General features: G+C 45.0%; 4 protein-coding genes across 4 annotated transcripts; 1 reads left to right on the forward strand and 3 right to left on the reverse strand.

The window, feature by feature from the left end:
* Positions 1-1,045: 1,045 nt before the first annotated feature.
* LOC133890619 (protein SEEDLING PLASTID DEVELOPMENT 1) lies at positions 1,046-5,269 on the reverse strand. Its single transcript, XM_062331076.1, has 9 exons — positions 4,679-5,269; positions 4,152-4,366; positions 3,847-3,997; positions 3,534-3,725; positions 3,080-3,242; positions 2,618-2,919; positions 2,152-2,328; positions 1,907-2,065; positions 1,046-1,549 (listed from the first exon to the last, which is right to left on the reverse strand). Exons 1-9 carry the CDS (start codon positions 5,222-5,224, stop codon positions 1,247-1,249), a joined length of 2,208 nt encoding a protein of 735 aa, XP_062187060.1. The 5' UTR covers positions 5,225-5,269; the 3' UTR covers positions 1,046-1,246.
* Positions 5,270-21,903: 16,634 nt separating this feature from the next.
* Positions 21,904-22,269, reverse strand: LOC133890188 (uncharacterized). Its single transcript, XM_062330649.1, has one exon. It carries the CDS (start codon positions 22,267-22,269, stop codon positions 21,904-21,906), a length of 366 nt encoding a protein of 121 aa, XP_062186633.1.
* An 8,731-nt stretch (positions 22,270-31,000) lies between these two features.
* LOC133890832 (SEC12-like protein 1) lies at positions 31,001-35,634 on the forward strand. Its single transcript, XM_062331416.1, has 10 exons — positions 31,001-31,339; positions 31,442-31,545; positions 32,710-32,842; positions 33,164-33,255; positions 33,510-33,609; positions 33,706-33,778; positions 33,859-33,979; positions 34,455-34,574; positions 35,028-35,098; positions 35,204-35,634. Exons 1-10 carry the CDS (start codon positions 31,142-31,144, stop codon positions 35,380-35,382), a joined length of 1,191 nt encoding a protein of 396 aa, XP_062187400.1. The 5' UTR covers positions 31,001-31,141; the 3' UTR covers positions 35,383-35,634.
* Positions 35,635-62,477: 26,843 nt separating this feature from the next.
* On the reverse strand, positions 62,478-64,837 carry LOC133891392 (protein NUCLEAR FUSION DEFECTIVE 4-like). Its single transcript, XM_062332109.1, has one exon. It carries the CDS (start codon positions 64,663-64,665, stop codon positions 62,785-62,787), a length of 1,881 nt encoding a protein of 626 aa, XP_062188093.1. The 5' UTR covers positions 64,666-64,837; the 3' UTR covers positions 62,478-62,784.
* Between the last annotated feature and the right edge of the window lie 7,252 nt (positions 64,838-72,089).

Below are 72,089 nucleotides of genomic sequence, written 5' to 3' on the forward strand. Positions count from 1 at the left end.
AGACGCAAGAGGGGGCTTCTAGGGTAGAGGGTGTACTCCACTTATGTACGGCGGTGAAACCTCAGGGGGTCAACACGTGCTGAGAGAGACGTTGGAAAGGCTTTGCAGTGGAATCCTGGCCGCACACCTCGGAAGTGTGTAAGTGTTTGATCAACACGGGTAAAAAGGAGGACATGTCTTGTGGGTAAAGTGTACGACCTCTGCAAAGTGGAAACTGATATATCAGCCGTGCTCACGGTCATGAGCGGCATGGACTCCTCACATGATTAGTCGGTGATTTTTCGGGTTGGTCTTGGGTTGGAATTGGTGGATGATAGTGGTGGGAACCGTGATTCCAGTTAGCATTGTTTAGAGGTGGTTGGAACCTTGGTTGTGGAGTAAGGTGGTGAGAACCTTGGCTCTTGTCTTAGAGAAATCATTCACATAGAAGTAGTTTGCTTTTATAACTGTTTTACAAACAAAATAACATTTATGCCAATGAACCTTTGAGTTAAGCCTATCTTGACTTTTGACCCACATGTCATAATTTTTTCACATTTGCTGAATATTTTATATACTCACACTTGCTCTCTCCTCCATAATCTTGTTGCTGCTCAGAAGCTGAAGACTACGAGGACTTCCCAGAAGATGGAGCTAAATTCTAAGCAGGCGGCTTTTCGGTCGACTTCCTGTGAAGTTAGGCGTCGTGCTAAGTTTAATTTACGCTGCTTTGTAATCTTCTTTTAGACCCTTGGGTTATTGATGTAATAAAGTATGTTGTATTAATGAATATTGTATCTGCTACTCACTTCTGACGTTACTACTAATTTAATCCTGTCATACATTTAGTTTACATTCGATTTGTTCTTAAAACCGGATGACACCGGACAGTTGTTAAAAGTTATCTATCTTTAGAACCCACTTTTGTTTTAATCTTTTGAGTTAAGATGCCAAAAAGAGAGCCTTGCTTCTATGTGTTGCTTGCCTGAAGATGCCAGAGTACCGGACATATGACTTATACAATGCTGCCAAACAGAAGTGAAAAGCACAACATGAACATGTGAGCTGAATCGGCTAAGACACCGGAAATGGGAGAGATTTTGTTCCAGCGAAAGAATGGAAGGCAATTACAGTCAGCTTTGCTCTTTCGATTCTTGAACATTCAACACTATTTACACCACTCTGCACAGGGCTGTACAACAACAAAGGAAAGGAATGATGTATATTTTGACAATGGTGATCAGAGAGTCAATCTAGGGGAGGGGGGTCACTTTGGCAGATAGGGCAGACGAGAAAAACTGGAGCCACCACCGTTCTCACTGACGATCAAATCTGATCCGGTTTGCTTGGTGGGCTTCGATCCTCGATTATCTTTACTCGAACTCTTCTTGGTTATTTTCACAGGAAGAATCTGTAACCTCGAATTGGAGTCAGTTCCGAAGGTTTCAGCGAGGAGCTGATAGCTCTCAACAAGCTCCAGCTGCCGAGCAACTATTTCTGAACATCTTGGGAGGAGCTCAACTGGCTCCCCGCCTGGAATTACAATGTACTCGATTGCCAGCCGGGCCTCCTGCATGTGTAGAGAGTACAACGTAATTCTTAAGCAACGACGCAGTTTAGAAGTTGCATCTTCCATGAAGTGGAGCAAGAAGCAGAGATAAATGTATTAGCAGAGTAGCAGAAGTAATAGTATGGTGATGGCATGTAAAACAACCGTTCTCATTCTGACCATGGAATATGACAGTAGGACGAACTAAATTAGCCATGTGGTCAACATCTTATAGCGGATGAAGGGAAAATGAAATGAAAAAATAATGTTCAATCAGGAAGGGAGATCGTAGTACTTCCACAAGACAATCCATTTTACACGTAACACCTGGAATTATTTGAGTTATATTCAGAGGCAAGTATGTGGTGAAGAGATTACCTCCAAAGCATCGATTTCCTCCAACGATGGCTTCCGTTTTGGAGCATCATCTTCAATCTCTATCTCTCCCTCCATGACCTTAGGTTGCTTACGTGATGGTGCATTGTCCCTTCCAACAATCATTCTGACAGCCTTTACTATCTGAGCCATCGTATTAGTCTGGTATTTACAATATAAAACAGAAGTCCGTTAATACAAAGCACAATCAGTAGTAGATATCACAAATGAGTGGACCATGCAATGACCTTAACGACAAATATGGGAAGCTTGTGGTATTTGGCAACGTTGTGAATCCAAGGATTCTGCTTCATTTCAGAACTTGATGCAAGAATCACATCAGCTACTCCAATGTCATCTGTTACATCTAGTTCATCATCAAATCCCATCACCGAAGCTACTTGCAATATATCAGCTTCTGAAATCTGGAAGCAGGAAATAGAAATGCCATGAGCATTTTGTTTCTCCGTTCATTCTGTTAAATACAATACTAAAATACTGCATAGCTTAAATATCAGTATTGAAAAATCAGTGTTGTCTGCTATGATGTATATCATAAACAAGGTCGAAGAAGCAGAAAACAAATTATAAGATTCATGAATGTAACAAGTATCAAAGGTCATGCAGGTAACATCAGCTCAAGTTTTAGGTTACAGAATTTAGGGCTACAACAAAAGTAAAACCAACAATCATGTTTTATATCTCCACACTTACCTGGTATGTGTACACACGGACTAGAGACCTTACAGGCACGGATTTCTTGCCTTTTGTTTTCCTTGTATAAACAAAATCATCATCGAAATTATCATTCGATGGCATCCTCTTGATTTTTGTCTGCCTGGTGGAACCAAAATCATCGCTAAAGTTGCCTTCTGATGACATTGTCTTGGTGACCATATGTTCCTGATATAATGGCAATGATTCTATTTCATATTCTCTGTCAGGTATCACCAATGGTATTTCTGACTGGGTAGACTTATTATGCATCTTGCGAGCTTCAAACTTAGGAGGCTTCCCTGTACCAGAAAGGGTGAAAGTAAAGCAAACTGAAGGACACACAATGGGGGAAGAAAGGAAATATAACTTCTGATCTTCAGAAACCAGAAGATGTCAGTGCGTCCTTCTAATTCAGGTGCTGACTCAGGAGGTTTGATTAATAAATAATTAAGTAGTTACCTGCAAGAATAGCATCCACTGTAGTTTCTAACTTGTGATGAACTTGACATTCAGTCTTCGATATCATCTCCACAGCACATGAAAATGTTGGGGGTCCTTTTCTCTCGAGAATAGTTTTCTGGACTTTCCGCTTTTTTGCTTCCTCGTCGCCAAGAGTCACACTCTACATAATAAACTTAAGATTATTATTTTCACTAACAAAATATTCAAGTAATTAGAATTGAAATAAGGTAAAATACTAAAGGCTCCACACTTGAAATCTACTTTTGACAAATTAGATAAAGTTGGTATAGGATCACCATCGTTTAAAATCTAAAAACTATATTAAAATCTACCATGCCAAGTGTCAACACTAACTGATCGACCATTGCACTTTAATGTACCATCAGCAAGATGCTAAGGTCCAACAACATACAAATCCATTGGGTAAACAGCTGGTAGAGGAAAAACGCACCTCAATCCCACCAATGAGCATTTGCAAGCAAGGGTTTTTAATTATGCTCTCGATTGTCACCCCATGAGCAGTTCCAACTAGTTGAACGCCTCTCTGAGCAATGGTGCTAGCTGCCATTGCTTCAAGTTCTGTACCAATCTCATCAATGACGATTACTTCTGGCATGTGATTTTCAACAGCTTCAATCATTACCTATGGAAAACAAAGTTTCCTTTGTGTCACTACACTTGGGCTAGTGAAGTTTTAAAAATAAATGTTCTAGAGAATTCCTCAACAAATATATGAATCATAGCAAAGAACTCTGAGGACCTACGTTATGCTGCATGGTAACTTTGGGAACTTGCATTCTCCTAGCACGACCAATACCAGAGTGAGGCACGTCCCCATCACCTCCTATTTCATTAGATGTGTCCACTATGATCACACGTTTCTTACCCTCGTCCGCCAAAATTCTAGCTATTTCCCTGTATTATTGAAAGCATCATTAGCATCATATTGCAACACTCATCAAATTGTCTTTGATCTTTTTTATTAGTGTACCAAAGTAGTGAATATGACTATCATTATATGGCAACATCTGCTGATCTAGAGAAGTAAAATACATATTAGGTGATGTACCTGATCAGAGTGGTTTTCCCAACTCCGGGAGGCCCAATCACCAATATCGAACCACCTCCCACCACCAGATCACGGATCATCTCTGCACTGCCAGATATAGCTCGACCGACACGGCAAGTCAGCCCTATTATCTGTGCCTTCCGGTTCCGGATGGCGCTGATCCGGTGCAATGAGTGGTTGATCCCGGATCGGTTGTCCTCAGAGAAGTCACCTACCTGCAAACGAACATCAATCATCCAACTGAGCAAAGGAACACCTCCCCAAAACCAAAGGAATTCACAATAGCTGGCCTAAAGCTACTTCATGCAGATAGGGGTAGTCAACTAGTTATATGAGATAGCATGCATCAAAATCTAGCGTTCATCCACTACGGAGCAACTAGTCCATTCCAAGATGCCGCCAATTACTTGTGATCTAGAGCCACTTCCAAATGGAGAGAATTTCTAGAGCCACTTCCAAATGGAGAGAATTTAGTTCATTTCGTAAAGACGCATCCAGCACGCAAGAATTCAATTAGCACGTGCGACCTTTGCGACGGCCTGGTGGAGGTCATCGGCGGTGACGGGTTGGTCGGCGATGACCCAGTCCCCGGACGGGAACCGCGCGATCGGGCGGCGGCCGAGGTCCATGACGACCTCCACGAGCTCCCGAACCTCCGGGTGCCGCGCCAGCCCGCTCCGCATCCTCGCCGGCACCACCTCCAGGAACGCCTCCAAATCGCCCCTCGCCCCCGGAGCGGCAGCTCCTCCATCCACCGCCACCGCGGGAGCCTGGGCCGGCGCTGGCGCCGGCGCCGCGGTGGCGCCCGCGCCCCGCCACGGCTCGCACAGCCGGTGCCCGGAGGGCCGGCGCACGGGCGGCTGCTGCGGGATCGCGGCGCGGGGTCCCCAGGCCGCGCGCTGCCGGCGCCGCGTAGAGGAGCGGCAGGCCGGGCGCGCGCGGAGCGGGGACGGGTTGAGCGCCCTGAGCATCGTGCTGGTTGGTGTGATGGCGGGAAGGGAGCTGGCGCGCGGGTATATGTAGCGGGGTGGGATATTTCGTCGAACAGGAGGCGCGCGGGGAAGAAGAGGCATCGGAGGAAGGAAGATTCCGAGGGATACCGCGACCGCAGGAGCGAAGAGAGTTCCAAAGGAGGGGACGTGCGGGACTCTTCTGGGCCGTTAGCCTCTGCGCCATTCCGGGTAGACGCAGCCTATGGACCACCCTTCTGTTCCTCGCTAGTTGCCATAAACCAATGATTCCTAATTTCCAAAGCCATATAGGCGTCCGCAGGGCCCGATCTACTGGGTGCAGCCCCTCCTACCAAATGAAACTGCATCCAAGATTAGAGGCGGAGGATGAGGAGAAAAGAGAGAAAAAAGATAAGGAGGAAGGGAGAGATCTTTACTCATCGGGTCTATGTTCATCTGTGTAGTTAGTGAGCAATTTATATGTGATAGATTCTAGAGTTGCATTTTAATATTATAATGTAGGTTAGATTTATGATGTTATTGGGTCTACGTCCGTCCGTGTAGTCAGTAAGTGAGCAATTCATATACAATTGGTCCTAAAATTGCATCTCAATATTATAATGTAGGTTAGATTTATGATTTTATTGGGCTTACGTCCATCCGTGTAGTCAATAAATGAGCAATTCATATGCGATGGGTTTTAGAATTGCATCTCAACATTAGAATGTAGGTTAGATTTATGATCTCATGGCTATTTGCACAATGAAAACAATAGTGAAATATATTGGTAAAATAGTAAAACCTAACATAACACAATCTAACCCTAATTTGAAAGAGCAGAAGTAGAAATTAAACATTTACCGCACTTTCTCCTTTTCCATCCATTTGCGCTCTAGGAGATCAAACGCATGTCAATTTAGCTAGAATGGAGATCCAGCATCCATCTCCGCCCACGTTGGTAGATCCAAAATATGTCGACCAGTTGCTGGATGCCACACACGTCAAAGATCTAGCGGCGATGAGGTTGAATCGACTGATGGTAGAGGCGATGTCCATTAGTTATGTCATCTTAGGCAGCAGTTGTTATGGGCTTTGAGTGCCAAAATCTACCAGTGGAGCTCGAGTTGAAACGGCCGGAGAGAAGGCCAATTTGTGCTCAATTAAAGGCTTGAGCAATATCTGAGCTTAAATGCCATATTTTTGTGGAAAAAAGTTATTACGATGGAGGCCAAATTCTTGGCTAGAATTCACTATGCTTTTATTATGGTTTATATATGCTCGTTCATATCGCATGACCCCTAAATGGTTTTTTAGTTGATCCCTGCAAAAATCTTTAGTTTTTCTTAAAGGAACCGGCATAAGAGCTATCGGTTATATTAATAAGAAAGAGATGCCCAACGGGCCAAAGTACAAAAGAGAACAAAATTGGAGCACGCCAAAAACAAACACGGGTTCCTGAGATTAGCCAAAAGCATATTCTCGCGAGATAAGATGCCCGAGATGACACGCACCTGCAAAAGCCTATATGACAGCTTCATCTTTGATTTACTTCATGGTGAAACTTGGACGTTACACTTTATGATAAAAAAAAAGACCCATATGTTCCTTTCTTTCTAAATCTCCCAGCAAATCAGGATGATGGGCGATTTTAGCCCTTTTCGCGGTGGGTTGGGGCTGCGAGCTAAGGATGTCCACCAGTCATGCGTTGAATGTGAGGGAGTCCAGATTGTCAGAGCTATGGCCGTCTGGGACATACATAGTGCCAGAAGACATCAAGCGCATATGGTGTATCTACATTCAACAAAAAAAAGACAGAAATATCACTCGGGAGCCCACCTGCAAGGGACACATGTGACAGGGCCAGTCCTAATTTGCTAAGGGTGCGTTTGGTTACCTATATATGGCTCAGTCTTGCCTATAAGATGCAGGTAGCATGTGTTTAGTTGCCTGCATGCCACTCTGAGTTTGAATCTCGAGATGCAAATACATGCACTCAACCTGGCTACGTAGATACAGGATGCAAATGTGTTTTTCAGAGCCGATGCATCATAGTGTCCAGTTAATGATGTTATTAGTGTGTGATTAATGCATATTAAGTGATATTAATGTATTTTGAACAATATTAATGCTTAATAAGATAAACTAATGACTCTAATAGTACAATAACGTAAAATAAATATTATGATAACATTTATTTTTATATATTTTCTCTCATGCAATATATCTTCGTGCGAGCAACCAAACTCCATCTCTTCTCAATTAGGCTAAATAGATACATACAACTAAACAAATTGCTACTACATGAACTCAGTCTGACTAAGATGAGCCTGGCTCACAGATACGGGCCAAACTCAAGCATACGAGCAACCAAACGTCCCCTACCTGATCAGCGGTCTAGAGCAAAGATGGCCAAATGGGTCTGTCGGGCTGGCTCGGCACAGGCCCGGCTAGGTATGTAGGGAATCATCTAAATATTATTTGAGCTAATCATTAGGACGATCATTTTCTATAATCATGCCCACGATGATTAACCGGAATACCATTCCAGTAATCCCGACATGTGTTTACTTCTAGGATCAAAACACATACTTTTATAGTAAGCACATCATCACAAGCACATAATCCCGACATGTGTTTACTTCTAGGATCAAAACACATACTTTTATAGTAAGCACATCATCACAAGCACACCATGGCCTACTGTCAGTGACTCAGGTGGCTCCGCATGTCAGCAAGAGACCGAATTGGCACATAATAAGAGTGATAAATAGTTAAATAATTCACATAAGCGTGCTCATAACCGAGAGCGCGGTAATTCGAATTATTTTTACACCCTGCAAGGGTACATCGTTACCCACATGACACGAGGATCATTCGGTTTGTGTCACCCACTAAAGTGCACATAAGGGTACCAGTGTTAACCTTTTCTAATTGAGCCCCAACCGTTTAACATGCAACTATAGGTGCGGAGATCCAGTAGGGCTACTCCCAAAGCACCCTAGTTACGTCTAAAGGTGTGGTGGTAGCTAGAACTACTCTCCGAGCAAACTAGATACCTCTACAAATCTATTATACCCACAACACCTTTACGACATACCTCTACAAGTCTATTGTGTCTACAACACCATAGGCCAACAAGCCAAAATGTCACAGCTACAAAAGGTATTTAATTTATCTTACCATTATATCTACATGTGGTAAGTATAGAAAGTGCTAAAGGTAACTACAGCAACAGACGGTGCTTAATCAATTCAAGCGAGTCTATAGCATCCGAGACTCCCTTCTCAAGTCATCCCTATCTCGTCTCATCCTCACTGGCTTACATATCCCATCATCATCATTTTATTTGTGAAATAAGAGTAAGCCTAAGCTCGTGAATGATGGTCGAACCACCGCTCAACTTCTACCAATGACCTAAGCCTTGCTAAGCATGATGTATTCATTTTAAATTAGACCATTGAGTGCTATACCCAGGGTTACAATAGATCAAGAGATAACAATACGAAGGAAAGATAATTCAACAATTAGGATCTATTTCCAAAAACCCGACCTTGCCTAACTATCATGCGTGACATACATATAGCATACTTTATCAAATTAAAGATAACATATGATCCATATTAATAGGTGCAACATGTTTAGTTGTTTACCTTGCTCAAGTGCTTCATACACAATATCATAATCAGGTTCCACCTCAAGAACACCCCCGTCGCTCTCTGATTCATTGATCACTAAAAGAAAGAATGGTACATCACAATTAACATGACGAAATGCTATAATACTTACACGAAATGCCATGAAAATATTACAGGAGATGATGTACTGAGTAAAGAATATGATGCAACAACAATCATATGAATTAAAGTGCAAAAAATCCTTATATAAAAGATTTATTTAAGGTATGTTCGAAAAGAATTGTAATTAAGCTAGCTATCAATATTAAAAGTGCTTTACAATTTAAACAACACTTTCATGGAAAAATATATTTTTTTCTAGGTAGCACTGATAATAACATGAATTTTTCAAGTGGTTTCATAATTTTAGGACATGTATTAATTAACTGTGATTTAATTAAGCCAAAACACATTTAAATAATTAATTAATTAATTATAAAAAAGTATTTATGGAGTTATAACATTTTTACCATGTAGTTTATACTCGTACAAATCTAACACAACTAGTTTCATGATTTTTGGAGTTCGTATGAATTAACTATAAAGTAGAATCCAGAGGGTCCGGATTAAACTCGAAATCTCCTGGTGGGGATCCTCTATTAAAAATTACTTGGATTAACCTAAAACCTTCAAGTTATAGCAGAACATGAGTTTTTCGATGATTCTTCGACCGATTCGACTTGTATATTAAAGTCTAACCCACATAAATATGTATTGGCACTAATACATAGATTCTAAAACTAATATACACACTCTACCAATACAAATCACTAGCTATTGCTCATTTAAATCTCATATTAGCTCTATTTCATCAAGAACAAAACATTGTTTCACAAAAAACAAGAATGCCGCTACCGTCCAAAGCCAAACTAATTCGTTCATTCCCAACATGGGAAACCTAGAGAACTTACCCAATGTTCTTATCAAGGTTGGTGACCGTTGGTTGGGGAAGAATTGGAGGAAATGGCACGGAGAAGAGAGACCAAAATGCTGAAATTTTCAGAGAAGAGAGGGGTGATGAAAATTTATTTGTAAATCCTCCAAATGTTCATGCATGTAAGAAAATCTTAAATGGATGGAGAGCTAGGTATGTTGAGAATGCGATGGTGTGACATGTATACCTTGCTTCTTGCTCCTTGTGTAGGATTTTGGGGAAGAAAGGTGAGGAGCTTTGAGAGAGGGGGCAAGGGAGCTGCTGCCCCTTTCTTGGCTGGTTTGAGTGAGAGTGAGAGAGAGTGAGGGAGGTGTGGGGGGAGGGGTGAGGGGAGTGCTGCTGCTGAAAGAGAGGAGAGGTAGTGGGCAAGCTCAAGTGAGCCTCATGTGTAAGTGTCTCTTGTCCAATTGTAACTGCCCGCCCGGGCACTATTGCGGCATGATCGGTCCGGCGAGCACAGTAGGGCGGCCGAGCGGTGAGGCAGGGTGGTATGGCAGCAGGGCGGCGCGGCACAGGGGTAGGGCGGGGAGGTCGAGGTCGATGCGGCACGATGGCAGGATGGGGCAAGACGAGGCGGTCCGGTGGCAGGGCGAGACGGCCCGATGGCGGGGCGGGGCGATCGAGCGGCGAGGCTGGGCGGCTAGGCGGCGAAGGCACGACGATGAGGCAAGGCGGTTGGGCGGTAGGGTGGGGCAGCACGGCGACGAAGGACAGACCATGCCCTTGCCAGCCTATCTAAATCGGATCGTGTCGTGCTGACACGCCGTGCCGAGACGTCGACCCAAACACGACCCAGCTACCCTCGGATCGTGCCATGCCTCAGGTAGGTACGATCCAGTTGGTCATCTTTAGTGTAGAGCATATTCCAGTTTGCCACCCACACAGTCTAGAGCCTATAGGAAAACTTTGTTGCTGAATTTGTACGGAATAGATTTCGTCAGATAAGTAATTAAGAGGAAACTGATATGTTGCAAAAGCAAAATGTTGTATCACTTTTTTTCACTCAAGCCATGGCGCTATATATGGTTTAGCAACTGTTGGAATGATTGTATCCATTGTCTATACGGTTGAGCTACGTTGCCTCGATATAAAAAGACAAGCTAAAAAGACAGGGCTCGTGGTCCATAGGTTGGGTGCACGGGGTATCAGTTAGGAGGGGGTAGATGCTCGTGTGGCTCCAGGCATCGAGTTCTGTGGATGAGAGAGCAGAGGATTGCTTTTGGGGATTGGTCTCTCTGCCTGCATGCCCACCTCTCCCTTTCGCCTCTTCCCCTGCTTCCGTTTCGGTCCGCTTCAAGTTCCATCCATCTCTTGTTTACTGTTCCAACGCAACACCTCCTTCTCCAAGCCAAACTAGAGGCTCCCCTTGGATGAGCCAAGTCATGGTTTTTTTTTATTTTGATACTTTTCATTTTAATATTTTAACACTAACCTCTACCAGACTATATTTGTAAGAATTAATTTTTTTATCACGCTATCGTGGGTAACACAATAAGATAATGTTGTCACACTAGAGAAAACATAATGTGTTGTGTTTCTTGACTTTTTTAATAGGTGGAATGATAATAGTCGTTTGTTACGTTATGATGACTAGCGCGACTAAAAGACTAGTTCCTAAAAATAGTCTAATAAAGGCTAACATTAAAATATTAAAATAAAAGGGTTAAAATTAAAAAAAGTGCTGCTCCCTTGCTCCCTTCCGTTTGGAGCCGTTGGATGGAGGTGGACGAACATCTCAATGGCTATTATATTCAAAACCCCATGCAAAAAAGAATCAATGGACAACAGCCCTCCGGATACGCTCTCTCTCCTTTCTCTCATCTCGATCTCCCCGACAACCTCTCTTTCTCGCCCCGCTCCTCTCTCTCACGCTGCCCTTGCCTCGCGCCGTCGCGCCGGGCCGTTGCTCCAGGCTGTCAGGGCCTCGCGCCGCTGCTCCGGGCCGTTGTTCCGAGCTGTGCTGCCCTCCGCACCATGCCGCAGTGGCCAGATCCTCCTCACCTTGCTGGATCCGCGTGGGGAGAACGACGAGCGATGTACTCTGGTCGTCGACGAGTTCGAGTACCTCCACTGCGGAGGCCCTCATGGCCCCCCTTTTGATGTCCTTCTGATTTCGTTCATGTGGTGTTGATGAGATCAATTTTTGGGTTTCATGTGTACAGAATGTGATTTTTGTATGTATACAGAGCAACTCGTGATTGCTACTTTCTTGTTCATGTAAACGAGATGATTCGTTCCCGTTCATGTCCATGGCAATGTTCACCTCTATGATGATTTCTCTCATCTCTCTTCTCTCTCATTTATCTCTCTTGCTGAAGATGGAAAACAAGATAGCTAAGACAAAGATAAACAAGCAAATCCAGCGAAAAGAAAAAAAAAGAAAGAAATGGCAAACTAAATTCAATCCATCGAAAACAAGCAAAACAATTAATTCATATAATGGATACTGTCGGGTGAACCGGAGCTACCGTGTGAAGAAGCTCTGTTGCACGCTCGATGCGATCAGGGTTGCTGACGTGCTTTCCTTCTATTGGCTGCTCCTTTGCCTTTCGCATGGTCAGTAGCAACTGACGAAGCTGTGACTGAATGCCCAATTCGTGGCGTTGCTCCATAATGTGGCTGTTTTTTTTTTTTTTGTTATCTTTTGGAATTCTACGGGCTACGATGATCGTTTCTGTGGACTGGAAATATTTGCTGCGACAAATGCAAATGAGTTTGGGTTATTCATAGCAGGACCGTACTTGAGAAATTAAGAATCTTGCGCGAATTCCGTAATTTAGTCATAGGTACGAGAAGAGCTAATTGAAAAAACAGTTTTTTTTAATGATCATACTGATAATACAATTTTCTCATAAAACTAAAACTTGCCAAAAATACAATCTTGGAACTCCTAACTACTAAGCTATATTTTAAATCAAACGTGCCATCTTTTAGCATTCTGTCAAGGATAATCTCTGAAAATAATCTCAGGTATATCGAATAACAGGCGTGTTGATCTACGTTTTCTGTATATGTATATCAAACTAGACTAAAAATACTAGAATTTATTCAGGTTCAAGCCTCTCGTGGGATAATAGCTCTACGTTATGTGTATTATTTTATGAATCAGGTGAATTTGTTACAGAATGTCCTCTCCTTTACAAGCAAAGTCTTCACCCCTTTATATATCAGGGGCAAAAATGCACAAACAAACATATCATACCAAACTCTGTGACAGACCTACCCCTGACAAAGCCAACTACCCCTAGCCCATCATGATGTCGGATAGGCATATTTGCTATGCTCTGGTCATCCTGCGCACCCTGTACCATAACCGAACGCCATCACACTTACTTGTTAGACCATCCCGTGGTATTAAATACTACAGGATAGGTCACTGCAACTCTACACTGCCCAACGAGCATGAATGTGATATGCTCTAGAGGTAATCATAGAGATGATTGTATCACATGTTTATGTTCATGTACTACCAAATAATGTGTTATTCCAATAATGACTATCATTTACATTGATTAGTAAGTATGTGACTTGTTCATGAAACTCTTTGTTTATTTCATGATGTTATTCTTAGTCTATCCCTGGTCGTTTATAAGACCAGCACATGTATTGATTGATGATCACATTTCGTGGATCATAGGTATAGAGATACCAAGTTAATAATGTGGATATTTATGTTAGAGAATCCCCGGTTAGTATTGTTTCTAACTAAGGCCAGATGAGAGTTCATGGCTTGGAGCATGATCTCCTTTGTCAAGTCGACCGTCGAGTTCGCCCAATCCTTATCGGCTGGTGTAGCTAGATCTGTAGTCAGATGGCACATGAGGGCCTCTTGTAGAAAAAGGATCCTCTTAGCAGTTGCGGATTTAAAACTATCAGCCCCTTGTTGATAATCAGGAAATTGTATAATCGGAGCCCCGACAAGGGCTGGAGGTCATGTGTTTGCATGAGGTTGACCATCGCCTGCCGTCGGGACTAGAGGACCCCGAGCGTTTGCAGGGTCGTCATTATGATGACCTAGATAGTCACTTGTTTCTGATAGTGAAAACTTCTCATGGGTAATCTCCGCTATAGGAGGCATTTAGATCCATCATGGATGCTTCATTAGATTGCTCTGGGTTGGTATCTTAGCAATCCATATTGTCAGAAGTTGCGGGGATTAATCCTGACTTGCTGCGAATCGGACATTCACAATTGTCTTGGTAGCCAAGTGGTTCGAACTCGATGCTGTAATCTTTGGCGTATTGATCCATAAATCGACTTACCTCATCACTTGAATCGTCGTCAGAAAGTTCGTCGCCGAAATCTACCCGATCGATCACCGGTTTGTCAGAAAGAGAGGTAAAGTTGTTGTAGAACCCCTCATCTGAAAAACAAGTTTTCGACAAAGCTTTGGGCGATGTTGATGGTATGTCATGTGTAGACTCTACAACGCCTTTTGTCATGATCCCCACGGACGGCGCCAGCTATCGACGATTGGTAAATCGTCTATCTAACGAACTTGTTGAAGAATAGGAGGATGCTTTGAATAGACAAATCACAAGGGGAATACACAGGGGTTTTTAGACAGGTTCGAGCCTCCCTGAGGATAATAACCCTACGTTATGTTTGAATGTGATATGCCCCATAGGCAATCATAAAGATAATTATATCACACATCTATATTAATGTATTTTTGAATAATATGTTATTCCAAGAATGACTACCTTTTACATTGATTGGTAAGTATGTGACTTGTTCATGAAACTCTTTGTTTATATTATGATGTTATTCTTAGTTGATCCCTGGTCGCATATCATTGCGATGATACATAATACCAGCACATGTATTGATTGATGATCACGTTTCATGGATCATAGGTATAGAGATATCAAGTCAATAATATAGACATTTATGTTAGACAACATGATGTTGGATAGACCCACCTTGAGATACTACTGAGATTTTTACTTATGATGTGCCATCAGTTGTTATCTCAAATGGTGTACCTGCAGGATCCTTAGACATGAGATTGTCATTGATTCCCAGAATGTGTAGTGGTATACTTTGAGGCTATCAAACGCTATTCCTTAACTGGGTAGTCATAAAGGTAGTTTTCGGACTTGTCATGAAACATGTCGTGGGGTGTGAGCGATCAAAATGGAATTTGCCCCTCCTTGATAACGGGAGAGGTATCTTTGGGCCCCTCGAGGTAGTTGGATCGAGAAAGTGTATGGCCATGCCAATATGATTAAAGAGTTAGTCATGATGAATCCACTACTTGATCGAGTGAATGGTCGAGCTATCACAAGGGTGACACGTATCTCGCCTTGAGCTTGACTAGTATCATGAGGTGAAGGGATCGGTGCATGTGTATATCAAGGTTCAGCCGATACGATCTTTCGTGTATACTCGGAAGTCAACATGTCATGTTAGGGACCGCTATTGATTTCAGTTTTGATTGGATTGTGATCCATGAGAAGTTAGAGTTTTAAAGGGCTTCCAACGTGGGAGTCCATTAGCAACCTCTATATAAGGAGAGGCATGGGTATGGCGTACTGAGGTTGAGCCACTCCGAAACCCTAGCCATAACCTTACACATGATCTCTCAAAACCCTAGCCGCGCGTGCGGTGATAGCACATCGGCGCTTGGTATTTCTACCCAGTACGTGTGGATACCGTAGAGGCGTTGTTGCTATTGAGGCGCTGATCTTCTGGGTGAGTTGAACGTGACATGTTCGGAGTTGGTCGATGAGCACGACTACCTGCTCGGAGTTGGTCGAGGAGCATGACCACCTGCTCGAAGTTGGTCGAGGAACACGACCACCTGCTCGGAGTTGGTCAAGGAGCACGTCCACCTGCTTGGAGTTGGTCGAGGAGTGTGACCACCTGCTTGGGGCTGGTCGCGGATCTAATCGAGAAGCTGCTTGAGGAGTTTAACGCGCACGACATTGGATCGGTTTACTCCAACTCTTCTTTTGTTGCACTACGCGTCAAGTAATAACAATCTATGATCTCCTACTAGCATGATTTCCTGGGTGAATACGGTAGAAATTTTTTGTTTTCGGCTAGCGTAGCCTGCCCGTTCCCCAACAGAGCATGCCTCGCCGAAAGTAAGTGACTGGGGTGTAGCGAACATGCCCTTAGGGAGATTGTAGCGGAATATCATTAAGTCATGTATGTGATTTTGGTGATTAATGATAGCATAGTCAATGAGACTAACATGTTTGTCAAGTATATGCTTTAGTAGGTCTCATGGATGCAACAAAAGAGAGGCCACCGAAGCCGGGACAAAGAGGAATAAATTGGATTTGTCTTAGGATTTTTTACATGATCAAATAGGATGGATTTCTATACAATCATGTAGAGTACTTCACAAGCTTTCCAAAGATCCCAAGATCATCAAAATCGGAGTTCGGAGTGGAAATTTATGCCCGAAATACGATTCACTTATTGGCTGAAAATTGTACACGCCGGACCTTCCGGCGTTCACAATAAAAATACTTCGGCATTCACAAAAATGAACACGTTGGATGTTTCGGTGTTCACAAGAAGCTTTCGGTGAATTGTTTTTTCTAGAGAGCATCCAAATGGGGTCTAATACACGCCGGATGTTCTGGCATTCACAAAATGAACACGTCAGACTATTTTTGCAGAGAGGTTGCAGATGACTCGGTTGGCATCGTATGCATGTCGGATGTTCCAGCGTTCAAAGAGGACATTACAGCGGACGTTCTGGTGTTCACAAAAAAGGTGGAGTTCCAACGGCTAGTTTTTAGGGAGTATACACCGGATGGTCTGGCGCTTGTAATGTTGCACACGCCGGATTATCCGATGAGTACAACAAAATGTGACCGTTAGAGTAACAACTAGTCTGCGAGGTTGAGGATATAATACCCATCCACTTGATCATTTGATGAAGTCTGAGTGTGCTGGAGTCCAAGAGAGCCCTTGGACACTTGATAAGACATTCAAGCCACAAAAGTGCTTAAAGTGATCATCAAAGGTAATTAAGCATAAGATTAGAGAGTGATAAGTGCTTATAGGCCTAGAAAGAGTTGTAGCTAGGTGCTGCGGCTTTGAGAGGGGATCAAGAAGTGATCCTAGCTTGTACCAAGAGGTACGCCGATGTAATGGAGTCTTGGTGACTCATCAGCAACTTGAACTGGAGTTGTTCAAGCTTGTTGACCCTCCGACTTGGTGTGGAGTGGCGACAAGGTACGTGTACGGGGATGCGGAGACTCTTGCCTTGGTGGCTCAAGCTCCGAAGTAATCATGACGGCAAAGAGATCGGAAAAGAGACTAGAGGTGAGATCTTGCCTTGGTGGCTTGGTGGATAACCCAGCTTGAGACCTTGCCTTGGTGGCTTGGTGGCTCAAGAGCCGTGACCGGGTGCCGACTGGGAGCATAAGCTTAGTGGAGCTCCAACGTGGACTAGGGGTGGTATTCATATCATCGATACCGTAGGATAAAAATCCCTTATGCCGAGTTTGCTCTTTCTACTGTCTTTACACTTCTGCATTTACATACTTGCAATTTACCTTTGCGTATTTAATTTCCTAGAGTAGTTTGCTAGGATTGGCTATAGTTTGCAAATCTCTTTGTTTGGTAGAGTAGATACACTAGATAAACCTCGAGCATATTTTGATAGAAATTGATATAGATTTATCTTGTAAAGTTTTTAGAGCAATTAGTTTAGGTTAGTTTTTTAAGTGTTCTAATTCACTTTCTCTCTTAGGACGTCACCGAGCCCTTCATGGGGAAGAAAAAAACTCAAGTAGGCAATATTAAATGAGACTTGACTGGTTAGGTGAGGACATGCTCTGCTAGTCGTAGGATCTTGCTTTGCGACCAGGGGACTGGTTGCAAGATCTTGCTTTGCGACCAGGGGCTGGTCACACGAGCTTCGCCCTGGTCGCGTGATGCGGTCGTGATCTTGATAATACCTACTGTTGGCTGACACTTGGTGGCACGAGACTGGCCACGTGGGGCACCCTTTCACCTATTACACCGACAATATCCCTTAAGCTCCCTCGTGGATATGGTGGACTGAGTAGTTCGTCGTGGGGGTTTGTGGTCACTGCATGTCACGTGGTCATGGATGAGCCTAGTCGCATCTCCTGGGCCTCAGGTGATCATAAGTTTACATAGGGAGTGGTTGTTGCATGCCACGTGGTCGTGGTCGGGTTTGGTCGCACCACTTGGGCCCTAGGTGATCCTAAGTTTACCCGGGGACTGGTCGTCCATGCAGCCCACATTAATGATCAACTCAGGAAATTGTATCCTGAGGGGAGGTTAAACGTCCGGAGAGAGATAAAAACGTGGGAGAGAGAGAGAGAGAGAAAAAAAAGGCGTGGGAGAGAGAAACATTAATTGCCGCCAGACCCTAAATTTCAGTTCCCCACACGCGTCCCTTTGAATTTCGGGCGAATCCAACCTCGCGACGGTTGAGATACCGTGATGGCCCTTTAAATTGGAGCACCCATAGCTCCCCATGAATCCTTTTGCCGCCTTCCATCGCCCCCAAGCCTATTTACGCACAGAGCTCTTTGTCTCCTCCGTCGTCTCCGTCTCTGCACTTACCCTCGCAGCATCTTCCACTATAATCGGAATGTGCGCACCGGCAGCAATTTCACCTTCCCTAGATCCAAGTGTGACACGACGAGGCTGAAGGCGTTGCATAAGGCTAGCCTGCTCATCCGCCTCCTTTCCACAGGGTATCGCACTGGGGAGAGCGTGCCCGACCCCCTCCAATGGGAGATCATGCTGTTTGTCTTGTTCTTCTTGGCGGGCCTTGTGCCTCCCTTCTTTGAGTTCTTCATCACTGTCATCTCTTTCTACGACATCTGCCACCTCCATCTCAACCCTAACTCCATTCTCATGCTAAGCATTTTCGTTCATCTGTGTGAGAACTTTGACGGGGTCAAGCCATGCCTCGACCTCTTCCAATTCTTTTACACAGCCCGATCGGTGACGGGGCTGACCACCAGGAGCTACGGGTTCCACCTTTGTGATGGCGCCATGGACTCCTACATCGAGGTGGGCCTCAAGTTGTTGTGGTTAGGCTGGAGGGATGATTGGTTCTACCTTGTGGCCGACAATTCCTTGGACAACCTTCGCGTGCCGAGCGCGCTGGTGCAAGTCACAGAAAACTAGGGTAATTCGCCTGTTACCACCCGAGAGCTACTGGTCCTTGCCAAAGGGTTGGCCAGCTTCAAAAGGCCAGGTTGATGGGGTTGGACGTCACCTGCGACTACATCAAGCGCCGGTTGTGTCCCCTACGGAGGCCCGCTGAGGGGCATCTTCAGATCGTAGGGACACTGAATAAAATCATTAGAACTAGCCCCTCGAGTACTATCTGAGCAGTCTTTTTGTACTCGAGGACTTGTTGTCATATAATTTTTTCCGTGCTTGTGTGGTGTACAGGCTCGGTTGGTCATTACTTCCAGAGGGGATCCCGACTTTCCGTGCCACTCGCTAGCTAGGTTCATGGTGCCTAGGACAACCCTTAGCCCTACAAGCCCTTCGATGGTGACCAATGCTCGACCCGAGTTTGAACTTGTGGCCTCGTGGTCAGTATCCATCAGTCGCCCATACCCTTGATACTAAGCGAGCAACGATTTTCATTCATTCCTAATCGATTTGGCACTCACCACGTGAGTGATCAGTCAAAATAAAGTGACAGCATAAAAAGGAAACCTAAAAAGGAAAACCTAAATCGTTTTAGGCCCCAACCGTCTGGTCGGCAGGAAAGCTACCGACCAGGCAGTTTGACCCTTGAATTGAAAATTCTACAAGCTGACGGGAGACTGTCTTCTTCGGGAAATCCTATAAAACAGAGAATTTTGTCTTCGAATTGGAAAAACTTACAATCCATACTCCACACTTGTCCGGAGGATCCTGCAAACTAGAAAAAATGGCTCATTTTCAAATAGCCTTATACATAGAACTTGCGCAATTGAGCTCTATTCTAGGAGTTGTGCAATTCATAGCCATCCTCCATGACTAACTTGACCACAATAGGTCGAGTAACATCGATCACTTTGTAGGGCCCCTCCTACTTGTGGGAGAGCTTGTTCAGCCTACCTTATTCTGAATTTGTCTAACGACGAGGTCGGCTACGACCAGTGTTCGCTCCCACATCTTGTTGTTTTGGTAGCGCGCGAGGCTCTATTGGTATCGGGCTGCTCGAATTAGTGCATGATTGCGGAAGTCTTCGATCAGGTTTATGTCATCCTCCTGCCGCCCCACCTGCTCATCATCCGAGTAATTGGTCACTCGAGGAGATTCGAGGGCGATCTTGGAGGGGAGCATTGCCTCAGTGTCGAAAACTAGGAAGAATGGGGTTTCGACTGTAGCCTTGCTGGGGATCATTCACAACGACCAGCTCATCGGCGAGGAAGTTGTCCCTACGGAGGACATGCTTAACCTCAAAACGGATAAAATGTCGCTCCAGCTTTCTCACTTCAGCGAGATATACCTCCATTGTCGGACAGAGCACTGAAACTCCTTTTACACTTAGTTTACGACTAGTAGCAAGCCCCCTTTCGCTAGTAGGAGTTTTATGCCAGGTGTGGACGCTGCTCTGATTCCTGACAATAGACCCTCATATTCTGCAACATTGTTAGTGACCTGAAAACATAATTAAACTACGTACCTGAGGGTCACTGGTTGGTGATGTCAAGACCACTCCAACCTCTACTCCCTTTAGCGTGAACGACCCGTCGAAGTGCATGGTCTAGTGCTTATCTGCCTCTGGTTGGTGTTCATGCTTGTGATCAAAGGATGACTACTCGGCCACAAAATCGACCAGTGCATGGGATTTCATACCTGTTCGGGGGACGAATTGAATATCGAACTCCCTGAGCTCTACTGCCCACTTCGCCATTCTCCCTTCTGCATCCCTTATGTTGAAAATTTTCCTAATCGGGAGCGAGGAGATTACTTGATTTTGTGGGTCTGGAAGTAGTGTCTAAGCTTGCGAGAGGCCATCAGCATGGTGTATAGCAACTTCTGTGCCTTTGGGTACCGAGCCTTCACGTCATGTAGGACTTCACTAACGTAGTATACTGGTTGCCGAAGACCTTTTGGTTCGACGACCAAGACTGCGCTTATGACCTATGGGGTAGCTGCAACATAGAGCAGGAGCTCCTTGTCTGGTCGAGGAGTGGTCAGTACCAGAGGAGAAGAGATGTACCTTTTGAGATCTTGGAAGGTCACCTCTGCTTCTAACGTCCACAGGAAATGGTTGTTTTGCTTCAAAACCTTGAAGAGTGGCAACCCCTTCTCTCCCATCCTCGAGATGAACCTGCTCAATGCTTCCGTGCGCTTAGTTAGTTTCTGAACTTCCTTTAACCTGGTCAAGGATTCCATCTGATCGATGGCTCTGATCTTATCAGGGTTTGCTTCTATGCCTCAACTAGACACGAGAAAACTGAGCAACTTCCCTGATGAAACTCTAAACATGCACCTCTTCGGGTTCAGCCTCATGCGGTACTTCTGAAGGTTGTTGAATGTTTCATGGAGGTCTACGACCAGGTCATCCTTGGTCCTGCTTCTCACAACCACATCATCGACGTACGCCTCAATATTCCTACCGAGCTGTGGTCGAAGGATGAGCCGAATACACCCTTGGTAAGTGGAACCAACACTTTTCAAGCCAAAAGGCATCTTTGCATAGCAGAAGACCCCGAAGGGTGTTACAAAAGCGTCTTTCTCCTCATCTGCCCTACACATGCTAATCTGATGGTATCCTGAACGGGCATCTAAAAAGCTCAGCAGATCGCTACTGGTAGTCAAGTTAACAAGCTGGTCGATCCGGGTGCAGGGGAACAAATCTTTCGGGCACGCCTTGTTGAGGTTGGTGAAGTCAATGCACATCCTCCACTTACCATTGGGCTTTCGTACCATGACTGGGTTGGCCAGCCACTTTGGGTATTATACCTCTTAGACGAAGCCTGCTACCATGAGCTTGTCGATCTCCTCACGAAGTGCTTCTTGTCGGTCTGGTGCGAACCAGCACACTTTCTGCTTTACTGGTCGCGCCTCAAATCGCACTAACAACTTGTGCTCGATCACATCCATAGGGACTCCAGGCATATCAAACACACTCAAAGAAAAGACATTTGTGTTGGCTCGAAGGAAAATGATGAACGCAAGTTCCTATTTGGGGTCTAGGCTGGCCCCTAGCTAGACCGTTCTGATTGGGTCGTCATCATTTAGGCATACTTCTCAGGCTGCGACTCGAGAGCCAGCTCAACCCTAACGAGGCTCCTCTTGTCGTAGTGCAGGACCGTCTTTTTGTTGCCAACTATGGTAGTGACTCCCTTGGGACCAAGGATCTTGATCACCTGGTACATAGAGTGGGAGACGATCATGAACTGGGCTAGTGCCGGTTGACCCAAGATCGCGTTGTATGTGGTCCCAAAGTCTACCACATCAAACATGACCATCTCAGTCTTGAAATTGTTTGACGAACCAAAGGTGACGGGTAGTTCGATCCATCCCAATGGCTTGGCCAAAGATCCTGGGGTGATCCCGAAGAAGGGAGGAGATGGTTTCAATGCACTACTCAGGTAGGGCATCTAGCATGTCTATGAAGAGGAGGTTGATGGAACTCCCTCCATCGACCAGTACGTGGCCCATTTGCATATTGTGCACCGTGGGCTCTACCACGATGGGGTATTGTCCAGAGCGTTTGACGCATGCGGGGTGGTCGGCCTGGCTGAAGGTGAGGGGGACCTTCGACCACTTTAGTCACAGACTCGGACCTATCATGGTCGCACATACCTCGCAGACCACAGACTTGTACTTGAAAGTGCCTAGAGGGGGGGGGGGGGTGAATAGGCTTTTCTGAAAATTAAAACTAAAAACAGCGGATTAAACTGCCGGATATTCCGGTGAAGTCCGGATACTCCGGTATGGTCCGGAGTATCCGGTCTAGTCCGGAGTCTCCGGCCTGACAGGGATTTTCAGAATAAATTGAACTAAAGGCCACAGCTAGATTCTAAGAGTTGCACTAGGTCAAGTAGATATTACTAAGCTAGAATAACAATTAAAACTAGCAAGATTGATACTATAGCAATTTAAATGACAAATTACCAAATGCACACGATAAAGTAAGTTTCGCAATTAAGAACACGAGAATATATCCCGGAGTTCGGCCACCTCACAAAGAAGTGCCTACGTCTTCGTTGAGGAGCTCACAAAGAGCCGGGTCTTCTCCAACCCTATCCTCTTCTAGCGACCACAAAGATCAAGCTAGAAATTCTTACTCAATATGAAGATGCTTACAAACTTCCCGATGCACACCACAAGTTTTGGGTGCTCTTCGGGCAACTCCTTTCCTTCTAGAAACCCAAAGCTTCAAGGGAGATGATCGCAGTAAATGCTCGATGAAGAAATCAATGCTCAAGTGGCTTGAACCCTCTCCAAACACTCACTCTCAAATTTGTGCAAATTTGGCTCTAGAGATGATTGGAGGGGCTCTGAATGCTCTTAAAGTGCTCAAGAGGTCTCAAGGAAACCAGCCACAGCAAGCTCTAAATGCTATGGAGAGAGGGGACATTTATAGCCCTCTCTCACAGACTAGCCGTTACTGTTTTTGTCAGAGCTTACCGGAGTATCCGGTGTACACCGGAGTCTCCGGTCCTAATTCCAAAAACGGCGTCAGAACGGTCACGAACATGTCAGAACTAGCCGTTGCAGTTCTGTTTTATTACCGGAGTCTCCGGTGAACACCGGACTCTCCGGTCCTGACAGATTTTCCAAAACAGACTAAGTCCGGAGACTAGCCGGATCCTCCGGCATCTCCAGGTACCGGAGTATCCGGTGAACACCGGAGACTCCGGTCTTTACTTCTTTTTATCAAAAAGATTAAATGCTAACCGAGAGCCTCTGCCGGAGTCTACCTCGGAGACTTTGACTGCACACTTAAACATTTTACCGGAGTATCCGGTGAACACCGGAGACTCCGGTCTTTTTCTTTAAAAGATTAAACCGGAACCGAGACTCTCTGCCGAAGGCTAACTCGAAGACTCCGGCTGAACGCTGAGTACCGGAGTATCCGGTGAACACCGGAGTCTCCGGACTCTGAAGATTTTCAGAAAGAGTTTCGTGTCCGTGAGTGAATGTGTCTCTCAATTGGGTGATTCTAAAGGATCTCTTGAGCATTGAGACACTAATCAAGCAAATGAATCCATCCATCTAGGAAAAAATCTATCCTAGACTCAATTTCAAAAGTAAAAAGAATTTAAGCCCTATCTTGTATCCTTCGTTGATTCTTCAATTGTTTCGACGGGTGTCAAACGTCATTTACCTTCACAACTAATGCTCATACCTGTTCAATACTCACAAAACATGTTAGTTCTTTAATCGTTTTGTCATCAATAAGCCAAAACCCACTTAGGGGGCCTAGATGCACTTTCAGTACTCACTATTTGAGGAGTACGTCGTAGCTCCCACAAAGATATGGTGAACCATGTGATCGGCCTACTGGAATCCCAGAGCCCCATCCTGTCCATCGTCATTGCACCTGGGCTTGCGCTTCCCAAGCTCCTGGTCGATGATGCCTCGCACGACCTTATATTCAATCAAGTCGTGGGCGTCAGTACAGTGCATCGGGCAGTAGCCTTTGCCCTTCTTCCCATCCTTCTTATCGAAGCGTCGACGCGATTGGTTGGTTTGCTCGACAGCCATGAAGTCGGGCGGTCCAGCTTCGCGCTTGTTTTTCTTTTTCTCCTTCCGGTCAACTCCTTTGGAAGAAGCGGGTTGGTCAGAGGTTGGCTGCAGCTTCACGCCGATCTGGTGCTCTCGAGCCTCAGCATCTTGCGTGCATTTTTCTGCGAGCTCGAAGAGCTCGGTGGTGCTCCAGACCTCCTTAGTGGCCAGCTTTTTGACCATCTTCTGGTCTCTGACCCCCCTCTGGAATGCTATGACTACTAACTTGCCCATAATATGTGGAATGGTATTCCAGCTTTCGGTAAAACACCGAATGTAGTCTCGTAGCGACTCACCATGCAGCTGCCTGACATATAGGTCATCCTCGACCTTTAGTTGGGCGTAGGTCCCCTGGAAGTTGGTGACGAACTGGTCGCACAAGTCTTCCTAGGACCAAATTGACACATGGGAGAGATTCATCAGCTAGGACCGTGTTGAACCAGCCAGGATGGTTCGAAAATAGTTTGCCATGACCTTCCTGTTGCCTCCCGCGGCCTGCACCATGATGGTGTAGATTGTAGGAATCTCCCCCATGCGTCCTCCTGCGAACTGACACATGGTTGGTTGAGTCATCGTATTTTTCGGATGGACTGGCCAAAACTTGTCCGACCACTATACCTCTTACAGTTGGGTTGAGAAAGCGTTGCACCCCGTCCCTTAATGGGGAGCCGCTCGCCGCTGGGCAGCACATGATCAGGGAGAGAGCTGGCGATCTCACGGCCCTGGTGTGGGGATGAAGGAGTCCGACGCCTCTCGACGAGGGGAAGGTGAGTGGCAGGGTTGCTTCCCTTTTACTCCTCTCGCCGGGCACGCTCTTCCTGTTTCTAGGTGGCCCTCTAGCCCCGGATTACGTGCGGAGGTCATGGTGGTGGAGCGAGTTGTGCAAGTCAGCAGGTGGATTGCCATGGCATGGTGACAGTCTCCTCGTACCCCATGTGCTGAGGGAGCACAGGTTTCTTCCTGCCGTAGAGTCCACCATGAACCTGGCTGACCACCATCCTGGTTGTTCCTTACAAAGGACAGGGAGGTCTCTACCAAGAGGGCGAGATTGCATAGCCATGACACTACCTGTGAACCCTCCGGTATCGCCACCAGCTGGTGTCTAAGAAGTACCCGTGTAGTCTGCAGGTTCTGTGCTAGGGTCATGGCCTCGTAGTCGAGCCGCTGACCGCGAAGCAGCAAGACATCATGAGGGGGGAGCCCCTGGTGCTCACATTCCTCGTGCAGCGTGACGGCCTTGAAGAGGATGCCGCCATGGTCTCCTCTTCACGCGGGTGCTCCTCTGGGTGGTGTTGCTGTTGCTGGAGCAAAGTAGGACCTCCCTCATGCCTGATGCCAAGCGGGTTTCCCTCTTAGCCTGTGGCCTGGGGCTCACCTCCGATTCCCACGACACGAGCATCGCTGTTGCCCCTACTGCATGGGCCATCATGCAAATCTCCGCTCAAACTCAGAATCCTCAGAATCCGGTTTGGTGTCCCATGCTTGAAGCACATCGTGCTTGTTTGGGTCGTATCACATGAAGAAGACCTCGCGGCGTCTGTGGTCCTCAAAATGGGACTCCACAGCAGTTAGGGATCCGGACATGGGTAGCCCAACTAAAGTATCAATACTTGCAGAAACACAAAAAAACAGGCCCCTACCTGGCGCGCCAACTGTCGGGGGATAATCCCTGACAATAATTCGTGGTATACTAGATGATAGGTGCGTTAATCTATGTTTCCTGTATGTGTATATCAAACTAGGCTCAAGAACACCAGGATTTATCCAGGTTCGGGCCTCTCATGAGATAATAGCCCTACGTCATGTGTATTATCTTATGAATTAGGTGAACTTGTTAAAGAATGTCATTTCCTTTACAAACAAAGTCTTAACCTGTTTATATACCAGGGGCAAAGATGTACAAATAAACAGACCGTGCCAAACCCTGTGGCAGACCTACCCCTGACGGAGCCAACTACCCCTAGCCCATCATGATGTCGGATAGGCATGTCTGCTCTATTCTGGTCGTCTTGCGCATCCTGTACCATCATCGAGCGCTGTCACACTCACTCGTCAGACCATCCCGCATCATTAAATACTACGGGACGAGTCACTGCAACTCCACACCGCCCCACAACCAAGCCTCGCAGAAAGCAAGTGCCTGGGGAAGGAAAAACACTCGAGTAGGTAGCATTAAATGAGACTTGACTAGTTAGGTGAGAACCTACTCTGCGACTAGCAAGGGCTAGTCGTAGGATTTTGCTTTGTGACCAGGGGTTGGTCGCACGAGCCTTGCCTTAGCCGTGTGATGCGGTCATGGTCTTGACAATACCTACTAGCTGGCTGACACTTGGCAGCACGGGACCCGCCACGTGGGGCACCCCTCACCTATTACACCGTCATATTCCTTGATACAAAATATTTTATTAGATCTTCATAATAATCCTTCCACATAATTTTTTTAAGTGTTCTTGTGGCCGATCCCGTTAGCCTTTATTGTGTCATCGTAGAACACACGTGTGACTTCAATAGTTTTAATCTATATAATTTAAAAAGTACAATTTTGGTGGGGAACTTTTGATCTTCACCTCCCATCGCTTCTGATAGTAGGATTGAGAAACAAAGTTGTTCCCCCACTTAAAATTAGGTTAATTGATTACGCTGATGGATTGCAGAATTGATGTCACTCATACCTTAATCATGGATTCATCAATCCATCAGCATGCATGTACTGCAGTATCTGTAGGAAAAAGGAATACATCGGATCCGTTTACAACAGATCATTCGCATAAAAAGTCTTCTATCTTTTTCTCCTAAAATAAATATGCATGCTGGAATTACTAGAAGATTTTATGTAATAATTTATCCATCCAATTTACGTGTATGAAATCAAATCACTTAAGCTTAAAGTAGAAACTTCCTTTAAGTAATCCTAGACTCTAGGTAGGGCTTCCAGTGGATTCGCTTCTGCTTGGCACTAATGCAGCTGTAGTTAGTTTGTTAATAACAGCCCATTTCAGTTGTGGCTTGTGTATCTCACTAAAATGTTTAGGGATGGAGATAGTTGGAGCCTAGAGGTTTTCGATCTCAATTATCATTGAGAGGTTGCGACACGGGTTGGAATGGAAGGACTGTGTTCGCAATGTGGTTCCTTCTGATAGAGTGAGTGTGAGAAATCTAGCACTTTATGTCCTGCCACAGATCGTAGAAGAGTAATTGCTGTTTGTTTTGAGGAACAATGGGAAGCGTCATGCCGCTATGATTTCACAATTCTGTTAAAGCATGTTTGTTGAAATGTTTGCTAAGCATGTTCTTTCATAATTCTGTTAGATTAATCTTTTCCACTAATTCTCGATGTTCTTTCGCAATTCTGTTAGATCAATCTTTTCCACTAATTCTCGTTAACAAATTTCAGCGACCCTCCAACAGAACACTAATTTGGGCAAAAGACATTTAAACTTATTTTGTGAATGGAGGAGTTGCAAGGATATGCGAATGTGAACTTTCATAATGCCTCTTGACTGAGTTCTTTACTTAGCATGCTCCCAATTGATTTTCAGGCCTCTAGGTGCATTGCATGGTTGATCCATGGCCCAGAGGTACGACTCCTCCCTTAAGACTAAACAATCAAAAGTCCATAAAAATAGATAGCTACAAAACCTTTCTATCACCTGGTATTCCTTGTGCCAATTCATCAAACACCTAGCATGGAGAACACAAATTTACAAAGGGATCCCCCACCTGGGCCAAGCTTCCGATGACGCCGAGCAGTTACCCCTTCGCTTGCACGCCCTACCCACCGAGCAACTTGCACACATTAGGACCAAGCTTCCCAAACATCCCGATGACACCGGGCCCATGCCCCACCCCTTCCACCTCTAGGTAGGCGGCCGCCCCACCTTGAACTGCCTAGCTCTACTCCCCCATGACCTTGAACAGTGGCTTCACGAACAGCATCACAGTCGCATTGTCTGCCTCGACAGCACTGGAAGCGGCCATCAGCCGGAGGTACACCATCGTGAGCTGGCCTGCAGCGTCGTGGCAGGCATCATGCACAGAGGTGTTGGAAGTCGTGGAGGTGCGGGGCCGCGGCCTCCGAGTGCATGGTGGAGAGCGTGGCGTGGAGGCGCAATGACTCGCACCTACCTGGGGAGGCGAGCCCCTAGGAGTCAGAGGCCAGTGAATTGAGCAGCATGAGCACAGCGCCCAGGGGGGACGGCAGTGAGCAGATGATGCGGTCTAGGTCCTCGACGGCGATGTGGTGTGTCTCGCAGCCGAAGAGCTTCGCGAGCGTGGCAAGCACACGCGACTTGAGCTCCACCATCGTTGTGTTCTTCGATGGCGTCGCGCTGGTGACCCTTGATGTCGGCACCATGCCCCCGCCCGCCGATGCAGCGGCGGGGCCCAAGTTTGGAGGTGGTGGCTACACGGTGGTGGGCGACCTCGGGTTGGATTTGGGGGTGGATTGGAGAGTGCGGTAGCCATGGTGGTGGATTTCGAGTGGGAATATGGAGAATGCGGCGGGTTTGGGGTGGTAGGAGTGAAAATGGTGAGTTCAGATTTGAATTGGTAGGTGCAGGGTTTGGGTTCCAATTCGGGGGATTCAGTGGTGAATTTGAGGTAGATTTAGGGCACTTTTGGATCGATCGATGGGTTCGAGCCTTCATTTCTGGTTGATTTGGGAACGAGGTGATGAGATCTCGCCTTTAGAGCGGAGATGGGGGAGATGAGGAGTGGTTATAAGAGGCGTGGATCTGGTCGAGGAGGAGTCATAGGAGCGAGTGGGGAGGGGAGCCGTGTGAATGGGTGGGGAGGGGAGTCGTGTGAGTGGTCGTGGACGACCTGGAGGTCACGGCGGCCCAGATCTTGTGAGGTCGAAGAGGCCACCACTGTGGAGGGGGCCACCAACTTCGCCGTTGCACCCTTTACTGCGGTCGACCCGATGGACGCACTCGAGGAGGCAGCCCCATGGAGGGGCCAGAGGCGGCGACGACTGGGATATTGGGGGTGCTTGAGGCAACCACGGGGCAGCGGCCAACGGCTAGGCTCGGCAGATCCATCACGATGGCATGAATAAGAGGTTGCACTGGGCATCGGTGAGGCGGGCATGATGCCATCACAGACTCCTTTGGAGCGGCGCCTTCTCGTCGACATGGTGGCGGCGATCCTGCGAGGGCAGCGGTGGATGAGGGGGTGGCGTAGGATGCGGAAACGGATCTGCTGGGTTCGTTGGGATTTTGTTTGAGGAAGCGGGCGTGCGACAGTCCGGGTGGACGAAGGATCGAACAAAGATGCGATGTTGCGGGTGGGCGAGTGGGATCAGATGGACGACATGCGCCCAGTTGTCCGACTGTGGCAGACGGACAAATTCATTAGGTTCTTTTTAAATAGTAGAGATGCAACTGATATTTACCCTACATATAATCGTGTCCTTCACTTGTTTATTCATTTTATATGCATGTGTTTATGACTTTGTTGTACTCGGTGAAAGCTAGAACAACTTTACAACCTTATCTTATAGATGCATTTGAAGTTTGATTTTCCTCGGCTTATCTACGTGGATGGCTCAAATCTCAACCCATATAGTGGATGGAGTGGGGTTCGGCCCACAGCCCAAAACGAAAGTGAAATAAATGGCAAACACCTACAATAGACGACATTATATTCTTTATTCTTTTTTTTTCTAGCGCTGCTTAAGCACTAGCACTACTATATTATATAAGTACTTTATCCGATCATAAATACATAATATTTTGAATAATATCCTATTAAACTTCGAAACTGTGATCATCAATAGTTTTGAAATATTTAGTTTCAAAACATAAAAATTATAAGTATGAATTTGTCTTAAAAAATATTTTTATAATCTTATAAACTTTTCGGACTTTATAAATATATTGTAGTAAAAAATAGTAATCAAACATACACATTTAAGAACGTGTCATATTCAAAATATCAAGTATTTTTAACCGAAAAGAGTATTTTTATACACTATTTTTGGTACAATCCTTAGCAACGAGGTTGGTTCTCCTAACCCTACCATATCATTGGATCCACGTCCACGTGTAGCCTATAGGTCTTGCACATAAATTAGTCCAGTTTTATCTCGACGTGATCAACCTCCATTACAAAAATCGTATCACAACCTATGTCTTTGAGTGATATTTTTGATACACCATATATGCCTCTTTCTCATCTATCTCCCTAGTTAACGCAACTTATCAAATCACAAGCAACTGATTAACTTATCATTATAAAAATTACTATACTAATAGAATCATATCACATATATCAATCTGACCTCCATCCCTGATCAACACAACTTATCAAATCATAAGTAACTAATTAACTTATAATTATAAAGATGACCATACCAGTAAAATCATATCACTACACCAACCTAGATGTCAACTATCCCAATCATAAGGCCCAAAGCCAGCCTTGCCGGCTGCTAGGAAATTCCAAAAAGGGCAGCACGAAAACTCTCCGCTGGCGTTAAGAAAAAAAGAAACCCTCCGCTGGCGTTTTAAAAAACCCTCCGCTGGTGTTGACCATCTAGAAGTCAGCGAATAACCAGGGAATATCCGGCCGGGCCCACCTAAGCACAATCATTCGGGCGCTCGGCTCGCCGCCTTCACATCGCCTCCCTTCCTTCCTTCTTCTTCGTCCATCCCCACCCCCCGATTAAAACCCTCTCCAGAACATTTTGAAGCCCGGAGCAGCAGGGAGCCACCACCACCACCACCACCACCGCCACCCATGGCGAGCGGCGGCGGCGAGGCTTCGGTGGCCGGGGGAGGGAAGGTTTCGTGCGCGGCGTGGATCCGACGCCGGGAGGAGAAGGCGGCGGCGCGCGTCTTCGCGACGTACGGCCGGGCGGGGGCGGCCGGCTCCCCGCCCGCGATCGAGGTGCTCGGCTTCGACTCCAAGGAGTGCTACCTCACCGCCGAGCCCCTGGTACGGAAGCGGCCCACTCGGCTCCAGCTCGTCGGTTTGCTTGGCTCGAAACCGGTTGGGGTTTCGACGGTGGGTTTGACCTCGGAATCGGTTGTGTTGCAGGCGAGGGCCGTGCTCGGGGAGGGCGTCCCGGGCGACGCGCCGCGTGGCATCGCAGTGCACCCTGCCGGCGACGAGCTCGTCTGCGCAACGGCCAAGGGTTGCAGGTGCGCGACTCTGCTTCTCGCTGTCTATTACTTGCTGTTAGTGGTGGTGGAGAACTTGTAAGGGAGCGGTGATGGAGGTTGGCTCGGCGATGGAGTGGGAGGTCCTGAGCTGGATTGCTCGTTCCCCGCGCAGGAAGCTCCGGCTTTTGTCAATTTGGGTGATTGGTGTGCGGTGTTGGACCGTTCGTCTGTTGAAGCTGCCATGGTCTTTATTGCCGATTGGTGGTACTTATGTTCTTGTTGACGGTCGTGTGTGGAATTCAGAGTGACTTAGATGATTTCTCCATTTGAATTGCTGACGGCTGACTTGCTGTTTTAGGGAGCCTCAATTAGGGTTCTGTGTTGGGAATCTAGAGCAGCCTCCCATCATGCTCTAAAATGGAGTATTTTTCTTGGGTAACGATAGATGGATCAGAGCTGCTGTGCAACTTATAATATTGCTGAATTAGATTCGGACCATTAGGTAGTATTTTTACTTGAACTGTACCATTGTCGTTATTATGGAGAAAATGATAGATGTTGTTGATCAAATAGTTAGGGCTTACTCTACTCCCAAATAGTTAGGGCTCAAATGCAAATATGCAATGGAGTAAAGGATTTCGTGCAATTAGTTGCATTAGTTCATTTGGGATTTATAAATTATGAAGATCTATGAGACCTTCCAAAAGTGAAGTTACTTTAGTGTCTAACAACATGAATTTCTCACAAATGCATGGCTTGTAATTTGCAAGAAAAAGATAATGTTTACACTTTGAATTTCTCAAATTTAGTATAACTGATGTTATTAACATCTATATTCATGAGATTATGAGATACAAAATCTTATAAGAATGGAAAGTTACCAATGTAATATGTACTCTATCGCTATGTGCACTTTATGTCTCATTTAATTGTGATTGGTAATTTTTCTTACAACACACTGTTTTTTTAATTCAAAGCAGGCTTAACTTCATTGATGAACTATCATTAGTGAAATAGAAATAATCTTCCTCACTTTCCTTGTTAACCCAGTCAATTCACCTTCTTTAATTCCACACATATTTCGTTCTTTAGTTTTGACTCTATTAATATTGAAACCTTGTCTCTGCACTGTTCCATTTTATTTGTCCTTTTTATATAATTATGTCTAGGAATTCATAATTATATCACCTGTCAAAACTGTAGGTTATTCAAACTGGTTTTTGAAGAGTTCACCGTTCGCATTATTCCAAGAGATGCTCTACCTCTTGAATCTGTTGGGCCACAGAAGTGTCTTGCTTTCAGCACAGATGGCGCCAAATTTGCCATTGGTGGAGAGGTATTGGATTTGTACTATGTTGATATATGACTTTCGAGGGATCAATTTTTTTCCTCAAGTTTCTATTTCTTTTTTCCTTTCCTATAATTTGCTTGTCCTTGCGCGTATACATGCTAAGAAGAAAGTTTGTATGACCTTTTTTAACCCCTCTCTCGCCATTAAAACCATTCTGTTAGACTATTTGTTATAGCTGGATCATTTTGCTGTCTAATTCTCTTGGCCGTAGCAATTTCTTGTCTGGTAGTAATACTCTTCTAGCTGAATCTGATACCAATCGCTACTTATGGTTCTTGGTTTACTTGTTCTTTTGTACCACTGTAGGATGGACATCTCAGGATATTCCATTGGCCAAGCATGAATGTGCTCTTGGATGAACCTAAAGCTCATAAGTCCTTTCGAGACATGGATATCAGGTTAAGACAAGCTTATCTTTTTTTCTCGTTCATTGTTCTCAAAAAAATACCAGAAAATATTGTCATTAGATTAACTAAAAGTTTATGTAAATGGACACTCAGTAGAACATTGTCTTTTGAAAGGAACCAGGATTATTGATAATGTAGCATACTAAAATTAATTCCGAACCTACATATTAAGCATTATGATTCGTGGTTACTATTTGCTTTAATCAGCACCAACTGATACAACATTGGTGCCTTTTCTCTTGTAGCTTAGACTCAGAGTTTTTAGTTTCAACGTCCACTGATGGATCTGCAAGAATATGGAAGATAGATGAAGGGGTACCGCTGGTCAATTTGACTCGATCTTCGGTATGTATGATAAATTTCTACAATTTACGTTTGCTTGTTGAGATGGTTGAAATTTTGACTCTTATTTTTCCCCTCTTTTTGTTTGTATGTTTACAGGATGAGAAGATCGAGTGTTGCCGATTTTCTAGGGATGGGATGAAACCATTCCTGTTTTGCACAATTGCAAAAGGTGTGCTTTTAATTAACTCGAGAATTAGATGTATGCAGACGAGCCGACTTAAACTAGATCTGTGTTCATCATTGCTGCAGGTTCCAATGTTGTTACTGTTGTCTGGAACATAAGTGATTGGAAGAGAATTGGGTACAAAAGACTTCTGGGAAAGCCTATCTCCACACTTTCGGTTAGCATGGATGGAAAATATTTGGCTTTGTGAGTGGATAAAATACTCTTCTACTGTCATACTGTACCGTAGTTGTATGGGTCCATTCTGTATTTCTAGGAAGATCTACGCTTGCCAATTTTGGGATCAACATACTCCTTCAGTGTTTCCCAGTTACCTTCCATACATTCTCCTTTAGTGTTTACCTTGAATAAAATATATTGATTTACGTCATTTTTTATTAAAGCATCAGTCATACATTCTGATAACAAGCTAATATCGTTGGTAAGGGCAGTATGTTGTGTAGCTATATAAATACAAAATTGTGAATCATGTTTTATTTGCTAGTGAGTGGTGTCCCGGTAGTGGTTATGGTCAATTAACCCTGGAGAAAGTCATCTGTCTAGTTATTTGTGACCCTCACCCTTTTCACGACTATGCACAGTTTTCATTGACATCTATGCACCATCTTTCAGACTTCCTTGCTTGTATATCATTATTCACGTGGATCTGTATTTATTTCAGAGGAAGCCATGACGGTGACTTCTGTGCTATCGATGTAAAGAAAATGGAAGTTTCTCACTGGAGCAAGAAGGTTCATCTAGGCTCCCCGATCTCCTCCATCGAATTTTGTCCTACTGAAAGGTAACAAGAACTTGTTGGCATCCCCTGGATTGGCAGTTCATTGGGTATTTCTTTTATTTTTCTGGCCACTTATTTCACAGGGTAAATTATGCATTATTCTTGTTTAGTACTTATATAAAGTGTTCATCAATAGGTAGGCCGTAGGTGCGATAGTTTTGAAGTGTTTTGATTCTACACCTAGCCTAGGCACGCTTGCGTAGTATTCATTGATTGGGCATGTCCATGGATGCCTGAATCCGAAGGTACATCTGTTCCTGTGTCCAGCATTCCAATAATGTTTTTTAGTTTTAGTTAGGCTACCCTGCCTGAATAGACTGCACAATAGTATGACTTTCTCTTTCTAGGTTGGGCAGGCACACTTTCCTGAATTGGCGGGCACACTGAGATTCTTTAAATGCGATTTCGGGACCAAATTTCGGAATTCCTACTATTGCATGACTACTGATATTGCAGGGTCGTAATCTCCACGTCGCATCAATGGGGAGCAGAGCTAACCAAACTGAACGTGCCTGCTGACTGGAAAGGTATAGAATACATGTCCAGCAAATGCTGTTTGGCCCTCCTGTCCTGTGATATGGTTCACTAACCAACCTGCCTCTGTTCCTGTTCCTGTTTCTCTTCTCCGGCAGAATGGCAACTCTGGCTCGTACTCCTGGCGCTCTTCCTGGCGTCGGCCATCGTGTTCTATGTGTTCTACCAGCGCTCAGACTCCTTCTGGAAGCTCCCCATGGGGCAGCACCAGCCGGCCAAGCTGTGGAGCGTGCTGAAGGAGTCTCCTCCAGTCCCGGAGGACCAGACCCCGTGGTGATCTACACACGTTGAATCACAACAATTCCATTTCAAAGCTGTCCACTGATGTTTATTTCATCTCAAATGGGTTCCTTTTGTTTTCCCCACGTATGGTCGATGTTACTCCAGTTGTCCACTGATCTGAGTGCGTTCGTTTTAAACCACGGTCTGCGGTAGTTAAGAACCAAAGGATTGTAAGTGTGGATTTTATGTACATGGGACCTGCAATGTGATTCTGGATTCTGATATTGCCAAGCAGAGCTGATTATTATTGCGGTTTTGCTTTTGCTTCCTGAAACTATTAGTAATGTATTCTTCGTAAGTTCAGAAAAAAATAACTACTGATTTAAACCCCTGTGTTCACGATTCACACTGACAATCGCAAGGGTTTTTAGTAGTATTGTTTGTAGACGTTAAGGGCATGTTGGTTGTGGTGTGTATGCGTGTGTTATTCTTGTAATTGAAACAAAAAGAAACCCAAGCCAAAGATCACCACATGCTATGCTTGATGTTTTGCCCTTTAATATAGCGACTGTTTTTTTTAAGGTCAGGACACCTTTTGACCCATTTATCCATCGGATAAAAGGTCCTATCAAATAAAACACGAGTTCATATACAAATCCAACAATATCATAGAAAAAAGGGAAATAATGTATATAACAAAACTGGGAAGTTACAACCTTACTAGCCAAAGTGTACGTGGGTGTGCAACGGATCACAAATAAGTCATATACACTATCCGTTGATTCGTTTATCATACAAATATAATTGTATTTAAATGTGGCAATAGGCCTATGTATTAATATCATGAGCAATATGAATTAAATTAATCCACTCGCCACAAAAATTCTCCATACTACATCCAAGTACACACAAAAACCAACCCATACAAAATCCTGATAAAAACTACCATTATGGCCGCCACCGCAACTACCAACTCAAATATTTGAAGTAGTATATATAAATATATCTATACTGTTAGGCTTGCTAACCATGTACAATTTGCATCCACGTGCAAAGCAGGGGAGAGCTACGTTGACCGGTGTGGGTGTAGATGCACCCACACCAAAACCAAAAACTAGTTACTGCTATCCTATCTTCACCGTACATGCACCCCCATGGCCCAAATTCATGCACCCATGGTCCAGCCCAGACGTATATAGCAAGGTCAGCAGCCACGCTAAAAGCCCAAGCCCATGAATGGTGAATCAATCTAGGATTGTGGGAGTAGGGCCAGCAGTCACCAATCGATCCACCCTAAAGAAAAAAAATAGCCATTGTTGATTCCTTTCCTTGCTGTCCTGTACGCATGAGTCCTGCTCTTGCTCGCCCAGTCGCCGCAATGCATCGGCTTCCGTGTGGCCAAGCCTCCTCAAACCTCAATCCCCATCGTCGGTGGCCGGAGCCCAGAGTAGATTGCCTGGTCGTTGCCAAGGCCACCTCCCTCACATACTACCATGGTGCCCCTGGCCGTAGCTCTTAACTCTTCTGCCATCCTTGTCCACCGATCACAGAAGCAAGGCAAGAAACCTCAAATAATCTTCTTTCGAATGCTCTAGTTCTCTCAATTTTTTATATTCCCATCAAGTAAAGCCTCTAATTGGGTTTCAATTGTATGATTCCAGCTAGGTTTTTTATCCAAATTGTAGTATTAGGGATTTAACTTAGGATTTTCTTCATATTTATGACAACATGTAACTAAAATTGGAATCACTTACAAAATAATAGGTAATTCGATGGAAAGGTATTATAAAAGAAATTGATGCGTACCATATATCCTAATCGCAGAGAGAGGGTGAGAAGAAAGTATATGGAGAACGGACCTTGTCAACCTCGCACATGCGATTTTCCACTTTCACAAATAGAAAAGAGTCCCAAAAGGTTTAACCCGGAATGGTTTGATGAAATTGAAAGTAAATTATTTATTCTCTTTTCTTTAGGCTGTCAAGGACCATGAGGGTAGATATTGTATTTTGCTAATGCCCAATCGTTTTTTGTTGGTGATTTTGGCTTCTCTCATCCTCTTCACAACAATGACAAATATTATTAGAGTTCATTCATTTTGGTAAACAATTTTATTGCTATTTTAGTATCGTTGTACATTGTTATCACTTATGTTGAACTATTAAGTTAAAAGTTGCCGGTTGTCCTATAAGTTGGACAATGTGACTTGAACACCATATATATCGCTATAGTTGTGATGAAGTGGCGCACCCTCCCCCATTTCGCTCTAGCTTTGCCCCTGGTGCAAAGTCTATTTGGATAGGGAAGATTAGAATCAAAATCATTACGATTTAGTTCAAATACTAATTTCTTCCTTATAATTTAGTTCAAATTTAAATTAGTCTTTGAAAATTCATAGAGCAGCTTCTGTGGTTGTCATAAGTGATACCAAACCGACACATAGGCCTATGGTTTGTGATACGTAATTTGTAGTCGCCAGCGAATGGAATGCAAATAATATGGTAGAATGAAACGAGAACAAATTGTATGTATGTAGGGAGCCCAAAATTTGAGAAAAGAGTTTTCAAGATTAAACTCCAGTAATTCACAACAAATGTAGTTATAATGCGTTTAATTTGGAAACAAAAAAAAATATTCGTTGGGTATTACAACTACGATGGTTATAAGTAGGGAAGGACACGTGTAGTCCCGTTGCTTCTCAGTTCTCTCCGAGGGGGAGCCACCACCGGGCACCGGCCAGCGCCTCCCCCGGCGCCGGGCACGCTCCCCTCGCCTCCCCTCTTGCCGCATTTAATTTCCTCGCGCGCGTTCCCACCCCTTCACATCTCCGGCCCCTCCGCTTCGCAGCTCCTTACCGGCGGCATAGACTGCCCCAACCCAAAGAGGAGAGCGGTGGCCAGCCTCCCCGCCGCCGCCCTCATGGAGGTCTTCTCGCGTCTCCACGCCAAGCTCTCCTCTGACGCAAGTGTGTCTCCAAGGTCTGGCGCGACATCATCGCCGACTCTCTCCACTGCAAGAAGCTCCCCCAAACCCTACAAGGGTTCTCTACGGCGGCGGTGACAGGGACATCCGCCGCGCCTCTCGTTGAACCTTCCTTCCCCTTCCTGAAGGATGACATGGCCTTGGAGAGTAGCGTTTTCTTTAGTTCGTCAGACAATGGAGTTCAGCTTCGTCAGGTTGTTTTGTTCAGTCTCATCAGTCTTCGGCCGAAGTGGTATGGAGCACCGTGACCCGTTCGATCGAGATCCTACGGCTGATGACGAGCTTGAGTTACCACGGGAACACAAACTATAGGCGGTCTCATTATTTTCATTTAATGAACTGTAATCGGTCGTTTTTACCGTTAATCACATTGTAATATTCGAACCAGATGCTTATGACCGGAGTTGGTGAGAGAAGGGAATCAAGAAGAATCATTCCCTAGCTTATCGTCTTGTAGTCTTAGGGTTTCTCTCTCTCGCGTGTTCGTCGCCACCACTCTGGAGGATCCACCAAAATCCCACATGAATTCTTGATTTCGGTCAGTGATTTACTTTGCATTGCGAGGTCCTTGCTGATTGGCACAGGTTTGAGCAACTGCTTCCAGTTTGCTCAGTAAAATCCCGACGTCAAGAGCGAGATTGAGCCAGGAGGCAATGGCGGGGAATCGGATTCAGACTCGGATTGCTTCACTTGTTCTTGCGTAAAACCCCTTGGTCGATCTCCAATTCCAAGCGGCTGAAGGCTTGAGGCTAAGGGCGAGGAATTGTTCTGAGCTGACCACCTTGGAAATCGGTGGATGGTAAAAACCCATGCTCAAAAACTACAGATCGGGATGAGTTCCGGAGAAGAAGAGGCTATGAAGCAAGAGACCGTGTAGATCAAGAACAACACCATGAATTTGAAGGCTTTAAAGGTGGAGATGTGCTCTCTTAAGGGAGAATTATCGGACATCAAGCATATCTTGTTGGCTTTAGGGTCTGGAGCAGCAGCAAAAGGAGGATCGGGTAGCGTGGAAACAAATCCAGGTCCTTCCAATACTGGTGTTGCAATTCTTCCAGAAGGTGTTGGAGTGCAGGTAAAACCCTCAACCTCTGTGCCTTTGATCAGCTGTAGTAACACTGTTAGAGAAGGAGTTGCTAATTTTCAAACGATATCTGAAGATAGTAGGAGCAAAACTGTCTTAGCACTAGTCATAATGAGCCAACATATACATCTCCTGTCAACCCTTCTGTCCCAATTGTTCTAAGATTTGGAAATAGATATGATTGCTTGGCAAAGGATGGTGGTTTGGCTAGTTTTAATCCCTATGGACTAGATCAAAATGCTCTAGTTGGAGGCAGTATGGCGCATATGACAATAGAAGTGGATCCAGGAGGAAAATCTGCTCGGGTATTTACACATCCAACTGATAAAAAATTGCATCTGTATGCTGATAAGAACTCCTTACCATATGCTGAAGCTGTCCTACGTGGGCCAAAACTAGAATTACCATTGTTCAGTGGTGAGCAACCTTTGAGTTGGATTAGGAAGCGTGAAAAATTCTTTGAAATCTCAGGTACACCCTATAGTCAGTGGGTGAACTTGGCTACAACACATCTTGTGGGAAAGGCTGAATTATGGTACAATGGGCTAGGACCATGGCACTGTATTACACGGAACCAGCTGTGCAGGATGATTATAGATAGGTTTACTGAGATGGGTGCCCATGAAGCAGTCTCCAGGTTTCAGAATTTACAGCAGCTGGGTTCAGTGACAGGCTACGTCGACAAATTTGAGGAGTGCATGGCATACCTTAAGAGGGATCACCCATACTTGCAGGAGGCTTTCTTCTGGAGCTGTTTTGTTGGGCGTTTGAAGCCAACAATCAAACATCAAGTGATCTGCTACCAGCCTAGAAGTCTCTTGGAAGCATTTTGGTATTCAAAACACCTTGAGCAAGCTATATCAGTTAAGAGGGCTTACTCTGTTAATCAACTTGCCAGTGCAAACATAACTGCTACTAGGCCAAGTATATCAAGAGACACAACCCACCAGGCTGCTAATAGAGATAGAAACAAGTGTTGGTTCTGCCAGGAGCCTTGGACACTACAACATAACTGTAAGGTGAGGAAAAAACTAACTGCATCGGTTTTAGATGAAGAAAGTGAGACTATTTTCAGGGACAAACTTATGGCCCTTGCCATGGATGAAGAAGTACATGATGAAGGGGGTAGTCCTAGGGAGAATTCTTCTGAAGTGGGATTTTCCACTGCATCTAGTAGTCCACATAAACTAGTACAATCAGATGTTCCTGAGGAATTGATGCAAATATCACTGAATGCAGTAAATGGAACAACTGGGCTCATGACATTTTCTTTGATTGTGAATATTGGAAATAGGAAGGTTGTTGCCCTTGTTGATAGTGGTAGCACAAACTCATTCATGGACTATGAATTTTCCCTCAAGCATGGGTTCAAGTTAAGCTATGTGTCAGCTAAGAAAGTGACAGTAGTTGGAGGAGGGGAGCTAGTCATAGATGCACTAGTTTAGAACCAGTCATACAGTATTTGTGGTAAAGAGTTCTGCAACTCGTTCAGATTACTGAAGCTCAAGAGCTATGACATCATCTTAGGGGGAGACTGGATTTATGAGCACAGGCCTATAGGATTGGATTTACAGAAGAGGTTGTTGTCAATAACAAAAGGAGGGAAAACATTGTTGATTTCTGATCACACTGTTCTTGTAGATAAGTATGTGATCAATGCCAACAAATTGCAGAAGATGGTGAAGAAGGGAGTATTAGGGTGTATCATTCAGGCCAAGCTGATACAAGAGGCTGGTGCTGAAGTGGCCACAAAAATTCCAAAAGAGATTGAAGAAATGTTGATGCACTACCCTGATATCTTTGAAGAACCAAAGGTTTGCCACCTAAAAGGAGCTGTGATCATGCTATACCACTAAAAATTGATGTCACACCTCCAAATTTAAGGCTCTATAAAGGACCTTAAGCAATTGAGTGTTGAAAACATCACTGCCCAGACTTGGCTGTGGTCAAGACAATGCTGCTCCACGGTTGCTATTCTGAGGGAGCTCATCCTTCGATGTTTGAGCCACTGGCGGTGGAGGTGTGCTCACCGAAAGTCATCATTGCAGACCAGAAAGTACCTGACCTCTTGCAGTCCGTCAATGGAGAGTTGTGTCAAGGGCTCGTAAGGCTCCAGCTGCAGATGTCTCTAGTAGCATATCACCAGCAACGCTAGTACCATGAGAGGCGGCTACCACTAATGGATCCTCAAGAATTTTCGTGCCATGTTTACCATGGCGTTTGGATCTACCGCCATTGGGTTAGCAGGTGGGACATCAGCTCCCCTGGCCATGAATATGAATCGATCTATTCGGCTTCTCTAGCTGGCCGTGGAGTCATCGTCACCACCCTCGTCGTTGTCGGTGTCGATGCACTAGAGAACATTGGGCTCCTTAGGATCCCACTCGAAATATCCCACCTTGTGGTATGCGTCCAATGGTCTGGACTCGATAATACTAGTGCAGATCAATTCACCTTGATGGTCCCAGTGGAAGATAATAGTTCTGAATGTGATCTTTGATCTGGCTAGGGGCGATTCGAAGGTAATTGATGTTGACCCGAAGTGGTCGTAGAAGCCATCGTCGGAGAATCCGATGCTAATGTGTATTCGAGACATAGTCGATCTTGAAAACTAGAAGCCCCCTACCTGGCGCGCCAACTATCGAGGATTTATTCCTGACAATATGTCCAAAAAATAACGGGGTTACCTTCGTGAATCAAAGATCGAACATGAAGCGAGGCACACGCGATGTATACTAGTTCGGGCCTCTAGTTGGAGTAATATCCTACGTCCTTTGTGGATGATTATGTATATATATTTACTCAAGTACAGATAATGTGGCTAACCTATTACAAGGAGTAGATCTGATCTAGTCTAACCTAGGGCTAAAGTCACCGAGTCCCTTCTATATCAAGGTCCTGATGCTTGGCTTGAGTAGCCAAAAAAAAGAACCCCTGGGGGATCTGGGTCTCCGTCTTATATAGGGATGATGTACCGCCTCATATACATCCGTAATCGATAGGGAGTCCTTCTTATCGTCCAAATAGATAAATATATTATGGATACTAGTCTTCTCGAGTTGGGTAAGCAATCGAGGCCTTCCTAGTATACACCTTCTAGATTCTAGGAGTATCAGATACCGTAGATTCAGTTCTATAATATCCAGAGTTGTCAAGTATGCACATGGCGCACCATGTCCGTATATCGTATACTCCTTATGCGTATATACCCCATAGTTAGATATTCGACAATCCTGATTACGATTACTGTTATATAATTATATAAGTCTTACTGAATAGTACATGTATCATTTGGCTACTATAATATATTTCTATATAAACGGTTCATGGACCTGTGCCATCGACCCTAATATCCTAGATTATGATGTGTATATGGCATCGTCATGTCACGCACCAAAAACGATATGAAGGTGTAAAAGTGGTGGATCACTGTGCCTTGCCACACCGCCATAATAACTATGTTGGGTACACAAGATCTCTGGGAAAGTCTGCTTCCACACTTTCTGTTAGCATGAAAGGGAAATATCTGGTTTTGTAAGTGGACAACATAGTTTTTATTATGTCATACTGCACTGCAGCTGTGTTATTCTGTTTAGCATTTCTAGGAACATCTACAGAACTACACTTGCCGATTTTGGGACTAACATACTCATTCTGCATTTCTTAATTGCCTTCCTCAAGAGTTTAACCTATTTTTCAATATTATTCTGCTTCCTTGCATATATGAGTGTTCACTTTGAATCTAATATATTGACTGGACAGACGTTATTAAAGCATCAGCTGTACATTCTGATAGCAAGCTACTGGACAGAATGTTTCACATAGCTCTGAAAAATCACAAAATAGTATACAACTTCTGTTCAGATACTATGCACAATTTCGTACACCCTATTTACTTGTCATCCTTACCCCTCTTGTCAGTTTTCATACTATGCACAATTTCGTTGACAATCAATCAATCAATCAATACATGCACTAGTTTTATGATGATATGCACCATATTCCAGACTTGCGTGTATCGTATTATTAACAGTATGGACGGAAGGCGCGCTTCGCTGTGCCCATCCAAATTAATGTTTTAAACACCATAGGATTTGATAATGGATTAACAGCTAAGAGTAAATAAATATGGCGTAGATAGGAATTTATAACTTTAGTGCATTAGGAGTTTAAGAACAACATCTGAGCATGCAACATGATTTCATCATCAAATATTGGTAAAAACTGGACAAAGAGGATGATACGCTACAATAGTCTCACCATAGGGTTATAGACAATACATATGTCATATTGTACAATGGGCTTCGTCCAAATTGAAGGTTATGCTTGACCGTGTCATAATGTCGAATGTAGTCAACCATCCTCACAGAGTGAGAGCTTGGTCTATCGATGAAAGCATTTGGTCTGAGTTGTAAATAGCTAAGTGATCCACCGTGTAGAATAAAACAGTTATACTGTGAGGTGTCACATGTTCTGTGCATCAGTGAATATTGTACATTACCGATAAGAGCTCTCATCCCTCCTCGAAACTCCCAAGCCTTTTCCCCTTGGCAGCAGCGTTCTAATTGAAGGTGATATGTCCTAAAGGTAAGTATAGAGATGATTGTATCATGTCTATATTTATGTACTTTTGAATAATGTGTTATTCTAAGAATGACTATCATTTATATTGATTAGCAAATATGTGACTTGTTTGTAAAACTCTTTATTTGTATCATGATGTTATTCTAATTTGATTCCTATTTACATATCATCATAAAACTAGTGCACGTATTGATTAATGATCATATTTCATAGATCATAAGTATAGAGATACCAAATCAGTAATGTGGATATTTATGTTAGAGAATATGATGTTGGATAGACCCACATTGAAATACTGTTGGGATTGTTATTTATAATGTGCCATCAGTTTTCATCTCAAATGGTATACCTACAGGATCCTTAGACCTGAGATCGTCATTGATTCCTAGAATGTGTAGTGACATATTTTTGAGCTGCCAAACGCTACTTCGTAACTGAGTAGTTATAAATATAGTTTTGGGGTTTATCATGAAACAGATCATGGGGTGTGAGCGATCAAGATGGAATTTTCCCTCCTTGGTAACGGGAGAGATATCTCTGGACCCCTCGAAGTAGTTGGATTGAGAAAATACATAGCCATACCAATATATGATTAAAGAGTTAATCTTGATGAATCTATTACATGATTGAGTGAATGGTCGAGCTATTATAAGGGTGATACGTATCTCGCCTTGAGCTTGACTCGTATCATGAGGTAAAAGGATCAGTGCATGTGTATATCAAGGTTCAGCTGATATGATCTTTGTGTATACTTAGAAGTCAACATGTCCTGCTAGGGACCGCTATTGATTTTGGTTTCGAAAGGGTTTCTAAGTCATAGCCTTTTGTACATGAACCTAAATGGTCACACACTTAATGGATTGGAACAAAACATACGGATTAAATACGTATATGGATTTCACTAGATTGTGATTCATGATGAGTTAGAGTCTTAAAAGCTTCCAACGTGGGAACCCGTTGGCGAGCTCTATATAAGGAGAAGGGTAGGGGTAACGCGTGGAGAGAGTCACTCCAAAACCCTAGCTGTAACCTTCCACCTGATCTCCCAAAAACCTAGGCGCGCACGCGGTACTAGCACATTGTAACACGGCGATCCTACCCAGTATGTGTGGATACTATAGAAACACTGCTACTATTGCGACATTGATCTCCTCGGTGTGAAGATCATGACGTGACCAATTGGGACTGGTCAAGGTGCACGACGTGCCCAATCGGTGCTGGTCAAAGAACACGACGCGACCACTCAAGACTGATCGAGGAGCATGACCACCTGCTCAGAACTGGTAGAGGGGTGTAACCACCTGCTCAGAACTAGTAGAGGGGCTGGTTGCGGAGCTGATCGAGAAGATTGACGCGCACAATATTGGATCGGTCTACTCCAACTCTTCTTCCGCTGCACTACGCGTCAAGTGGTAATGATCTATGATTTCTTACTTGCATGGTTTTCGAGGTAAATATAGTAGAAATTTTTATTTTAGACTAGCGTAGCCTTCGCGTTCCCCAACACTAATATCCTAGTGCCTAAACTGATAGCCTCCTCATGTCAAAGCATATGCTCAAGACCAAGCCACAAATTAACATGAAAAATTAATCGAGAAGTCAGTGTATCAAGTTTATAGGGGCACAGCCAAAGCAATCAAAATTTCAGATTTGACAGTATGGAAAATTTAATATGAAGTTCGTTCAAAACTCAAAATGATAAGGCTCAGGTTATAGTACGCAGGACACATTATGGGGTAGAGCTTTTAATTCTATAAATAAAAACATCTTGAGCCTCTACAATATACTGGCCTCATCTCTTAGCTTCCTAAAGCAATAGGCAAATTTGCAACAGGTAATACACTAGCATGAGCTTGATTAATCTTATACATATATAAATCATAGGTGACCAGCAAGCAACATGTGAGATAGGAATCAAACATATGCAACCTGTTAGGAAACCACTACGGAGAATATATATTATGCGAGTTGCCAGTAGTAACAAAAGATGCTAAGTGCAGTGGAACTGCTATATAATTTGCCTGAACTCGCAACAAAATTAATCAGTATATCTTAATGAAACATCTGAACACAATTTTATCATAGCAACTAAGCGTACTTTAATACTATTAAATAATATGAGTAAAACAGTGTGAGGAAATGATGGACTTTAAAAGATGATGAATCGTAAGATCAATCATTTAATCACCACACTGTTAATACTTCAATCAGACATATTGTGATATTTTTCTTTTTGGCAATCAGATTAAGGAGAAGAAGGAAAGGGCCAAGGAGATGGGGAATCTTACCAAAATAGCCACATGAGTTTTCGATTCGTTGATTCCTCTGTTGATTTGGTACATCACAGGAAGCAAACCATGTTTAAGAAATTAATAATCGTAAGGAACATTTTGTGTCCTAATCATCTTATTGTTTTCTGGTGTAGCAACACATTAAGAAGCATGGAAGAAATAAGACAAAAAAAATTGAACAAAGAAAGGGGAAAGGGAAGATCTTGCCGATGCTGATGGGGAGGATGAACATGCCATGGCCGGGGTGGTGAAGCAGCAGGCTCATGGGCTCGGGCGGTGGCCTGCGGCTTCTCATTGCCCTCTCTTCTATTGATGGAACTATCATCCTTTTCTTCACATGGGTGCCCACGTCGAACACCCGCAGCGCGTGTGGGTCTTGTGGATCCGTTTGGCGATTTCTTGGACTATCACACACTTGAGCCAGCGGTGGCACATCATCGATCAGAGGAGAGGAAGGCACCGAAGTGGTCATGGACCCACACCAGGCAAAGACGAAGGAGCGGGCGTGTTCGTGGGTACGTTCCTTTCATCAATGGAGGGTGACTTTGCCGGGGATTTGTTAGTTGCCGGAGCCCGCCACTGCCCTCCATCACCGGTGTAGTGCCGCCGTCGCCCTACACCACCAGTGCCACTACCGCCGCCCCCCATTGCCTTCCTCCTCTCTACCTCCATCTTCGCCGATATCAGTTGGCCTAGATCCGCCCTCACCCGAGATAAATTCGGTCGATGCCGTGTCATTTTGCCGGTCGCCAGAGCCCACCACCGCCCTCCACCGGTAGTGTTGCCACTGCCCCCATAACCTTCCTCATCTCTGTCTCCCTCTTGATCCTGTTATGAGCAATAGATTTGATGCCTCCTTGTGGTGGCTCAACGCCTTGCAGGCGCTCGGGCTTGGAGAGGCAAAGAGGGATAAGGGATTGAGAGAGATGGCTCGGACCGTGAGAGTGGCTTGCTGATGTCGGACCCTGGGAGGGGTTGAGGAAGGCTTAGGGGCGAGGAGGAGGCGGATGGAGCGAGAGCGCGAGAGGAACGTGGAGGAAGGAGACAGTGGGGTTTTTTTTGGATCGGTGACTAGAGTCTGTGGAGGGGAGACGGTGGATCTCTCTGGATGCACGTGGGGCAGGAGCCGGTGCTAGGACTAGGACCCATCTGTCATAGACGTGCTACATGAGCTACAGTAGCCGGATGGCTCGAGAGCTTGCCGACCCCTAGCGCTTTAGGATATAAGCTATATGGATCGATATTTCATTAAGAGATGACGTGACTTCTGGGGCAAGAAAGCCCATCTAGGTTTCCTGATTTTCTGTATTGAAATTTGTCCTGCTGAAATTAAGGTAACCAGAACTTGTTGGCATCCTATGGATTGGTAGTTCACTGGGTATTTCTTCTATTTTGTGTGGCGGCTTATTTCACATGATAAATTTGGCATGCTTATTTAGCATATCAGTATGTAGGTATCATGGTTTTCAAGTGTCATAATTCTACACCTATCTTAGGTATGTTTGTGCATTATTCATTGTTGGACATGTCTAAAGATGTCTAAATGGGCCGTGCCTACTAGGTCGGCCCGAGGCACGGCACTGTAGGCACGGCCCAGGCACGGCCCGGTCCAAGCCGAGATGGGTCGGGCCAGCACGGCACGGCCCAGCCCAGGCCGGCGCGAGCATGGTCCGACACGGCACGGCACAGCCCAGCGCGCGGGGCACGGCCCGACCGGCACGTGGGGGCACAACGGGCCGGCAGGGGCACGCGGGTTAACAGGTTAAACGGGCCGGGAATGGCCTGTTTAACCCGTTAACCCGATATTTTTGAATTTTATAGCCATTTTGTGACCGTTTGAGCTCCAAAAAATTCAAAAAAAAATGCAAAAATCACCATTTTTCACCTATAAATAGAGGAGCACCCTGCCCTTCCATTCCACACCAGCAACACCATTTTCTCTCTTGTTTCCTCCTCTCATTCTTGTCTCAAAGTTCCTGAGAATTAGCGATAATTTGGCAAAATTAGTTTGAATTGTTGCAAAAAAATCCGAGCAATTCCAAAACCGTCATCTTGCTGACTTGCTGTCTTGAAGTTGAAGAAATCTTGGTGATTTTTTTGCATCGTTGTTGAGTCTTATTTTATTATTAGTTTTATTACTTGATTATTTCTAACTCTGAATATTTGCAATTTTTGTAGTGTCATTCGACATTGATCATGGATACCGGTGATCATGATACATCCATAGATCATGATTTTTTCTCCAAGGACTCACAGGGGACTACGGCCCCTTTGATACCAGTGCTATAGGTGATGATGGACCTGACGGTGAACCTCCGGTTGGTTCACATGCAGGTGATGCAGCAGCAGTTCCATCGTCAGGCTCTACAAGTGCGCACACATTAGCAAGCACCGGGTCTAAAAGATCAAGAGCCGGTACTTTCGATGTTTGGCAAGACTTTGAAAGGTTCTACAAAGAGGAAGATGGGGTAAGTGTCAGGTATGCTAGGTGTTATATTTGCAAACATGAATTATCTGCAAAGCCCTCGGGTGGAACGGGACACTTGAAGAGGCACGCCACAAGTTGCAAGCGAAAGAGTGGAGCAGCCATGAAGCAGACGGTGTTGCAGTACAACCCCGATAGTTTTGTTCGTCATTGGGAGTACGACTCTTCTAATGCTCGAAAAGAGCTATGTTGCTTCATTGCAAGAGCGGATTTACCACTCAATATCGGTGAGTCTGCTGCATTTGAAGATTACATTAAGCAAGCTCATAATCCTAGGTTCATGCATGTTTCTAGACAGACAACTAGTAGGGATATGGTAAAATACTACAATGCGTGTCGTAACAAGCTTAAAGAAATGTTGCAAACATGTACATTTTCAGCTGCTTTGATCTCGGATATATGGGCAGGTAGGGCTAGAGAGGATTATCTTAGTGTGGTTGCTCATTTTGTTAATAATGATTGGGAATTAGAAAAGAGAATAATAAGTTTTCGTTTGATTGACAACGTGCATACCGGTGAAAATATTGCTGAAAAAACATCTCAAGTAGTTGCAGACTTTGGTCTCATAAATAAAATATTTTCTATCAGTTTAGATAATGCCGGTGCAAATTCTAGAGCAATGGATATTCTTACTCCGTTGTTTAGTACCTATACTGAATCTTTCTTGTTACATCAACGTTGTGCTTGTCATATTATCAATCTTATAGTAAAATCCGGTTTGAAGAGGTTGTCGCAATACTTAGACGATTTTCATACTGTAATATCTTTTGTGAACTCCTCTAACCAACGAATTGCAGCATATAAATAGTATTGTGTTGCAATGGGTGTGCGTCCACATAAGTTTGCTCTGGACATGCTGGTGAGATGGAACTCTACTTCTTGATGCTTAAAAATATTATACCATATAAGAGCACATTTTGTGTGTTTATTCATACACATTACCATCAGCATGGGGGTCAAATTTTACTCACGGAAGCGCATTGGTATGTTGCTGAAAGGATACCGGAGTTTCTTGAATTTTTTTATGATTCAACTGTGAGTTTATCAGGAGTTTATTATCCAACATCTTGTTTAGTAGTGCATAATATTGTTAAAATTGTTACTCATTTAAACAACTATGAAAATGACAATCTTCTAAGAGATTGTGTAGTTCCTATGAAATCTAAATTCTTAAAGTATTGAAAAGAAATTCCTTTGTTGTACGCCTTTACCTTTATTTTAGATCCTAGAGCTAAAATTGCAGCTTTCTGTAGAATTCTCGCAATTCTAGGTGATGCTCTTGGCCACGATTATTCTAATTATTATACTAATATTCGTTCTAAGTTATTCGAAGTTTATAGTAAATATGAAATAAAGTATGGCGGAGTTCGCCTGCAACGACCTCCACTAGCACCCACAACAAGTAAGAAGACGACAACGTGGGGGAAAATATTTGGTGCAGGTTCTTCATCAAGAAGTTTAGACTCTTCGTCACGATCGTCTACGAGCACTGGAATTCCAACATCCAGAGGGGAGCTAACTACCTTCATCGACAGTGACGTTATCAGCCATGAACAAGAAAACTTCAACATACTGCAATGGTGGCATGAGCACAAGACGAATTATCCAGTACTTTCACTGTTAGCGCGAGATTTGTTAACGGTTCCTGTATCTACAGTTTCTTCTGAGGCTACCTTCAGTCTTACTGGAAGGATAATCGAAGAGAGAAGAACAAATCTGTCAAGTGAGATGGTTGAAATACTCACCATAGTAAAGGATTGGGAACAAGCTGAAGCACGAATGCAACACACTGCAGAAAACACTGAGCTTGAAGAATCATTCCAAAATTTGTATCTAGATGCTGATGAGAACATGTAATTTCAAATTTTCTGAGCTAGGTTGTACTCTTTTTTCCTTTGCTAGAAAGGTTTTTAATGTGGCAACCTATCAATAAAGCTCATTTTTAGAATTAATCATGTGCCCCTATTATTTCTAAGTTTTTTTATTTTATTCATATTTTTTGTTTATTTTTTTAAATAACCCCCACGGCCCCGACCTCTCCCCCATCCACCTCTCCTCTCATCTTGGCCTATAAATACCATCTCAAACTCCATGTGATCTCATCGGCCACCCATCTCTCTTTTCCTAGTTGCTAGCCAAGTAGCCAGTAGCCACTTCACATCAAGAAACCAATTCCATATTTCAATTCATAGATCAAGACGCCGAGAACTCGCGTGCATGGTCATGGGTGTGGCAACATTTTGAAAAGGTCTTTAGAGAAATTAACGGGGAATAGGTAAGATTTGCTAAGTGTAATATATGCAGCAAAGAATTAGGTGCCAGATCTCCAAATGGAACGGGACACTTGAGGAAGCATATTAAATATTGCAAGCAAAATTCTGGGGTTTCTAATTAAATCATGTAATTTTCGGAGCATAATCATAGGTTGTACTCTTTTTTCCTTCTAGTAGAAATGTTCTTATGTATTTATTTTCTATATTTTTATTATTTTTTTGGATTTTTTTAGCTATTATTTTTTATTTTTTTCTATTTTCGGAGTGTTGACAGGCCGAACGTGCCTCCACCGTGCCGGCCGGATCCGTCGTGCCTTCCTGTACCGACCTGGCCTGTCATGCCTCCATCGTGCCGGTCGGGCCCGTCATGCCAAACGGGCCCGTCGTGCCTCCACCGTACCGACTAGGCCTGTCGTGCCGAACGGGCCCGTCGTGCCGGCCGGACCCGTCGTGCCGACCGTGCCGTGGGCCGACCCGGCACGGCACGGTGACAGCTGGACCGTGCCGTGGGCCGGCGACTCGGGATACGGGTCGGCACGGCACGGCCCGTTATAGTAAATGGGCCAATCGGGCCGTGCCAATTTCGGGACGTGCCAAGTTGGGCCCGTGCCGGACCGGTCCGATTGGCCTATTTAGTCATCTTTAAACATGTCCATGATGCCTGAACCTGAAGGCTCAACTCAATTGTTCCAAACTGAATACTGAATAGACTGAAACGTTGTCTAGCTTTCTCCTGCTAGGATGGCCAGGAGCACTTTATATGTCCTGATAATATACTAAACCACTTTTTGCATCCAAATTTCGAACTTCTCCTAACATGCCATGACGACTGATATTGCAGGGTCATAATCTCGACATCGCATCAATGGGGAGCAGAGCTAAACCAAACTGAATGCACCTGCTGACTAGAAAGGTACATCACATGCTCAGCAAATGCTGGTTGGCCCTTCTGTGCTTGTGATATTATCTGACATGTTTCGGTTCCTCGTCCTCTTCCTCTTCCCCGATAGGATGGCGAGTCTGGCTCGTGCTTCCGGCGCTCTTCCTTGCGTGTCCATTGATCTGACCACGAAAGTTTTGACCGCAGACTCCGGTAGTCAAGAACTGAAGGATATATAGCAGCTAAACATTTTGTGTTACATGGGACTCGCACTGTGATTCTGGATTCTGATGCTGCCAACCAAAGCTGTGTATTATTGCAGTTTCCCTTCCTGAAACTCCTTTCCCTCTGCTTGCTCCCATCGCTTCTCACCAGCGCCAAGCCAGTGACATTAATGGTCCATGCGGCACACGGCGCCACCATCTTCTGCCCGAAAGGGAATCCTTTGTTGTACTGCATTCCCGCTGTCATGTGGGGCCCAAACTCACATGTTAGCGGGCGTGTAGTAGCGGTATAGTATGTCAAAGGAACCGCATCCCTCTTGCCACCGGTATGCTCCTCCCCTCTCCGCCATACCCTCGCTGCATTTGTTGCTCTAGCGCTCACCTCCTGATCACCCCTAGCTCGTCCTTTAGTTTTCGCAATAGGGCGGCATGGAGGACTGCCTCTCGACGGGAATGACGCCCTTGTAGAGGTCTCCTCGTGCATTGCCACCAAGTCCCTCCGCCGCCGCTCTAAGTTCATCTCGACAGCCTAGCGTGAGATCCACGCCGGCCCCCTCCACCGCAGGGAGCTCCCTCCATATTGTTATGGCGGTGTGACGACACCATACACTTAAAATATTAGTAGCATTAGCTGACAGAATATATTAAATATGTTCTAAGTATATATAAAAAGGAAAGGAAAAAAAATATAATTATAAAATAGGTTGCCAGTCTTTCCAGCGCACTAATTCAGCCCCAAAATTCCTTAGCACATACCCATTCTTTACCCTAACAACCACTCTTCTTTACCTCAACAGAGCCGCCACCTTCTTTATCATCTCCCTCAAACTCTGACCATCTCGTCCTGTCGCTCTTCCTCCCCCCGCCACCCTGTTCCCTCCATATCCGCTACCTACACAGCCTTCTTTGACGCACGACACTTGCTGCCACCGTGGCTCCTCCCTCTCCGACACACGACACCCGTTGCACCATGGTTCTACCCTCTCCGACCGCCAGATCTATCGCTGCCGCCTTTTTCTTCCACCCACCAGATTTACCACTCTCGACCGTCGAATTTGGCGCTCTCGACCACATGTAGAAAAAAGTCTGACCGTTCACTCAACGACCAGAAAGAAACCTCAGCAATTAATGGTCCCTACAAAAACGCCTTGTGCGAAACCGGCTTTTGTTTCCGTTTTCCACAATTTTCGATACTGGATGAAACGGCGGTAAAATGAGAAAACATCATTCGAGTCTCGTTTTCATCAACCTATGCAAAGAAGAAGAAGAAGAAGAATGTACCCGAGTGGTCCAGGCAGAGCATTGATCACTGAGCGAGATCTGGAGTAGGCTTCGGTGGTCCAATAATGTACCCACCTAGCTGCACAGAGCCACGTTGTCAGTGACGTAGCAGGACCCAGTGTCTGGGCTTTCTAGGCACGGCTATCTCGAATAATATTTTACGAAAATTCAGAAGGAAGGGGGCTATTGTGGTGATTTTTTAATAATATTATTTCATTAGAAAATTACAATAATAATAGCCAGAATAACAAAATTGCAAGAATAGATACCTATTAGCATACGAAGTATCGAGAAAAGACATGTTGATACTCCGAATGCCAGCTTCCTACATGGCAGTGGGTCTGGAGGCCTGTCGGCAAGTGGAATGCCGATAACTGGTGGGCTCTGGTAAAGGGGCACCATGTAGGCTGTTGTTATAGTCTAGCGGCCAGTTGGTATTCCGCGTACTGACATGTGCCATGTTAGGCCTACCAGCATTTCGTATGCTGACAAATCTTTAACAATAGCCCGACCGTCGATTCCTCCTCTGTTCTTCATCTTCCACGTGCGACGGACGAGCAGAGAGCAGCGGCAGCGACGACACAATGCGAGTGCGAACGCGCGACGAGCGGTGGCGGACCGGCGAGCGGCAGTGAGTGGGCAGTCGGCGACGTGCGGTGGCCACGAGCAGTGGTGAGCCACTCCGGCGAGCAATTTGACATCGGCGATGAAGAATAATTCCATTTTTTTATTAGAAATAATATAAAATAGTTTGAATAGAGTAGGAATAGGTAGAATATAGTAGAAAATTAGAATGGCCAGAAACAATAGGATACAATATGTAGAATAGAGTAGGAAAAATTTGGAATAGAGTAGAAAAATTAGAAAGGTTGGGATAGTAAATTTTGAATAGAGTAGATCTAGTTTGGAAATTTGCAATAGTTAGTATAGTTAGGTAGAAAAATTTAGCGTAGAATAGTATGGGGTAGTTCGGTAATGTAGAATAATTAGAAAAGTTTGAATATTTATAGAATTTAGAGTTAGAAATACTAAGAAAAATAGTTAGAGAATATTAGAGAAATATTTAGTAGAGTAGATAATTTAGAAAATTTATAGTAGAGTGTGTATTTTAGAAAATTAGCTATAGGTAGAAAATATAGTATAGTTAGTTAGGAAATGTAGAATAGTTGGAAAAGTTCAAATATTAAGTAATGTAGAGTTAAAATGGGTTATTTAATATGATTTAAAAATTGATATTATTAGATGTACATATTTTTTGTCGATGTAGGCTTTGTACATTTGTATTGTTGTGGATTTTCGCAGTATTGTATTTAGAATGGAAGGAGGAAAATATGATTCATTTAGAATTTAGAGCACGAAAATTTAAATACATGTAGAATAGATAATCTAGCATAGAGCATATATAGTTTGAAATTTTTCAATAGTTAGACAATTATTATGAACATGTAATGCAAATATTTCATAGCTTTAGGATATTTAGACTAGAAATGGAGTAATTTTTTTACAGTAATACATTTAGAATGGTATAGTGTGAACTGAAAGAGTATGTTAGCAATGATATTTGATGTTATGTAGAAATACAAGTGATGAGGTTGAATAAATTTTGTGGTTGTAGCTGTTGTATGTTGATTATAATTATTTAACCTGATAGAGTATAGTATGGTTGTTAAATCAGGTATGTCGACCATAGCGGGGTTCAGGGTTTTTTACGGCCCTGGATATGTCATGCATTGTGACAGTAGGGTGGATCTAAGTAACTTCTAGTATGTGGATATAGAATTGCATAGTATAGGAGAGATTCGGCGGTCCCAAGTGTTAGGTTAGCTATATAATCTACTGCAACTTAGTCTGACACATCAGTGGTTGATGATGAAGGTTCTGATTCCTAGATATCGAGAAATCAACTGGCAGTAGGAGCTCTTGGAGGTTACATGTTCGAAGTAATGACAACAATTTGTGTCACTAGGGTTGAGATGGGGTTTCTTCCACGGTATCATTATAGAAGCGATGTTGGGTCCACAGAAGCCGAACCTAGCACCATAGAAGTTATTGGTGAAAATGTTGTCAATGAGGAGGTGCAGGAGAGTGTAGTTTCAGAGGTATCCCTGTAGACTAGTACACCGGTTGAGCTACAAACTGCAAGAGAAGAACGTAACGATGGGGAAGAAAATCAGGCCGCGACGTGTGCTAATCAGGGAGAGTGGGATGAGGCACTAGTGGACCAGATGGAGGTAGATAACGACAAGTTCACATATTTATGGATTCAGGTGCAGGTATCCCGGAAGAATGGATGAAATTTGCTTTGGAGAAGTTGACAGTGAACGATGGACACGAGTCGGCATGGGAGTATGATTCTATCGTGGTGACCAAAGGCCAAATGTTTCATGACAAGGTTCATCTGTAGTATGTAGTGAAGAGATGGTGTTTATCGGAGGCGAGGGAGTTCAAGGTGGTAATATCTAATCCCCGGATATACGACGTAAAATATTTAACTGAAGGTTGCACTTGGCGAGTTCATAGGTTCTTACCGAGGCATGACACAATAGTTAGCGTCTATTGTTGAGCCACATACTTGCAACTTGAGCCAACCTCTGCGCGCGCATAGGAATATGAGCGCTGATTATGTTAAAAATGTGATGTATTCAGAGATTGTGAAGAAGACTAGTATGTCTCCGTTTGGAGTTATGCATGCTATCAACACCAGATTTGGATATGAGATCTCATATCACATGGTATGGAGAGCGTACAAAAGGTATTAGAGAAGAGGTTTGGCACATATAAGGACTCATACCACAACTTACCTTCACTGCTAGAGGTTATTCAGGGAAGGAATCCAGGCACCTGCATTGCTACTCATGATTTTGTCAATCAAGATGGAGATCGAGTCCTTCAGTGGGCGTTCTGGTCGTTCGGCGGTATGATCGAGGCATTCCAACATTATCAGCTGGTGATGTGTGTGGATGGGACATTCCTCACAGGCAAACACAGAGGGCAGATACTCATAGGTATCGGGGTTGATGGTGAGAACCAGGTTGTGACTTTGGCTTTTGCGTTCATCGAGTGTGAGTCTACAGATAGTTGGCTGTGGTTCTTGCAGTGGGTTAAGAGAGGTGTTGTTGGTAACAGACCTAACGTGTGTATACTCCACAATCGTCATGCAGGTTTATTGAACGCTATCAACACATTACAGAGTGGTGCGAGCGGGGTATTGCCATGGCCAGATTTGCATAGCCGTCGGTGCATGCGACATCTCAGAGCAAACTTCTACAAACAATTCAGGAGCAAGAGGTTTATGGATCTATTTAAGAAGTTGTGCAAATATAATCAAAGTAGGAAGTTTGATGCATTGTGGGAAGGCTAGATAAACTAATTAGTAAGTACATGGATGAAGTTTTGAAGAAGCCAGTTGTATCGAGGGAGGAGTTTGAGGGCCTTGAGCCTTTACCACTTGAGCCGTAGAGTGTGACCAGGAAAAGGAAGGGTGGAAGGAAAGTTAAGTGCTTCTCCGACTAGATCAGACATGAAACATTGGAGAAATAGGCACTCATTGCGGATACTGATGGTTCACATTATGGAATTATGGCAACTAACCTCGTTGAGGTTTACAATTGGGTAATAAAGGGGAATAGGTCACTTCCATTAGTGGCAATTGTGAGGGAGTCATTGTGGAATGCAGCGGTATCTCCAGGAGCATTACAGTAAGGTTGCGCTACATATGAGCAACCTGCAAATGGTGTACACGGAGAAGATAACGTCTTACATGGAAGAGAAGAGCGGGAAGAGCCAGTCACACAGAATTCATATTGTTTGTAACCGTCAGCACGCCTTTGAGGTGATGTTGCATGACAATAGTGGACTGGGTATCGGAAGACAGGAAATTACAATGGAATATAGGTTGTGGCCAGCTGACAACAAGTGCGAGTGCACTTACAACAAGCCATCACTGATGCATTTGCCTTGCTCTCATACGCTAACGTGTTGCACGAAGGGCAGCATTGAGTCGGAGTATTTTGTGCCACCGTACTACCGCAAGGAAGCTGTAGAAAGTAATTGGTCCGGCAAGTTGCTTAGGTGGCGGGTGATGCAGGACTTCACGAAGCCACCTAAAAATGGTTATTGAAGTCCATATCCAGATATCAAGATCGACACAAAGGGGTGATGCAAGACTCAGCGTATCAGGAACGATATGGACGATGCTGAGGGAGCACGTGCCCGCAAGGAGTGCCTGGTATGCGGAGGTCCACATTCGATGGGGCACTGCGAGCAGTATCCGGTGGACACTTTGGCATTAGGCGAGAAGGTTAGGCATGTCCCGGTACACCAGCCGAAGAAGAAGAAAAATCCTTCTAATGAGACTATTATTTGAAGCAAGGCGTGATTGTTTCCATATTGTATTACTAATTGGATGGTGCTCTATGTTTGTAATATTCATCTATCTATGTGTTGAAGCCTTGTAATATTACCATATTATTATGTTACGTAATATTCGAACAATGTGAGCATGTGTTGTAATATGTGGAGCATGTTGTATTATATATTATTTAGAGTTACTAGACCTCCTGAATATGTGATGTTATATTTTGACCCTGTAATATTTGGACCATGTTGTATTACGTTTTATTCGGAGTACCTGATAGCCTTTGTATTTGGTGTAATATTTGGACCACCTTGTAATATTTGGGTTGTTTGGGTTATGTTATATTCGGACTGCCTTACTCTTTGTTGTAATATTGCCAACTTTTGTATGTACTCAAAATTCATTGCACATAATGTGTTGTACTATATGATGTTTTCGAACAACCTGCTATGTTTCTTCTCATATTGTATTTCATTTATGTATTATTCTCTGTGTTTTATTTCTCTCAAGTTCAATTTTTATTTTGCATATTTTGCGTAGCATTACTATGTGCTTGGCGTATTCATTATGCTCTGCAGTACAATCTTTTTTGCTTTTAGGTATGGAGCTCATCGACCCTGTGATCAATGCGACACATCAGACACACTTGGATGGAACCGAGTTGTACCCGGCCTTGCGCTTACGTACTCCGGACCACTTCTGGAGGCTTGACCAGCGTTGGATCCCGAGATAATAAGTTTGTGCATTATATGTTTGCTGTTGTAAATCACTCGATTTTTTATTTGCATTCTTTATTTTCCGTAGGTTGAGGGCATCGGGTCTCCTTCTTTTGGTGTGTCTCTTCGACCCGATTAGGGACCGTGCCCTCAGGTTTCCCCTTGATAGGGCATTGCTGACAACACTGGTCAACCGCTAGAGGTCGGCGACGCATACTTTTCACCTACCCGTAGGTGAGATGACTATCATGCTGCATGACATCTCCATGCTACTGGGATTGCCCTTGGTGAGGACTGCTGTGTTTGGGCTAGACTTGCACACCGGGTGGAGAGACGAGCTCCTCGCTAGGTTCCATGGAGTCATTCCTGAGAGTCAGCAGCCTGAGCAGGTGGGATTCGACTTGCCCTACGGTCCATCGAAGGCCTTGGTCCAGCTGTTCCAAGTAGACTGCCTGACGCCAGAGTCAGAGGATTGGAGAGTGCGACAGCAGCTGGAGGCGTACCTGTTGTGGCTGTTCGGTGAGTCCTCTTCACAAGCACGCATGCAGACACCGTCGACAAGCGGTTCATCTTCTTCACGCAGCAAATTGTGGACGATCCCCTAGAGTAGGTTTCTCAGTATAGTTGGGCTCCACGGTCCTAGTGTAGACGTACTAGGCGTTGTGCCAGGCCTGCAGCAGGAGGAGTGACTCCGGGTCGATCACAGTTGTCCTTTGCTCCTGACCTTGTGGTTGTACGAGCGCTTCGACATAGGGCACCCACACCTAAGCTTGTACGACGCGTATGATGAGGCTTTCTACTTCTTTGACGATATAGTTGTACCATGCAACAGTTCCAGCCTAACATAGTTGTACCATGCAATAGTTCCAGCCTCCTTCGATGCAGCATCCGACTGGTCGCACTCTATGACGGACGACTAGTTGTTGTTGCCGACCGACATGGAGGGCCCGTCGCAGACATCGAGGGCACCTCTGCCAACACAGGCAACGCAGCCCGACTCTACCATTCCTACAGATGTTGCATGCCCTTGGCACCCTCCACATGACCCCTTGACGTATTCCACCAACCACGTACGTCACACAAAGTAGCAGGTCAGCGGAAGCCGGTGGGCATGCCCATCAAGCACGCCTGTGGCCATGGCGATGCCCCTTGACTGTGTTGTTATACAGTACTTGTACATGTTTATGTTATTTCTATTACATGATTGCCATGTCATGTAGGATGTTTATGTCGGTACTATATTATCAGCTATGGTTTTATTACCCATGTTCTCCTTCCATCCTAAAGCATAGCATCGTGCAATCTTATCCGCTTTCAAACATATCTACGTGTTGTCCTGTCATGCAATAAAATTGTTGACTTGCAACATTCGAAATCAAAACCATATGCATTACGAACCCTACTACAATTATGTGTGCAAACAAAATCCAACGTTACATGATAGGGTACAAATTCCAACGTTACAAACAACATGGTATATTGAAATAGTACATAAGGCTAAGACAGTATATCAGGATACATTGCTTCTAGTCATACTAACTAAGAATGAACACATCCATATTACTCCTAGTTGTTCCTCCGACCTGCAATGCGAGGTGGGATATAGCGCCTTCTGACATTGATGGATCTCTCTTGGCGCAACTGTTCCTGCATTTCCTCGATAACGACATGGAGGTGACAGATGTATTCTTGAATGTGTGGTTCTATCTGCACGTCAATCTAGTACTGGAACCCACAATCATCTGTCTGGAAAAAGTGGTACATGAGGTAAGTAAATGGTGTTGACAAAATATGAAAGAAAGTGCGTATTATTTGTTCGTACTCTGAAATGTAGACAACGGAAGAATCGACAGCCTGCGTCACCAAAATGCTCATAAACTTGGACTACAGAATCATCTCCATGTCGACATGGCGGCCAAAACAAGCAAGGAAGAGTATTGTGGTTTCCATAGAAATCTCTACCATAGACGTCTGTGGGAGTGTGGAGGTGGTGGATCAATTGGGCCATCGAGAGGATGATGATACGCCATTGTCTTGATGTAATTCGAGGTCACGAGATGTGTGAGTAGAGAAGCAATTGGGCTTTGTTTATATATGAGAAGTCCTGGTGGTAGTAGATAGATTTGACAGCACTGAAAAGCCTATTGCCATGGCTGCATCGACCTATTAGGGGTAGCACTGAAAAGTCTTTTCGCTAGACTGCACTGCACTGCAGCATTGAATAATAGACATGTTTTTCCCTATCATTGCAGTAACGCACGCTAAGGATCTTACCAGAGTATCCAATGCCCCTTCATCAATATAACACACTGCAATATTAACTAATGCACATCGTGAATCATGTTTTAGACACGAAGTGACTACATGAAAGAGCATCAATGCCATAACTTTTTCAGCTTTTACAAGGAATCTTATGCTCGAGCCCGTAGCCAAGCCCATGCACTTAGTCCATGCACCAGCCCGTAGCCACCATAAATAACCTCACTCTCATCCATGAAAACACCACTCCTCCCTCAGCTCTCTCACTTGCAATGTATTCCTCAGCTCCACCAATCCCACCCAAGAAACATTAGGGGATTTTCATTTCTCAGGAGGTCGAACTGGATGTGCTTCTATGGCGACCCTTGTAGGCTTCGTGAGTCTCATGACATATCCTGCACCTATAGCCTATGCTTCTTTATGTGTGCTAACTACTAGTACGACCCACTTTGATATGGACTATATAAGTATCCACTGGTATAGCGATATAGATTACTCATATGACATTTTTCAAATGATTTCATGCATTGTCTTACTATTCTGCCCTCTCGTTTCATTTGTCCAGTCTTCTCCACCTACTTGTGACTTCATAGAATTGTTGGATATGGAGCAAAATGAGCACCAGAAACAGTGGGTCAGCATGGAGATGTGGTGGAGGGAAGCTTACAAACGCTGCGAGTGCGAGCAACATTGGGAGGAACGATAGATGAAGCGGCAAGAGGAGCGCATCAGGACGACAGCAAAAGAGTGCGCCGCAGCTGAAGCACGCGAAACAGAGAGGGAAAGGAAGCGGAAGAGGGCTCGTCGCGCTAAGGGGCAGGACTCCGATGCCCTGACAAAGGGCAAATATCCTAGGTGTACTCAGTAGAGAGCATCTATTATAACCTGGCATATTTTCATCCCTAAGGCATGTTAGGATTAGTAGCGACACGCTATTAGGTTAGTCTTTAGATGTACCGTATATAACAACATTTGTTATTGTCTCTTTATGGTTATTAACGTATGTAACTTTCATACCGGGTTCTATGATAATTGTGATTCACAACTACTATTATTCGCAAAATTAAATTTTGTATCCTCCCAACATTACTTCACTAAAAAATTACTCACACAAATTTAGATCAACTAAATAAATAAATATCGACAAAATCATATCGAATCAAAATTAGGAAAAAAATTAACCACTTCAAGATGTCGTTAGCCTCAGCATCATTACAAAACATCCGCATGCCTTATTGCTTCAACCTCCGTGTAGCCGTAATTGCTATTTTGGAACGAGTGTGAGTTCTTCTATAGGATGTACACTGAGTTCTAGTTATGCCTCATTAATATTTTCTAAATTTTTATTAAAAACCAAATAAAAACAAACGTAACATATCGGCATGTGGAATACCGACAGACCTAACGGTATTTTAATTACTGACAGACCTCTTGGTATTCTACGTGCCGACAGGTCTGTCGGCTGTCAACTGGACTAACACCCATATCGGTATCTACCCTGAGGCCTATTGACAAGCGAAATACCGATAAGTCTTTTCTCCGTATTCTACGTGCCGATAGGCCCTGGGCCTAGTGCCACGTAGTGTATCGACATGCAAAATATCGATAGATCCTTTGTCAGTACTTTACAGTCTTGTAACTTGTTTTTCAAGCTATTGTTTTTCTAGCTATTATTTTTAATAATATTATTAAAAAAACCACCCATTGTGGCTGCATGCCGCGAGTTCTCTGAAATACAGCCCAAATTTTCTGAAGTTTCGTTTGCATGTATATTTACATTCACATAGGGCCTACTTGTCATACTCATAAGTGGTGTCAGCTTAGTATTTTACCGGACGGCCAGACAATACTTATACTACTCTTGTTGACTCCCCTGCTGAAGAAGCTAGTTCACTCAATCACTCCGGTTGTAGGACTAGCTTCCACGTCAGCAATCATTGCCGTAGAAGTAGACCAAGTCAAACCCGTCAGTGGAATTAGGCAGCAGCACCTCCTGCACTGACCAAGTCAAACCTCTGAGCCTTCTGCTGCTGCTCAGTCCTCACCCCTTCCTGCCGTTGACCGTTGCTGGCTCCTCCTCCTCCGGCATCCGCTGTTGGCCGACCGGCAGACGGCCGTCCTGCCCCTCACCGGCGCCCTCCCGGAACCTCGCGTAGACGTCGCCCTTGTAGAAGCTCCACGTCCTCCACACCAGCACCAGCGACACGAGCGCGCCGAACACGGTGGCCGCCGTGATGATCAGGAACGACCGCTTGAAGCAGTCCACCCCGAGGCACACCCGATCGCGCCCGCCGCCCTGCTGGACGGCCTCGGCGTCGTAGAGCCTCCCGGCGACGCGCACGTTCAAGATGTAGGAGCCGATGGGGCTGGCCATGCCGCCGAAGTTGTAGAGCGTGGAGTAGTACTTGAGCCCGAACACCTCGGAGATGATGGCGAAGACCAGCGGCCACTGCGCGCCGAAGCAGAACCCGATCACGATGGAGGCGGCGTAGAGCGACTGCGGCACGCCGAGCGCGATGAGGACGTGGCCTGCGCAGGCGAGGAAGAGCACGCCGGTGAGCAGCAGCGGGCGCGGGAACCTGTACCGGACCAGGATCGCCTCGGAGGCGTAGCCGGCGGTGACGCGCCCGGCGTAGTTCCAGATGCTGATGAGCGAGACGAAGGTGTTGATGCTCTTGGACGGGTAACCCAGCGACTGGCCGATTTGGCCCATGTTGTCGATCGCCGTCAGCGTCCCACCCACGCCGCAGATGGTCGCCACGAACAGCACCAGCATGTCCACGCTCACCAGGGTCTGCAGGATCGTGTAGTCCTCCCCCCTCGCTGGCGGCCGGAACATGGTCTTGACGCACCCGCCGAACGAACCCATGCAAGACGAGGAAGACGAAGAGTTCGCCGTGGGAGGCGCCACCGGCTGCTGCTGCTGCTCTGTTTTCTTGGTGTTCGTTGACATTTCGACGTGAGCTGCGCCGTCAACGACGGTGACGGTCGGAGGCGGGTCGCTGGCGCGGAGGGCGGCGTCGAGCTCGCGCTCGCGGTGGATCTTGTACTCCTGCTTGATGACAACGCCGATGGGGAGGAAGAGGAGGATGAGCAGCGGCGTGGCGGCGATGCGGTAGGCGTCGCGCGAAAACGTGACCTGCTTCTGCACGACGATCATGACGAGCAGGAAGCACGCGAGCGCGATGGAGAGGTAGAGGAAGCAGAAGAACGGGTCGGCGCTGGTCTCCTGCCCGCCGCGGCGCCGCGGGTACGGCATGTACCGTATGGTGTGCACGAACAAGACCGACACCGCCGCCGGCAGCCACGCGATGAGCAGGATGAGTGATTCGGCGTCGTCGCCGCCGTAGAAAGCCAGATAGAGCTGCGTGTACACGGCGCCACTGAGCCCGACGAATCCCTTCAGTATCCCGAGCACCACGCCGCGGCTCTCCGGGAAGTTCTTGACGCAGGTGACGAGGGCGCCCGTGTTGGCGAACGACTGCGAGTTTGCGCCGACGAAGATGTAGAGGCAGACGAGCCATACCGGCGGCCTCGCCGTGCGGCCGGACACGGCGAGGTAAACCATGAGATAGCCCATCAAGTTCATGGAGGCGCCCATGGCGAGCACGACCCAGGGGGGCGTGACCTCGTTGATGAGCCCGGAGAAGACGCCGAGGTTGGCGCCGAGGTCCTTGAAGAAGGAGACTGTGTTGAGCGTGTGCTGGTCGTAGCCCAGCGACGACTTGAGCGCGCCAGAGTAACTCCCGAAGATGTACGTCGCGCCGGAGCCCGCCATGATGAGGAGGCTAGCAAACACCGTGAACCACCGGCCCAGAAGCACCTGCCGCGCGAACCGCCGCGTCAGGATCACGCGGAGAGGGTTCTGGTTCAGCGCCGCCGGTGAGCCGCCAGCGCTCCCGGCGCCCGCGTCGAACACCATGGCGCGCTTCTTTTGGTTGTTGTCGTGTGGTTGGTTGGTGTCTATTCGGTGTGTGTGAATGAATTGGAAGGTTTTTTATGTTGATGCTGTATTGCTGTTGTATATAATGAGCTGATTGAGATAAAAAGGAGTGTGGAGTGACAGATTGAGCCATCCAGTGTGACGTGTCTTTCACATTGCTGTCTTGAAGGTTGGAATGAACTAGCTAATTGAGAAAATGAATCTTACAAAAATGTGTATTAAGGAATGAACTAGCTAATTGAGAAATTGAATCTTACCAAAATGTGTATTAATTGTTTAGACTAGAGTTAGAAATATCCAAGGTTGTTCAATACATGGGACGGCCAGGGGTAAAATAACTAGTTCGAAGAAATTAAAATTAAAGCCGCAGTGCCGTGTTGGTGCGCATCAGTGGTTGTTGCAGGGATGTCCTGCTGGACGACTCCAGTGGGAGGTTGGCAACCCCTGTGGTGTCATTGATTTGCCTAGGGGGCAGCGCCGGTGTGGCCACACCTAGCCAACGATAGTGGCCACGCCCCCTCCAGGCAGGGCCTCCTGAGGCCATTACAGCCAGCTCTTCGTTGCCATCCACCACTGGATGGGGAGTTCCTCCTTGTGCTGAGATCTTTGGTGTCCTTTTCTGCTTACACTTGCACCCCAATGGGATTTGAGGACGCTGTTAGATGAGGAGCGAGAGCGTCGCGCCTGGTGCGTGGGAAGGTGCTCCACCTCTGCACAATTCGGCGAGGCTCTTTGGAGCTTGTGATTCTCTTGATGTGATATGTGTTTGCGTGGAGTGTCCCTAGATGCGGTAGTTCCTTTTGGACTATGACACCAGAAGTTGTACAGCGAGAGCGTCATGTCCAGTGTGTGGGGAGGTACTTGTTCTCCGCACGGCATGACGAGTCTTAGTGGCCTCTTGTCAGACAGATTTGGAGTCACCTTTGTCTCTACTCTTGTGGTTCTCGTGCGTCTGATATTGCCACTTGAGAGGGAGGCGTGGAGTCAAAGTGGATGTCCCTGTGCCAAACATTGTTGTCGTCAAGTCAAGAGGATTCTGCCCACCCTCACTCACAAATTGTTTCCTAGATACCCTACAATGTGTGCTTATTGTGGTTACTTGTAGGGTGTAGCTTGTTGTGGTTCACCTTTTCATTGCTCCTTCCTCTCTATCGAGCTTTTGTGCCCATCGTCGATTTCTAGATTGCAGCTTAGGTTTGTTGTGTAGAAGGTTGTTTGTGCTTTGTTGCGTCATGTATGTTGTATGTGTTACCGTCTTATTTGGTCGTTGTGTTGGTCATTTTAGCCCTCTAGTGTTCTAGGTCTTATTAGTGGATCGATGTAATAGTCCAACTTATTCATAATGAAATACGTGCAAAGAATGTTCTAAAAAAGATAGAGAACTTTTTGGTTTCAACATTCGCGGAGCATTGCCAAGATGGCATCTTCTTCCCCTCCCTCGGCATCGCTCATGCAGCTAACCTTCCTCCACACAGTGCTATGTGTGCTTCTCTCTTGCCCATGTCCAGTGGTGAACCTAGAAATGTTAAGAAGTAGGGGTGTGGCAAAAATAGTCCTATTAGGCTATGATTGTGATTTTGGTAATTAATGATAACACAGTCAATGAGACTAACATGTTTAGTCAAGAATATATATTAGTAAGTTTTATGGATATAATACATTAAGAAGTCACCACAATCAGGATAAAATTTGGTTGAATTAGAGAAGTCTCAGGAAAAATAACTAGGTCCGACGTAGAGGAGTTGTGAATGCCGGAGTGTTTTCTTGAAGGATGTTTTTACACGCCGGATGACCCAGCGATGGGGAGATATGAATGCCGGAGCATTTCTAAGTTGAAGCTCAAGGATGATACACGCCGGAAGATCCGGCAATAGGTAGTATGCATGCCAGAGTATACACCAGAGCAATTGTTGTAGAGAGGATTGCAACAGTGGGAAGAGCGAAGGACTACATGCTGGAAGGTCTGACGATTGAAGTGTGCACGCTGGAGTATACCTCAGAGCATTTGTTGCAGAGAAGATGTCAAAGTCCGGTTTGATGTAGTTTAACACGTCGGATGGTCCAGTGATGAAGCAAAGCAACGCCGAAGTATTTTACAGTGAGGAAGGCACGAGATGGCTGGCGGTGGAGCTGGTGAACACACCAGAGCATCCAGTGTTCACATTGATTTTGAGTGGAGTTCCAATGGCTAGTTCTTGGAAGGTGTACACACCGAATGTTCTGGTATAGATAGATTGTACACACTGGAACATCCGGCGTGTATAGAAAATTTGAGCTACTGGGGCAACGGCTAGTCTGTGGTGTTGAGCCTATAAATACCTCTCACTTAGTCATTTAAAGGAGCTGGAGTCCAGAGAAGCCCATATACACTTGAGAAGACATTCAAACCATCAAAGTACTAAAGTGATCATCTAATGTGATTAAAGTGATGCTATAAATATCCCCTCACACTCTGTCATTTGAGTATGATAGAGTCCATAGAAGCTCATAGATACTTGAGAAGATATACAAGCCACTAAAGTGCTTAAAGTGATCATTTAAGTCAATTAAGCACATAATTATAAAGAGTGATTAGTGCTAATAGGACTAGAGAGAGTTGTTGCTAAGTGTCACTGTCTATAGAGACTAGCTTCTACCAAGTGGTACACCGGCGTCTTGGAATCTTGGTGACTCGTCGGCACCTTGAGTCTTGGTGGCTCAAGCTTGTTGACTCTCCGACTTGGTGTGGAGCGGCGGCAAGAAGCGTGTATGGGGACGCAGAAGCTTTTGCCTCGGTGGCTAAAACTCTAAAGTGAAAATGGCGTATAAGTGATCGAACGAGAGGTTAGTGGTGAGACATCGCCATGGTTGCTTGGTTGCTCATTGTGCTTGAGGCCTTTCCTTGGTGGCTCAGTAACTCAAGAGTCGTGACCGGAAGAGTCTCGGCAACCGGGAGTATATCCTTTGTGGAGCTCCAAAATGGACTATGGGCAGCTTGCGTGACACCGATATCACATGATAAAAATCTCTTGTACTGAGTTTGCTCTCTCTATCTTATTTACATTTCGCATTTACATACTTCCAATTTACCTTCCTAGAGTAGGTTGCAAACCCTTTTGAATGGTAAAGTAGATACACTGATAAACTTAGAGCACATTTAAATAGAAATTAATATAGGTTTATCTTGTGATGTTTTTGGAGTTATTGGTTTTTAAGTGTCCTAATTTACCCCCCTCTTAGGATGTCACCGTTCCTCACAAGGAGCGAACCTTTTACTTAAAAATAAAAAAAACACGATGCAAACGATGTTCAATACAACTATACAAGTAATAGTTAAAATCACTCAATGCTCAATGAGACAATGACAGAGGATTGTGATTTGGGGGAACTTACCGATTTCAGGGGAGGATGGAACATGAGGCACATAGTAGACAGAGGATCGGGCGGTATCGGCGGTGGCTTGGGGTGTCCATGCTGATTCCATGACTGCTGATTGTTCGATTCATTGGGGAGATGTGTCACACTCTGCTGCTCCTACCGGGGGTGGGCTTGGATGCCGGCTCCGCTCAGGGAGATGTGCTTCTTGGAGAGGGGAGATGGGGAGATGCAGACGAGGATGGGCGCTGCTTGGGGAGACCAGAGATGTGCTCACCGCTTGGCCACTAGCTCAGCTCGGGGATGGGCACCGCTCGTGCCTCAGGGAGACACGCTCGTCGCTCGTCCATTCGCTCGACTCGTGGATAGGTGCTATTGTCCGCTTGTCGGGGATGTGTACTGCTCAGGCCTTAGGGAGACATGCTCGCCAGCCGCTGTCACCTGCTCGCCTCTCTCTTGCCTCTCACACTCGGGGATGGACGTGCACATGTTCCCCTCTCACTCTCACTCAGAGGCCAATTGGCACAAGGATGAGGCGTACTCGACTAAATACGTGGGCAGGGTACCTTGGGTTCGGCCCAAGAACCTAGGGTGGTCGCCCCTGCTAGCCCCTACGGTGACCTTGGTATCGACCGACCTCTAAACCTAATCGTCCCTGTCGTTGCCATTATGGGTCGCTAATCGGGAGCAGGGTCAAAAAATTCGACCAAAATTCGGTGAATTTCAGCATTACCGCCCCCCCCCCCTCAAAAAAAAGAGAGGACATATCGGGTATACAGATATTAGATTTGGTCAAATTTGGAATTTTAAGTGAAAATAAATTAAAGTTTTTGAATAATTTCGGACTGAATTTATCAAAATTCACCAATTTTTGGCCATACCGACGTGGTCCCTTTTTTTTAAAAAAAAAACACCGAAATCCAAACTCTCATCGGGTCCTACCATAAGTCCCCCTAGCGAAAACGAAGCAGAAAATTGCTGAGGAGTGAGGAGCCCATCGTTCCAAGATTCCGCTGACCGTAACATACCCAAGAGGTTCGGAAAATCGTCAAGGCGGCCTTGGAAAATCTGCTTGCTCCTGTTGTGGCGACCGCTTTCGATGGACGCCGGCGCAGCGCACATGATTGATGAACCAGGTATGAGATATTCAGACGCGCATGGCACGAGAGCTTGACTTGGGAGTGCGCCGCGCCCGCGAAGAATTCTCCGGAGGAACAGCGAGAATCAGGTGTGGTGACGACGCCGCCTTGGAAAGGGAGTGGCGCGGCCTGTTCTTTTTCTAAAGGAGACGGCGATGAGAGTGTAGACCCACGGCGACGAGTCTGCGACTACCGTGCAGCGCAGAGAGAGAGAGAGAGAGAGAGAGAGAGAGAGAGAGAGAGATGGTGTGGTGGCGTGTAAACGTGTAGGTATCTCAGGCGGCCGCATGTGTGAACCGGGAGACCCGCGGAGTTAGGTCAGATCGTCTGGTGATTCATCATTGGTAAGGTAGGTGAATAATTGAAGGCGTCCCCAACTCCAATCGTACGAGATCAATTGAAGTCGAGGAGGTGGCTACCGTTCAACCGATCTATCTAGCCACCTTCGTGTCTAGCTAAATGTTGGGGTTTGAGTCCCACTAACTAAGTACTACTACGGTTCAGTAGCACGTCTAGGAGAATGGTTTGGTGGTGTGTGTTGAACAAACGCATCATCTTTGCACTGACGGGCTAGCATTTTAATAATAGGTGTGTATAGTAAAAAAATATTATCCGGTAACCAAGGTACGTTGTATATTTGGATCACAGGAGTTAATTTGATTTTGAGATGGTAGGGTGCGACAGCGAGAATAGATATGTAAGAGTATGAATGATCTGTTGAGCGAGAATACATCACGTAGTTCTAAAATCTTAACGATTACTAACATCTACATCTATTACTTATAATATATAGTAATTTTCAAAAAAATTGGTGTATAGATGTAGACGTACACTCGTGCCCCAACTTAAGCCTGTCGCTTCAGCCTTGTACTTAAGAAAGAAATGTCATCTTGCAAAGAAAATGATAAAGTTCTGGAAAAAAAAGAGAGAAAATAATAAGGATGTATACGTGGGAGCTACTACTTTCATTTAGCACTGTTAATGTGGGGTACACATGAACATATCCATCCTTTGCAACGTATGTGTGATACACGTTGCCTGACTTAAAAAGCACACTACTTTTCTCTGTCTGTATACATTATTGCGGCATCCATCTAACTTTAGACTACCAAGACCTTGATATTCTTGTTACGAATATCCTTTTCTACAATTACAATGAGCCATGAAGACCTGAAGTTCTCTCTGCGGTTGGTTGGACTGTTACCACCATGCCCTGGCATATGTATAGCTTTTGTTGGGCAAAAATAGAAACATAGACAATATACGTCAGTGTATTTGTAAAAATAGATAATATATCAGCGTATTTAGAAATCTAGCACCTGTATTCGGTACCTCAAAATCCAAAATCAATTTTGGTCCATCAAAATCTAAAAGTAGCCCAGACCCACTGATTTCGGCAACTCAGGTGCTGAATACAATACTATTCACCATATTCAACACCTCAGTTGCCAAAAGCTCTTTGTATTCGGCACTTGCGTTGCCGAAATCACGCCGGCCGAGTCACGTGTTGTCCGTGCTTTGAGTGCATGAGAGTTTTGCAGCCCACTGGTAGCTAGCTAAATTAGCAGTGAAGAGAGATTTTTTCACACATTTTTTTATTTACTTGATGAAAATTGATAGGTGTAATTTTGTGAAGTAATATTAGGATGATACAAATTTGAATTTATCAAACAATAGTAGTTGTGAAGTACAATTATCATATAATTCGGTACAGATGTTATATACGATAATAAACAAACGTTGGCATGTACAGTTTAATAGCGTGCCGCTGCTAAACCTAACATGTCTTAGGGAATAAAAATAGACTGGGTTATTATAGATGCTCTCTACTGAATGCGTCTAAGATATTTGCTCTTTCTTAGGGCATCAGGGACCTCCACCTTAGCGCGACGGGCCCTTTCCCGATTCCTTTCCCTCTCTTCTTCGCGAGCTTCAGTCGCGGCGTGCTCCTCCATTGCCTTCCTTATGCGCTCCTCCTCCTGACGCTTCAGCTATAGTTCCTTCTGCTGTTGCTCGTACTTCAGGAGTTTGCACGCTTCCCTTCTTCACCACATGCTTATATCGACTCACCGTTTCTGGTGCTCATTTTGCTCCATATCCAGCCATTTCATGAAGTCACATATAGGTGGAGGAGACTAGACAAATGAAATAAGAGGAGAAATTAGTAAGACAGTGCATGAAATCATATGGAAAGTGCCACATAAGTGATCTATGTTGCTGTACCGGTGGGTACTCATACGGTCCATATCGAGGCTTATCGTACTGGTAGTTGGCACACATAAAAAAGCGTAGGCCATATGTGTAGGAGATGTCCTGAGACTCACAAAGCCTACAAGGGTCACCACAGAAGCACATCGGTGGTTCGACCCTCTGAGGAGATGAAAATCCCCCAATGCTTCTTGGGTGGGGTGGGCTTAGTGGAGCTGAGGAAGACATTGAAGTTGAGAGAGCTGAGGAAGGAGCGGTCTATCCATGGAAGAGGGAGGGGTTATTTATAATGGATGGGGGTTGGTGCATGGACTGAGTGCACGGGCTTGACTGGGGGCTAGAGCATAGGATTCCCTGTGAAAGCTGGAAAAGTTGTGGCATTGATGCTTGGCAGAGATTCCCTGTGAAAGTTGTTGCTTGGTGTTATCATTTCGTGGTTAAAGCTAAGTCGTGTGGTCACTTCTTGTCTAAAGACTGACTTACGACATATGTGTTGTCATTTTATGCTTAAAGCACTATCGTGTGCTCACTTCGTGTGTACAGTGTGAGTCACAACAGAGATGCTCTGCTGACAGCCAGGTGTTGTCATTTCATGCATAAAACTGAGTCGTGTGGTCACTTCATATCTAAAGCCTGACTCACGACACAGGTGTTGTGCTGGCAGCATGGTGTGGTTGTAGCAGTGTGTGTTTGCAGCTGAGG

The sequence above is a fragment of the Phragmites australis genome, chromosome 14 (genome assembly GCF_958298935.1).
Source record: "Phragmites australis chromosome 14, lpPhrAust1.1, whole genome shotgun sequence".
In the NCBI taxonomy this organism is placed as follows: domain Eukaryota; kingdom Viridiplantae; phylum Streptophyta; class Magnoliopsida; order Poales; family Poaceae; genus Phragmites; species Phragmites australis.

What these genes read in the sequence shown, in the direction of transcription:
- LOC133890619 (XM_062331076.1), bottom strand. Translation starts at nt 5,224, where the DNA reads ATGCCTCTTCTTCCCCGCGCGCCTCCTGTTCGACGAAATATCCCACCC. An exon ending in AAGTTACCATGCAGCATAAC is followed by an intron (nt 3,726 to 3,846) that starts GTAGGTCCTCAG and finishes TGTTTTCCATAG; the next exon opens with GTAATGATTGAAGCTGTTGA. An exon ending in AGGAAATCGATGCTTTGGAG is followed by an intron (nt 1,550 to 1,906) that starts GTAATCTCTTCA and finishes CTACACATGCAG; the next exon opens with GAGGCCCGGCTGGCAATCGA.
- LOC133890188 (XM_062330649.1), bottom strand. Translation starts at nt 22,269, where the DNA reads ATGCCCTACCTGAGTAGTGCATTGAAACCATCTCCTCCCTTCTTCGGG.
- LOC133890832 (XM_062331416.1), top strand. Translation starts at nt 31,142, where the DNA reads ATGGCGAGCGGCGGCGGCGAGGCTTCGGTGGCCGGGGGAGGGAAGGTT. An exon ending in GCAACGGCCAAGGGTTGCAG is followed by an intron (nt 31,546 to 32,709) that starts GTGCGCGACTCT and finishes TCAAAACTGTAG; the next exon opens with GTTATTCAAACTGGTTTTTG. An exon ending in CGTGCCTGCTGACTGGAAAG is followed by an intron (nt 35,099 to 35,203) that starts GTATAGAATACA and finishes CTTCTCCGGCAG; the next exon opens with AATGGCAACTCTGGCTCGTA.
- LOC133891392 (XM_062332109.1), bottom strand. Translation starts at nt 64,665, where the DNA reads ATGGTGTTCGACGCGGGCGCCGGGAGCGCTGGCGGCTCACCGGCGGCG.